The sequence below is a fragment of the Phoenix dactylifera genome, chromosome 17 (assembly GCF_051530095.1).
Source record: "Phoenix dactylifera cultivar Ajwa chromosome 17, Ajwa_hap1_PhDact_Kaust_v1.1, whole genome shotgun sequence".
Lineage (NCBI taxonomy): Eukaryota > Viridiplantae > Streptophyta > Magnoliopsida > Arecales > Arecaceae > Phoenix > Phoenix dactylifera.
In genome coordinates, this window is record NC_143206.1 from 8,820,486 (window position 1) to 8,892,574 (window position 72,089).

Genomic DNA, 72,089 nt, shown 5'->3' on the forward strand with positions numbered 1-72,089 from the left:
CTTAGCAAATTTCTATTAGAACATGAATTCTCTAGGAAAAATGTAGACACAACATTATTTCTGAAAAAGCAAAATAAAGATATGTTATTAGTACAGATTTATGTTGATGATATCATTTTCGGTGCTACTAACAATCGCCTCTGCGAGGAATTTGCTGATTCGATGCAGAGTGAGTTTGAGATGAGCATGATGGGAGAGCTGAACTACTTCCTCGGGCTTCAAATCAAACAATCTGAAGGAGGCATCTTCATCAATCAAGCAAAATATATCAAGGAGATGCTCAAGAAGTTTGATATGGAGGGAAACAAGTCAATCAGCACCCCCATGAGCTCATCATGTAAGTTAGACCAAGATGAATCAGATAAATCTGTAGATCAAAAACTTTATAGAGGTATGATAGGATCTTTACTGTATCTTACTGCAAGTAGACCTGATATTATGTTTAGTGTGTGCATGTGTGCTAGATATCAGGCTAATCCTAAAGAATCACACCTAGCTGCAGTTAAGAGAATTTTTAAATACTTAATAGGAACTAAGAATATAGGGCTATGGTACTCTAAAGAATCTAGCCTAAACTTAATAGGGTACACAGATTCAGACTTCGCTGGATGTAAGCTTGATAGAAAAAGTACCAGCGAGTCGTGTCAGTTTCTAGGAGAAAACCTTATCTCATGGTTTAGCAAGAAACAAAACTCGGTTGCATTATCCACTGCAGAAGCTGAATATGTGGCAGCCGGGAGTTGTTGTGCTCAAATCTTGTGGATTAAACAACAATTAGAAGATTATGGCATTAAACAAGATAAAATCCCCATTAATTGTGATAATACAAGTGCCATAAATCTAACTAAAAATCCAATTCAACATTCAAGAACTAAACACATTGAGATAAGACATCACTTCATAAGAGATCATGTATTGAATGGTGATGTGTCACTCCAATTTGTTTGTACTGATAATCAATTAGCAGATATTTTTACAAAACCCCTAAGTGAAGAGAGGTTTAGCGTGCTTAGGAGGGGATTAGGAGTGATTGATCCATCCTAGTGGAAGTTTCCACTAGATTAATTGATTTTGATGATTAGAATGCGGTTAAAATAGAGTTTCTATTCAATGATCATCAAATCAGATCCCAATTAGGTGATTTTCCCTCATTTGGCACGGTTATAGCATGACTTTTAGGTGCGTGCCAAGGTTAGAGACGACTCGAGTAAGTTTCAGAGCCGGCTCCTAAGGGGGAGTCGACTCGCGCATTTGCGGGAGTCGACTCGCAAAGATGGCAGCTGAGGGGGAGTCGACTCGCACATTGTCGGGAGTCGACTCGAAGTCTACAGGCGCATAAGGAGAGTCGACTCGCGCATATTCTGGAGTCGACTCGAGGTCGAGTCGACTCGCGACTCAGGGGAGTCGACTCGCAGTCGGGATCCGACTTTTTAACCCTAGGTTTGTCGTTTCGCAAACACTTTTCTTTCAAGCCGCCACTGTTCAAAAAGCCCTAGAGCCGACTCTTAGGTCGTCCCCGATCGTCTCCAACCTCTGTTCGGTCGATTTTTCACCGGTTCTTAGGGTTTTCGTCCGTTCCTAGGTCGTCTCCGGTCCGTCCCGAGTCTCCTCCGTCGACCTTTCTCCGTCCTTTAGGTGTTTCTTCCCATTTAGGTCAAGATGCCTCGTAAGACCGTGGTTAGGAAGAGGTCCCGTCCCGAGGCCGGTCCCGAGCGGCGCTCCAAGGCGCGGCACGATCCCGCGAGGCAACCACCTCCGGCTCGTTCCCCGCCTAGGGCGGTTCCCGCAAGGCCGTTGGCCGGGAAGGCCGTCACCACCGGGAGGTATGTCGACTTTGACTATCTCTCCCGGGAAGGGTTCACCATAGGTGATAGGCTTAGAGCCCAGGGCCTAGAGTACTTCCTCACTTTGGACCTTCCCACATATCCAGGCCTTGTTCAAGAGTTCTACGGTACCGTCCATCGGGGAGATGGAGGTATCGAGGGCACAGTAGCCGGTGTCCCTTTGCGTGTCACGGAGGATCTTATTGCCCACATCCTCTATCTTCCATTAGTAGGGGTGGCTCCCGCACACCCTGAGGATAGGGTTGAGGCCCTTACGGCTGTCCTAGGGCATCCACCTCAGTCCCCCCTAGACGAGGTATCTGCTAGCTCACTTCCTATTGAAGTGAGAATCCTTTTGAGTATTCTGTCTAGGTCCATCTTCCCTAAGACAGAGAGATTTGATTTTGTAAATGAGAGGGACCTAGCTATTATGTCTTACATTCTTCAGGACACCCCGGTCAACTTCCCCAAACTCATCTATAGGTATATGTGTGAGCCCCTTGATAGACCTAGGCTCACCCTCCCATACGGTATGATTTTCACCCTTTTCTTTAGGGAGTACGAGATTTCCATTCCTGAGAGGGAACCCTCTCGTGCATTGCGATGGACAGATCGCTTGTGTACGGAGACCATGCACAGGATGGGGTTTCGGAAGAGAGAAGGGATCTGGGTTAGGAAGTCGTCCCTCACCGCTCAGACCACCAGACCTTCACCTAGTCCTGAGCCCGATTCCGACTATCCAGACCATCCAGACCTTCCATCCACTCCTCCTGCTCCTACCACCTCCGTCGGACCTTTCTCCTCGGCTCCACCATCTATGAAGGTCCGGATTGATCCTGAGCAGCTCCGGGAGCTGCGGCAGGAGATCGTCCGAGATCTGAGGGACGAGCTGCTTCGGGAGCTCAGAGGCTCGGTGCCTGCTCCCTCTCCTGCGCCCACATCTTCCGCCCTGGTCCCATCCTTGACAGCCGTGACAGACATGACGGCAAGGTGCGGCAGGAGATCTACAATGTCCGGAGTTTGGTCCAGGCCCAGTTCCACAGCATGAGTGAGGTCACGAGCACCACTCGACAGATGCGAGAGGACATAGGTCGTGACATGCACACCACCACCGAGGGGGCCGAGCGCTTGTCGAATGTACTCATCGACAAGCTAGACGCACTTCAGACATCGGTGACTGGGCTTCAGGCGTCGGTGACAGAGCTCTCCACTACACATAGCAGAGCCACCACGTCTATCATCACACAGCTTGGCCATGTGACAGATGCAGTAACCCTCCTCATGGAGCAGAGCCGATTGAGAGGAGGAGCACCATCCTCGAGAGGAGGTGCCACATCCTCGAGAGGAGGAGCCACATCCTCCAGAGGAGGAGATGCATCCTCGAGAGGGGGAGCTTCATCCTCGAGGAGGACATAGATGTGTTTGAGTTGTGTTTTGTCTTGTTTTGCTTTACTTATTGTATTCTCAAATGTATTCACATTCATATCAATACAATGAGTAGACATTTTATCTTCAATTATGTGCCATTTGATGATTGGTTGTGCCATTGATTGTGTGTGATTACCTCCTTTTTGATATGATGACAAAAAGGGAGAGAAATATGTATAAAATATGTAAAAGGGGAGAAATAAGAAATATGGATAAAATATGTAAAAGAAATCAATAAAAAGATAAACTCTTAAAAACACACACAAATTTGTTCTAAGTGGATTCGGTACCTCGAGGCTCATTATCTCTCTTTTGGGGCTCCTAATGGAGTAATCTCCAGAATCTATTCAAGGGATATTCGGAGATTAGCTGAATCCTACTCAAGAACAAATTGACAGATTTTCCCTCTAAAAACAAAAAATTCAGTTCAAAAACTTCAAAGCATTAAAAGGAAATTCAGAGAATCAAAACATAGTTGAATGCATATGTTGAGGGGGAGAATCTGAATTTTATTCAAACTAAATCATTAATGACATATAAGCCAAACAATTGATTGCATAATATGAAGGCTTATATAATTCCAAATGATAGGGGGAGCTTTAACTCCGAAATTTAATGTTTCACTCCTTTCAAACTTGGATAAATTAAATTATCAGACATTTGAATTCATTTATGGATTTTACTTCATTGTTTTATGAGCAATTCATTTTACATATACTCAAAGTTTTGTCATCATCAAAAAGGGGGAGATTGTGGAGTGATTGATTAAAACCCCATTTGATTTTGATGAGCTCAAAGCATTTGAGTATATCTTGTGATTACTAATGAATTCAATTGAGTGTTTCAGTGAAAATCTTGTCCAAGTGTCTCTAGACTTGGTTCACAGTATTTTGGTTAAGTTAAGAAGTCTGCTGAACCAAAGTCTGAGACTCGAGTCGACTTCCGAGTATCACGAGTCGACTCCAAGCGTATCAAGTTCACTAGCACGAGCTCGAGTCGACTCCAGATCAGTACGAGTCGACTCCGACTGAGAACAGACAGAAGGACAGAAAGCTTCAACTCAGAAACTGTCAACGAGTCGACTCCCGAAGTGCGCGAGTCGACTCCAATGTTCAACGAGTCGACTCCAGGGTAGTAAGAGTCGACTCCAAGAGGAACACAAAGAAAAGTCAGAAGAGCAGTTTTCGGGTCTGAGATTCGAGTCGACTCCAGTGGAACGCGAGTCGACTCCGATGGTTGGCAGGTCGACTCCAAAGAAGGTGAGAGTCGACTCTCAGAGGAACACAAGGAAAAAGTCAGAGAACGATTTTCGGACTCTGAGATTCGAGTCGACTCCCGCAGTACGCGAGTCGACTCCGAGACTGAGCGACCATCAACAGACAGAAGACCATGTTACTGCCTCTGAGATTCGAGTCGACTCACAGACAGCTCTAGTCGACTCCGAGACAAGCTTCACGTCAAAAGGCAGAAGACCAACTTTCGGAAACTGAGAGCCGAGTCGACTCCAAGGAAGTTCGAGTCGACTCCAAGACTGGATGAGCCAAAAGACAGAGAATCGGGAGTTCGGGCTCTGAGATTCGAGTCGACTCCCAGGACAGTCGAGTCGACTCGAGTGGACAAAATTCAAAATTGGATCCACGGACTTCAGTGGATGAGCCGACTCCAAAATTGCCAGGTCAGCTCCAGAAGTTGGCGAGTCGACTCCGGGTCAAGACGAGTCGACTTCCAGTCGTGACGGCAACTTTAATTCAAATTTGGAACAGCTGCCGAGTCGACTCCGGAAAAGCTTGAGTCGACTCCCGCTACAGCCGAGTCGACTCCTGATCGCGCGAGTCGACTCCAACCCACCAACGGTCATATTGTCAGGCTGCGCAGAGTGTGCAGAACGGGCAGAAAAAGCAGTGTAACGGCTAGTTTCCGTGGGGGTTGGCTTAAATAGCCACAGAAGACTGTAGCAAGGCAGAGAACAGTCATTCCACTCCAACTAATCAAGGATTCAAGCTCTGCAACGTGCTCTTCAACGAAAAAGGGAAGATCTGCATTTACTGCTCCACCGACATCTTCCCAGCAATTAAAGCCTTCTCCTCCAGCATTCAAGTCGACTACACATTCAAGAGGAGACCGGAGTTCAAGAAGCCTTACCTCTTCTCCAGCTTAAAAGCGTTTGAGGGCTTCTAAACTCCTCTTTGATTATATTGTTTTAAATCTGCTTTTGAGAAGCTTATTTTCTGTTTTCTTTCTGTAACTTGTATTTACTTGGTTCAATCGGGGGATTGAATCAAGGGGATTAAGGTTTGTTGGTGAGCCAAGATAAAACCAACGTGTGTAAGGGTTTGATTGTGAGCCCGGAAAAACAATCGGGGTTGGTTCTAGTCGGTGAGCCTGGGAAAACCGACCGAGTTCGTTGTGAGCTCGTAAAACAACAAGTTTGGTTGTGAGCTTGCAAAACAACCGGCTGTAATCCAAGGGGGTTATAGTGAAATTCCCAAGTGAGACTTGGGGAGTGGACGTAGGAGCAAGGGTTAGCTCCGAACCACTATAAAACCTTGTGTTTGTGATTGATTGGCTCTTTTCTTCTTACTCTCACATCACTCACAGCACTTAGGATTAATTAAATAACTTGCAATAGTTTTTAATTAATCATCCATAAGTTTTAAATATCTAACTTAATTTTAAAACCCAATTCACCCCCCCTCTTGGGTTGTCTATCTGGGCAACAACTAGTGTTTGCCCACCAACTTGGCTTTCATGGGTGGGAAAACACGTGTTGGAATCTTTTGTCAGAACAATTTTCCTTCTTGACATTCAAATTCTGATGGGTTATAGAAAGTTGCCACATCCTAGAGTGGATTTGACTGTTTTGGTCTCAGGACTTCACTGTCACGCCCCGAACCCAGCACCCGGGTCCGGTACGCGACCTGCCGCATGAGCCTTAGAGCAATGCCCTAAAGATCATGCAAGACCTAAGCTGAACAAAAATCCAATAAATTCATAATTAATTAATTTAAATAGACAAATCCAACATATCGAGATAATCAATTTGGTTCGATTACAAGATCTTCAAATGCTCATCGACATCTAAGAAAGATAAACTAACTAACAAGCTAATGACTTTGATACTCGCGCTCCGCGCTCGTCCCATCTATGTCTATGCATCCTGCAACTTTGAAAAGAGAAACAAGAAGGGGGGGTGAGCTTTACAGCCCAGTAAGAATTCCTACACATCCATACCAACACAATAATAATATGAATTTGAAAACCACGACAAATTGATGCACATATCATGAAATCATATACTGGCTAGCAAAAACTCGAATAATCGGTATAAATATGTAAGTCAAATATCAATAGAAATCCAGCCACTCAAGAGTGATATGTCATACAATATCTCAAATATCTTCATTAATATTTTCAATGCTTTCAATTCCATTCCTTTTAAACTTGATTCGGATCAATTATCTTTCCGACTTTGGGCCCAATCCCAGTCACGTTTCCAGCCCGTGACGGGGCAAACCAATACTGTCACACTTAGAGCCTGTGACCGGCAAACCAATATTGTCATACTTAGAGCATATGACGGGCAAAGCAATAGTGTTACACTTAGAGCCTGTAACGGACAAACCAATATTGTCACACTTAGAGCCTGTGACGGACAAACCAATATTGTCACACGTAGAGCCTGTGATGGGCAAACCAATAGTAACGAGACGGCCCAAAGTCCATGTTTGTTTAATCAATTTTACATCCACACATCAATCCCTTTTTATTTATAGCTATAGACTAACCACAGCCACGTTTCTAGCCAGTGACATGGCAGCCAATAATAACAAGGTTAGTCTATAGCACCACATCCATAAATCCAATTATGCAGGTACAGGTTATATGCATATACGCATCCATCATAATATCAATCACAAGCCAACACGATCAAAATATAATTTAATATAAACTATTTTTGATTTGTCTAGATCATAGCATATCATACATATATGGTGCAAAAATATTTATATCATGCGTACAAGGATTCTTACCCTTTGTTGAAAAACTCAGACAGACTAATCACCTGCTCTCGTGGCGATCTATGAACCGGGATGCACAGAACCCCGCTCAGCATCCTCTCGTTCAACAGATTGTTTTCCTACAGAATCAACTCATCATTAAAAATTATCCAAAATATATGACAACCTAGAACCCTCAAAATAATGATCTCCCCATATCCAAGCTTAGAGAGAGAACCCCAACTAGAGAGAGAAACTAGAGAGAGAAGAGAGAAACTAGAGAGGAGAGAACTGAGTGGCTCCCCCCTCTCTCTCTCTCTCATTCTTTTTATCTTCTCCCCGTGGGCATGCCCAGCGGTAGTAGCCGCCATGGCCAATGACCCCAGCGGTCGACGACCCCAATGTGGTGCCAGCCACGCGCCACGCCCGACGACGGCTGGCCATGCGCCACTCCCGACGACATCGGCCAAACGAAAGGGGGAAAAATGACTGAATAGAAGTTCGGTTTCTCCATCAATCCGGCGGCTTACCAGCTGTATTTCCAAAGAAATAATGGTCCAAAGACAAAGGAGAAGGAGGAGAGGGTGCTCACCTTGCCTCCGGCAAGCCCGACGGCGAACAATCCAAGCTTCTCACAGATCCCCCCTTTTTTTCTTGTCTTTTTTTTTTTCTTTTGAAGGGCTCTCGGTTGATGCCCTAGGAAGAGGGGAAAGAGGTCATTTATAGATGGAGATTAATTCACTTTAGGTAAGGTTTGATCCCCATTTTTCCTCTATTTTTTTTTTTCGGTGGATTCGGGAGGAGGAAGATGGGTTTGAAACAGGGGAGGGAGAAGACCCGATCAGGAGTCTCCCTCCCCCTTCTCATGGGTTGGTACCCCAAGCCCAATAAAATGTGGGCCTTTACATTCTCCCTCCCTGAAAAAAAAAATTCGTCCTCGAAATTATACCTGAGGTTTCAAATAGTTGCGGATGCTTGACCTTCATCTCTTCTTCGAGCTCCCAAGTAGCCTCTTTTTCTGAATGATTGTTCCATTGTACCTTCATAAAAGGAATGGTTCAATGCCGTAGTACCTGATCTTTTCGGTCTACGATTCGTGTTGGAAACTCCTCATAGGTCAAATCCTCATCAAGATGTAACAGCTCATTGGCTACCACATAACTTCTGGGATATATTTCTTCAACAATGACACTTGAAAAATATTGTGCACACTAGATAAAGCCCGTGGTAAATCCAGTCGATATGCCACCTCTCCAACCTTGTCCAAAATCTCAAACAGACTAACATACTTAGAGCTCAACTTACCACGAACCCCAAATCTCATCACTCCTTTAGTAGATGACACTCTCAAGAAAACATGATCCCCAATTTAAATTTCAGTTCTCTCCTTCTTGCTGAGTTACGCCCCGTTCAATGCGACGTTCGCAGCGGAATTCGAACGGGACGTCGTTCATCGTATGAACACGCCTCAGATCGTAGAATTCAAAATTTTTTCTGGATCCAAATCCATAAGATCTTTGAACTCATTAGGAAGGAAAGATTAGGATCTGAGGAGGGTTGATTAAGATTTATAAAACTGAAACAAAAATCAGAAGTTTTAGATTTGAAGATCTCATCTTCAAAAATTCTGCAGGTGTAGAATACCGCAGCCTGATGATCTATTCTAGATTTCTGTTTGAGCTGCACATATGTCCGACCTCTACAGGTATCCATACGAGGATCTAATCATCTGAGATAGAGTCTTACCGGAGTGCTAGCTCCTTGCAAAGACCTCTCATGACTATCAAATAGATTGGAAGAAATCTGCAACATACCTCCTTGAAGAAGAATCCTTTCTTCTTTGATCTTACTCGCAACGGAGGAAAAGGAAGGAGGAACCTTTGTGCGTGGATCTTCCTTGCCTTGATGCCGTGGAAGAAGAGGATGCAGAGGACCCCCTTGCTGCCATGGAGAAGGAGGAAGAATGGGCTTGGGCGTGGAGGAAAGAACTCCTTCTTTCCTTGGACGAATTGATCTCTTCCTAGGTTCTTCTTCTTTCTTTCTTTCCAACACTTGGAAGAAGATGAACTTGATCTCCCTTGCTGCCGTGGGAAGAAGAGGGGAAGCCTCTTGCTGCCGTGGGAAGGGAGAAGAAAAGAGAAAGGGAGGCGTGGAGAGAAAGAGGAGAGAATTTTTTCATGATGTCTCCCTTGCTACCCTTTTATAGATTGGGTTTAGGGCTTCTCCTAATCTTATTAGGAGTATGGGACTATAACCCACCATTGGATTAATGCCAAGTGTCCAATCCTTGTGCTCATAGATGCATGACGTGTGTCCACTTAATCAATTGATTAATTTTCTAATCACATTAGGATTTCTAATCTCATTAGAAGAATTAATTGATTTGGGAGCATGCATCCTACGACGCCATGTGGACTTTAAAGTCCGCATAGTGTGAACATGACTTAAGTCATATTCATCATACGACGACATGTGGTCTTTAAAATCCGCACAAACCTTGGTTTAATCAAATTGACCCAATCATGAACCCAAATCAATTTGGATCGAACCCAATTTGATTTGGCTCATTAAATCAGCCCAATTGCAATCCAATTGCAATCAATTCCACTTAATTCTTCTTCTATTAACTCACTAACACTTAGTGGGTTAATTCAATCACCAATCATATTGATGATTGATTTCTATTGTGATTCCAAATCATAATTATGATAGTCTGACTAATTAAATTCTCAATGTTTGTGACCCCGTAGGTTCTATTCTGACTGGTAGTGAAAAATATTGAGATCTCCATCTCAATATCACTGAAACTCCTTTCAGTGGACTGAAACGATTTCAGTTCTACTCTCAGGGTTCACTAATCACCAAGTGAATGTCTTCGAGTCTCACAATCCACTAGTGACACCTAGCGGTATGTGGTGGCAACCCAGCAGAATGAAATGTCTGAACCTCTAGATGCAATTAGCGTATGATACAGTCCCTCTATCATGGATCCCGACGTGACGGAGGTTATGGATATCTTGTCAAACTCCATCGTCCATCATATGTCAAATTTATACGACTTCCAGTTCGAGATATGAAAAACTCTTTTTCCAAAATACTTGACCAGAAATTTATCGAACTCAGTCTCATAAATCACATAGGATCACTCCTAATCTATCAAGATCGATAGATTCCATCTAGATACAACCCTATTCCAAAATGAACCTACTGTAGCCAATCCACATTACAAGGACCCGAATGGCTAGGGCCCAAGTTCACATGCTCGTCAAACTACAGCAACCTCACAGTGAATAGCTGAGGCATCGCAGGTCAAAGGACCAGTCATACAATTGCAGCATAAGTAGTTACTGACGAGTGGATAGACATCCATGTGACTACTATCTTTAGTCACGCTCAGTACCTTGTTTTCTAAAAGTACTCGTATAATCACTCCAGTGTCTCTACACCGTGGACTCGAGACTCGTCCATCTGACTAAGTGATCTGTGCACTAATCTCAGTGGATCGATCACCGTCCCTCGTGATGGATCCATCGATGAGGAGCATTTAGAAATTAATCCCTAATGACACATGCCTCAAATTCTCAACTCCTTGAGAATATGTGTCATCATCTATTAATTTCTTGGACGATTCATGGACACATACAAATATGAATGAAAAACAAATTGCCCAATCTTATTTATTAATAAGAGTTAAATTGCAAATTTGTGTCCTAGATTACAAATATGTGTCAGCCGCGTTGGCTTCTAGGGCATACTTCTAACAGTCTTCCACTTGCACTAAAGCCAATCAGACATGTATTTAAGTCCCATTTTCTCAAGATGGACTTCTATTTTCTTCTGACTCAGCTGCTTAGTGAATGGATCCGCCACGTTATCAGTGGAGTCTATTCTCTGCACCTCTACATACTTCTTTTCGAGATAGTCGCGAATTAGATGAAATCGCCGCTCTATATGCTTGGACTTCTGGTGGGACCTCGACTCCTTAGCTAGTGCTATGGCATCGTTGTTGTCGCAGAAAAGGGTTATGGCATCGATGACATGACTCTTGGCTCTTCGACAAACTTCTTGTACCAGAACGCTTCCTTCGCAGCATCCGATGCAGCAATATACTCTGCTTCAATGGTAGAATCTGCAATAATCGGTTGCTTGGAACTCTTCCAATTTACCGATCCTCCATTGCATAAGAATACATATCCTGATGTAGACTTTCTATCATCAGGGTCAGTCATGAAGTCTGAATCAGTATATCCTTCTACCTTTAACTCTGTGCCTCCTCCAAAGACCAAAAACATATCCTTAGTCCTTCTCAAGTACTTAAGAATATTTTTCACAGCTATCCAGTGCTCCTCGTCTGAATTTGATTGATATCTGCTCGTGACACTCATAGCATGTGTTATATCAGGTCGAGTACATAGCATGGCGTACATCAGACTCCCTATTGCCGATGCATAAGGGATCCTACTCATGCGCTGAATCTCTTCAGATGTTTTGGGGCACATCCTTTTGGAGAGATTTATCCCATGCCTTAGGGGGAACAATCCCCTCTTAGAGTTTTCCATGCTGAATCTCTTCAGCACTTCCTCTATGTACATTTTCTGTGACAGGCCAAGCATCCTCTTAGATCTATCTCTATAGACTTTAATCCCCAAAATATAAGATTCTTCACCTAGGTCTTTCATGGAAAACTTCTTAGACAACCATAACTTGACCGATGTGAGCATGGGAATATCATTCCCAATCAGGAGTATATCATTCACGTACAATACGAGGAATACTATAGCCCTCCCACTGACCTTTTTGTACACACATGGTTCCTCTTCATTCTTGATGAAATCAAACGATTTGATCCATAAATGGATCTTTGTAGCTTGCAGACCTTGTGATCACCATCATTGAAAGTGAAACCCTGAGGCTATTCCATATAGATATCTTTCTCAAGATATCCATTAAGAAAAGCAGTTTTCACATCCATCTGCTATATCTCATAATCATGATAAGCTGTAATGGCAAGCAATGTTCGAATGGACTTCAGCATGGCTACCGGTGAAAAGGTATCCTGATAGTCAATGCCTTCACGCTAACTATAATCTTTTGCCACCAACCTTACCTTATAGGTCTCTACCTTGCCATCCGAACCTATTTTTTTTTGTAGATCCATTTACACCCAATAGGAACTATACCCTCAAGCGGATCTACTAAAGTCCATACTTGGTTGGAATGCATGAAGTCTATTTCTGACTTCATTGCATCCATCCATTTTTCGGAGTCGATGTCTAACATCACTTCGTTGTAGGTCTTGGGATCATTACTATGATATCTTTCTTCCATGAGGAACTCTTCCTCTATTTCCTCTGTAAGCATACCTAAGAAACTTTCAGGAGGATGGGAGATCCTACTGGATCTACGAAGTGGACTAGGTTCTTCATGTATTGGTTCAATGTGAATAGGTTCACTAGGCTCAATTGCTCGTTGCTTTTCAGAGACTTTCTCTTCGAGCTCAATTTTTCTCCCACTGCCTATATCAAGGATAAACTGTTTTTCCAAGAAGATGGCATGTCGGCTCACAAACACTTTATGATCTTCTGGGATGTAAAAATTGTATCCTAACGACTCTTTAGGATATCCAATGAAACGAGCACCAATTGTTCTAGACTCTAACTTGTCCGCCTGTTGTCGCTTGACTTGGGCTGGACATCCCCAAATCTTGAGATAACCAAGACTTGGTTTCTTACCATGTCATATCTCATACGGTGTGGTAGGAATGAACTTAGAGGAAACTCTATTCAATATGTAGATAGCTGTAAGTAGGGCATCTCCCCACAAGAATAAGGATAAGTCAGTGAAGCTCATCATGGATCTGACCATATCCAATAGGGTATGATTCCTCCTTTCTGACACTCCGTTGAGTTGAGGTGTTCCAGAAGGTATCCATTGTGAAACTATACCATTTTGTTTGAGATAATCGCGATACTCTCCATTAAGGTATTCTTCTCCTCGATCTGATCGAAGAACCTTAATGAGTTTCCCTGTCTGTTTTTCTACTTCAAATCTGAATTCTTTGAACCTTTCAAATGCTTCAGATTTATGTCTCATAAGATAGACATAACTATATCGTGAGAAATCATCGATAAAAGTAAGAAAGTAGAAAAATTGACTCCTAGCCTGCACATCGAATGGGCCACACACATCAGTGTGTACTAGGAAAAGTATTTCAATGGACCTTTTTCCGTGTCCTAAAAAGGGTAATTTGGCCATTTTTCCTTGAAGACAGGATTCACAAATCGGATATGACTCAGAAGTCAATGAACTCAAAAGCCCATGTTTCTCCAATTTGTTAATTCTGTCTTCTCCTATACGACCAAGTCTGATGTACCATAAATACTTTTGATTTATCTCATCTCTAGATCTTTTTGATTCTATGGTACTCACTGTATGCTCAGATACGTTCACAGATACATCCATATGTAAGTGATAGAGACCGTCAATCATAAAACTACGTCCAAACAGTTTATTTCGCAAATAAATGGAAACATAGTTTTTATTGAAATTGAATTCATAATGTTCCTGCGCTAGACAAGATACAGAAATCAGATTTCTGCTAGCACTAGGTACAAAATAACAATCTCTAAGTATCAAACTAAATCCTGACGGTAAATGCAAAGAGAATGTGCCTACAGCAACAACAGCAACTCTTGCTCCATTGCCAACCCGTAGGGTTACCGCACCTTCCGTAAGCCTTCTACTTTTCTTTAGAGCCTGCATGGTAGTGCACAAGTGAACACTAGAACTAGAGTCTATAACCCAACTGAAAATAGAAGAAACCGTTAGATTAGTTTCAATAATGAGCATATTAGACATACCTTCAGAAGGCGTGTCACCATTCTTGCTCTTTATGTTTTCCATGTAGATAGGACAGTTCCTCTTCCAATGGCCGTCTTCATTGCAATGGAAATATTTTCCTTTGGGTTCGACCTTCTTCTTAGGAACTTCCTTCTTCGGCTTTTTCTCGGTCTTCTGCTTCTTCGCAGGCTTCTTCTTCTTCCAAGTAGACTTTCTCTTGGAAGTAGAAGCTAGCTCAGTAGCGAGAACTGTGCCCCTTGAACCTTTCAAGGCTCCCTCAGTTATCACCAACATATTCAACAATTCAAGCTTGGTGCATTCAATTTTATTCATATGGTAGTTTACAATAAACTGCCCATATGAAGATGGCAACGATTGTATGATCAAATCCGTTTGCAAATCCTTGTGCATGGTCATGCCAAGTTTCTCAAGCTCCTCAAGATCCTTGATCATGGTCAAACCATGTTTATGGACGAATTGCCCATCGCACATCTTGGCTTTGAAGAGCCGCTTGGACACTTTAAACCTTGCTGCGCAACTCTGTTCACCATACAACTCTTGTAGGTGATCAAGTATGTCCTTAGCAGTCTTCATGCTCTCATGCTGACATTGAAATTCGTTGGACATGGATGCCAAAATGTAGCACCTAACCTTATTGTCGTCATCCAACCATTTTGCATGCGTCTCACGCTACTCATTGGTTGCACGGGTTGGTAACACCGGGATTTCATGGTTAAGAACATAAGCTATCTTTTCATAACTCAAGACAATCTTCAAGTTGCGGAGCCAATCTTTATAGTTTGGTCCAGTCAACCTATTGTTATCTAGAATTCGAACTATCGGGTTGGAAGCCATTGACATCTGCAGAGAGTAAAGATTCTAATTAGAAATTTGTATTTGACATTAATTTATTTTAGGAACTTGTAAAACAAAATTGGATCAAATCCTCCCACTATTTCTCGAATCTCTCACACTCCTCTGGTAAAGATACGAAAATCTACGACTTAGGATTTCGAGTGGGGTGCTGCGGTCCCACTAATCTACATGTCACCTCACCTAATAATTATTGGAGACACATAGACGATGAGTGTACAACTCTTGTACAATACTTCGTAAGCATATTGAGCTAACCTGGTCTCCAAGTCATAAGGACCTCACCTAACAGTTATTGGATCCGTTCCTTAGTTAAGTCAGACCCACCATATATTCCGCGAAAATAAAGCTGTGATTGGGTCCTCACCTAACAGTTATTGGAGCCCAATCCTTACCCCACAACTCTCATGTTAATAGAGAAGTCCAATCCTCCAATGCAACTAGCCCACTGTATCCAGCCGAGACTAATCAATGCCGGAAAGATCTTAGCAACTCTACTACGGTGGAAGACCAATCGACTTAATATTGGGTAATCAGATCTTAGTGATTCCAACTTTGAGCTTTTCATAGGAGGTAATCGATCAATTGGCCAGGTAAGCAGGTGGGAGGCTTCCCTTACTCAGAGAGTAAGGTCCTAATTAAGCAACCACCTTTGAGCTTTTCTAGACACCAATTAGATCAATTAATCAAATATGGCTAGCTCAATGTATCGTTCACTCTCGATTGATTTAGGAAGGTTTTAGATCTCTTGGGATTTACATCTAATGTAACCATCTACCCCATACCATATGTCATTTGATTTCTATCTTATGTAAATATCACATTGGTTCAGGTTTACATCCTATGTAATTATGAAACCCTTTCATATATTATGTGATTACATCTTATGTAAATGACATAATTGTTTCAGTTTACATCTTATGTAAATGTCCTATTGTTTAAGGGTTTTATTTACATCTCATGCAAATAAATTTTGTTTAACTAATACATACATCTCATGTATACATTATTTTAAACATAACTTTAAACAAGTATGAACATTATGATTACCACATGCATCTCATGTATATTTTCAGATCTAAAACTTTAAACCTATTATGCTATTCTCTGAATTTTAGATCATGCGTTAATTGATTTTAAATATTGTAATCTAATTGCAATTCTAAAACAATTTGCAAGATTATAGCAAATAAAAATCTGCATGCTGAAAATTTCGGCAGCCTGAAATTTCAGTACGCAGAAAATCCAGCAAGCATAATTCTTTTAAAAATCAGATTAAAAACACGGTTATCAATCCTTAAGTCCTAATCATGCTTCCTAGAACCATGGCTCCGATACCACTGCTGAGTTACACCCCGTTCGATGCGACGTTCGCAGCGGAATTCGAACGGAACGTCGTTCATTGTATGAACGTGCCTCGGATCGTAGAATTCAAAAAATTTTCTAGATCCAAATCCAGAAGATCTTTGAACTCATTAGGGGGAAGATTAGGATATGAGGAAGGTTGATTAAGATTTATAAAACTGAAATAAAAATCAGAAGTTTTAGACTTGAAGATCTCATCTTCAAAAATTCTGCAGGTGTAGAATATCGCAGCCTGATGATCTATTCTAGGTTCCTGTTTGAGCCGCACATGTGTCCGACCTCTACAGGAATCCACACGAGGATCCAATCATCTGAGATAGGATCTTACCGGAGTGCTAGCTCCTTGCAAAGACCTCTCATGACTATCAAATAGATTGGAAGAAATCTGCAACATACCTCCTTGAAGAAGAATCCTTTCTTCTTTGATCTTACTCGCAACGGAGGAAAAGGAAGAAGAAACCTTTGCGCGTGGATCTTCCTTGCCTTGATGCCGTGGAAGAAGAGGATGCAGAGGACCCCCTTGCTGCCATGGAGAAGGAGGAAGAATGGGCTTGGGCGTGGAGGAAAGAACTCCTTCTTTCCTTGGACGAATTGATCTCTTCCTAGGTTCTTCTTCTTTCTTTCTTTCCAACACTTGGAAGAAGATGAACTTGATCTCCCTTGCTGCCGTGGGAAGAAGAGGGGAAGCCTCTTGCTGCCGTGGGAAGGGAGAAGAAAAGAGAAAGGGAGGCGTGGAGAGAAAGAGGAGAGAATTTTTTCATGATGTCTCCCTTGCTACCCTTTTATAGATTGGGTTTAGGGCTTCTCCTAATCTTATTAGGAGTATGGGACTATAACCCACCATTGGATTAATGCCAAGTGTCCAATCCTTGTGCTCATAGATGCATGACATGTGCCCACTTAATCAATTGATTAATTTTCTAATCACATTAGGATTCCTAATCTCATTAGGAGAATTAATTGATTTGGGAGCATGCATCCTACGACGCCATGTGGACTTTAAAGTCCGCATAGTGTGAACATGACTTAAGTCATATTCATCCTACGACGATATGTGGTCTTTAAAATCCGCACAAATCTTGGTTTAATCAAATTGATCCAATCATGAACCCAAGTCAATTTGGGTCGAACCTAATTTGATTTGGCTCATTAAATCAGCCCAATTGCAATCCAATTGCAATCAATTCCACTTAATTCTTCTTCCATTAACTTACTAACACTTAGTAGTTAATTCAATCACCAATCATATTGATGATTGATTTCTATTGTGATTCCAAATCACAATTATGATAGTCTGACTAATTAAATCCTCTATGTATGTGACCCCATAGGTTTTATTCTGACTGGTAGTGAGACATATTGAGATCTCCATCTCAATATCACTGAAACTCCATTCAGTGGACTGAAACGATTTCAGTTCTACTCTCAGGGTTCACTGATCACCAAGTGAATGCCTTTGAGTCTCACAATCCACTAGTGACACCTAGCAGTATGTGGTGGCAACCCAGCAGAATGGAATGTCTGAACTTCTAGGTACAGTTAGCGTATGATACAACCCCTCTATCATGGATCCCGACGTAACGGAGGTTATGGATATCTCGTCAAACTCCATCGTCCGTCATACGTCAAATTTATACGACTTCCAGTTTGAGATATGGAAAATTCTTTTTCCAAAATACCTGGCCAGAAATTTATCGAACTCAGTCTCATAAATCACATAGGATCACTCCTAATCTATCAAGGTCGATAGATCCCATCTAGATACAACCCTATTCCAAAATGAACCTACTGTAGCCAATCCATACTACAAGGACCCGAATGGCTAGGGCCCAAGTTCACATGCTCGTTAAACTACAACAATCTCACAGTGAATAGCTGAGGCATCGCAGGTCAAAGGACCAATCATACAACTGCAGCATAAGTAGTTACTGACGAGTGGATAGACATCCATGTGATTACTATCTTTGGTCACGCTCAGTACCTTGTTCTCTAACAAGTACTCGTATAATCACTACAGTGTCTCTACACCGTGGACTCGAGACTCGTCCATCTGAGTAAGTGATCTATGCACTAATCTCAGCGGATCGATCACCGTCCCTCGTGATGGATCCATCGATCAGGAGCATTTAGAAATTAATCCCTAATGACACATGCCTCAAATTCTCAACTTCTTGAGAATATGTGTCATCATCTATTAATTTCTTGGACGATTTATGGACACATACAAATATGAATGAAAAACAAATTGCCCAATCTTATTTATTAATAAGAGTCAAATTACAAATTTGTGCCCCAGATTACAAATATGTGTCAGCCACGTTGGCTTCTAGGGCATACTTCAAACACTTCTATTATCGGCATAACTCTTTTGATGACTCTAAGCTGTACAAAGTCGTTCTCTGATCACTTGTACCTTATCTATGGTCTATTGCACCATCTCCAGGTCTAATAATTTTCTCTCGCCCATATCATCCCAACAAATAGGAGATCCATGTTAAAACATTCCAAGTCTAAGACCAACCAAGGAATCATCAAGCGTTAACACTAAATTTAAAGATGCCCAAGATTCTCCCAAAAGTTGTCAATAATAGAATCCACTGGTGAAAATTACATAGCTACCTCTAGATCATCCATGGAATCAACAATATTCTCCTCTACTAGAAACTAACTCAAGAATTCCATCGTAATACCTTTTAAATCAAATATTAATGTCTTTAACCAGTTTCAAAATAACTCAAACCACCACACTTCCGCTGCGCACTCTGATTTAATTCATTAAATACTCTAAAGCCTCTAAATGATTTATGACCGAAATATCGCTTTGCACTAGGAGAAAGAAAATCCAAATTTCAAAATTTTAATTGAGCAGAACCTCCAGATCTCTCTGCCCTCAATTTGTGTAAGTATTCTAACCATAACTAACCCTCAAGCCATTAATCAAGTTTAAGGTCACTACATGATCTTCACAACCGTTTTAGAATTCAAAATATCTAGATTTAATCTAAAATAAGTTAACCTTGGATTTCTTCAGCAATTCGGTTAGACAATCTACGTTGATCTTCTTTTCAAAAAGATTCTCTTCAAATTCAATAGGTTAGAAGTCATTGAGCCAATACAGTATGATTAGAAATTAACTCTATCGATCTCCAGATCTTTCTTAACCAAGAATCTTAACATCCATCAGCAACGCTATATATGTAATTCATATAAGCATCTCATGACTGAAGTCTCTACTCAATATGACATTTATTAGTGGCTTCATCAACAATGACAAAAGATCCTTGCTCAAATCTTAGACCTAGGCTTGAGTTTTAAATTAACACATCAAATAGTCTTCTACAATTATAAGTAAAATTCAGTAGCCCAATCCAAACATGAGAATTCAAACAGTTAGAATTCCTCCGTCAATATGCATACTCTATGGCCTCAAAATAATCAAATACATCAATAGGAAATAGACCTATTTGCAATATCCAACATGCCAATACCAGATATAATCCACATACATATTCAACTTCGAAGAACATTCCTTTCAATATTATGAAATCTTCTTAGCTCACTCCAATACTATGGAAGATCTACGTACAAATCCCACTCTAATAATTAGTAGCAAAACCAAAAGTACGGTCACATCAAAACCCATATCAAGTTTGAACTTTCAGGTCATTTAAATAATATCTGAACATGGTATAACCGATATGCCATTGTTGACCTTCCTACAGTTATCTTAGGTCAAACCTCTCTTATCATGATCAAAGACAATTTATACTTTCCTTCCACACTCATCGAAAACCAAACCCGATGTATACATTTTATCACAATGCCCAGTAATCTTACACCTTAAGCATTGAATTTAATTTTCATGTTCCAAGTGATCATAACCTTAAGTTATAATATATTTCTGTCACAGTCCCTAGTGGTCTTAAACATATGCTCAGATTCCAATTTTGTCACTATCCCTTATGATCTTAAACCTCAAACTCTAATGCCACTAAGGCCACAGTCCCTAGTGGTCTTAAACCTTAGATTACAATATCATTCCTGTTACAATCTCAGGTGATTATAAATCAAGGCTCTGATAGTTTTCCTATCATAATTCCCCACTCACACTCACCTGAATCTAAACCCTAGGATACCTTAACCTTAAGCTCTAATACAACTCTGTCACGCCCCGAACCCAACACCCAGGTCCGGTATGCGACCGGCCGCATGAGCCTTAGAGCAATGCCCTGAAGATCATGCAAGGTCTAAGATGAATAAAAATCCAATAAATCCATAATTAATTAATTAATTCAAATAGACAAATCCAACATATCTAGATAATCAATTTGGTTCGATTACAAGATCTTCAAATGCTCATCGACATCAAAGAAAGATAAACTAACTAACAAGCTAATGACTTTGATACTCGCGCTCCGCGCTCATCCCATCCATGTCTATGCATCCTGCAACTTTGAAAAGAGAAAGAAGAAGGGGGGTGAGCTTTACAGTCCAGTAAGAATCCCTACACATCGGTACCAATACAATAATAATATGAATTTGAAAACCATGACAAATCGATGCACATATCATGAAATCATATACTGGCTAGCAAAAACTCGAATGATCGGTATAAATATGTAAATCAAATATCAATAGAAATCCAGCCACTCAAGAGTGATATGTCATGCAATATCTCAAATATCTTCATTAATATTTTCAATGCTTTCAATTCCATTCCTTTTAAACTTGATCCGGATCAATTATCTTTCTGACTTTGGGTCCAATTCCGGTCACGTTTCCAGCCCGTGACGGGGCAAACCAATACTGTCACACTTAGAACCTGTGACGGGCAAACCAATATTGTCACACTTAGAGCCTATGACGGGCAAAGCAATAGTGTTACACTTAGAGCCTGTAACGGACAAACCAATATTGTCACACTTAGAGCCTGTGACGGACAAACCAATATTGTCACACTTAGAGCCTGTGACGGGCAAACCAATAGTAACGAGACGGCCCAAAGTCCATGTTTGTTTAATCAATTTTACATCCACACATCAATCCCTTTTTATTTATAACTATAGACTAATCACAGCCACGTTTCTAGCCAGTGACAGGGCAACCAATAATAACAAGGTTAGTCTATAGCACCACATCCATAAAACCAATTATGCAGGTACAGGTTATATGCATACACGCGTCCATCATAATATCAATCATAAGCCAACACGATCAAAATATAATTTAATATAAAACTATTTTTGATTTGTCTGGATCATAGCATATCATACATATATGGTGCAAAAATATTTATATCATGCAGGATTGGTGTACAAGGATTCTTATCTTTTGTTGAAAAACTCAGACAGACTAATCACCCGCCCTCACGGCGATCTATGAACCGGGATGTGCAAAATTCCGCTCAGCATCCTCTCGTCCAACAGATTGTTCCCCTACAGAATCAGGTCATCATTAAAATTATCCAAAATATATGACAACCTAGAACCCTCAAAATAATGATCTCCCCAAATCCAAGCTTGGAGAGAGAACCCCAACTAGAGAGAGAAGAGAGAAGGGCAAAAGAGGAGAGAATTGAGTGGCTCTCCCCCCCTCTCTCTCTCTCTCTGATTCTTTTTATCTTCTCCCCATGGGCATGCCCAGCGGCAGTAGCCGCCCAGCCAATGAGCCCAGCGGTCGACGGCCCCAACATGGTGCCGGCCACGCGCCACGCCCGGCGACGGCCGGCCATGTGCCACTCCCGGCGATGTTGGCCAAACGAAAGGGGGAAAAAGACCGAATAGAGGTTCGGTTTCTCCATCAATCCGGCGGCTTACCGGCTGTATTTCCAAAGAAATAATGGTCCAAAGACAAAGGAGAAGGAGGAGAGGGTGCTCACCTTGCCTCCGGCGAGCTTCTCCGGAAGCCCGACGGCGAACAATCCAAGCTTCTCACAGATCCCCCCTATTTTTGTTTTCCTTTTTTTTGTCTTTTGAAGGGCTCTTGGTTGATGCCCTAGGAAGAGGGGAAAGAGGTCTTTTATAGATGGAGACTGATTCAATTTAGGTAAGGTTTGATCCCCCTTTTTCCTCTATTTTTTTTTTTTTTCGGTGGATTCGGGAGGGGGAAGATGGGTTTGAAACAGGGGAGGGAGAAGACCCGATCGGGAGTCTCCCTCCCCCTTCTCATGGGTTGGTACCCCAAGCCCAATAAAATGTGGGCCTTTACATTCACATCATTACACACATGTCTCCAAACTTTGGGAAGTTAGCTGGTAGGAACTTTCAGTCATGAACATTTCGATGAGAACTGTTTAGGCAAAATAGATTTCTCACCCCTTATCTTTTTGTAGCTTTATTCATTAGCTTGCTGATTTTGGGGCTGGCCATGTCTCATTTAATTTCTGGTCTTGGTGAGATTTTTCGCATGCACTTGTATCTTTTATTGTACACTTTCGAATAAGGGAGAGAGGCTAATGATTAAATTGCCATAAGCATTGAGGACTTTGGAATAAAAAACTTTTACTCAACAGGCAACTGGCACTGAATGACAGTCAAACCAAGGTGGCAATTAAAGCAACATCTAGAAATCGATTTCTCCTTGAATTTGTATTGGAAACGTGGTCCGTACCATTTTCAATTTAATTGCTGCAACTCCTATGTTAGATACCGCTTCTTCTATATTTACTTTATGTGTGAATGCAATAAACAGGCAAAGATGATTAATTTGGGGATAACAAAAAAGGGCAAATATTTTATAAACTTTTGCATAGAATCATAGGCAAAAAAGGAATCTAAATCTCTTTCTTCTTCAAATTTCCAGTTATCTAAACTTCTTTCATTTGATGGTGTCCTGAATCATTCCTTTAACACTTGGGACGAAGTATAAGATTGTAATTTCCAGCCTTCCACTTCGGTACAACTGCATATGGTCAGAGGGCCTCTGGAGCCACAAGTTAACTACTATGGTGGATGCACCCTGCTGGTTTTAGTATCTCCAGGACATGGAAGAAAAAAGGAGTGCACTCAAATATAAATATGTATTTACCAATTTAAAGAAATTAAAAGGGGAAACTCTTAATACGGGCCCATATTATTTGTTATTGGTGATCTTTTCTAAGCAACACTTCAAGGAGGAAGAAAAGGAGCTCTTGCCAATGCTAGAGGCTGCGGAAAGAACCTGAATTGGAGAAGAGAATGATACCTCGTCCGTTTTTGCAGAGCAGGTGATGTTGTTGATGGAGAGTACTCACTCCCACCTCCTCCCCTTCTTCATGGCTGGGCTTCTCCCTCATGAAGCCATGCAGTATGTAGACTTGGTCTGCCTGTGCACCTGCGATCGGCAACGAGTGGTCGCGATGCTCAAATTGCTGGCCACCCTAATAGATGGGACACATCCACCATCCTTTTGTAATAACCCCCTCAAATCTTGTCTCTCACCATCTGGTTATGAACGGACACTTCTAATTGGTAATCTTCAATCAAAAGCAATTATCTGTCTCATGCATACAGTTAGGACTGTCAATTGATCGGCATTGCTTTAGTCAAGCTCAAGTTTGCCGTTGCATTTCTTTATCATCCAACAAGAAAAGGAATATTTTTTTTAACAGAGTCCCTGCGGGGGTCTTGAAGACGGAGTTTTCAAAAAGAGTGTCGCACCCCGAATCTGGAGAGCAACAGACCCCGCATGTCTGTATGGTGGACCGTACAGACATGCAAAGCTACAGATCATATCAAAGCAAATCCTAAAAATTTATTTAATTAATAATTTATTTTTTCAACAATAGCATGCAACTCTCGCCCCATCTTAAGGCGAAACCAAACTGGATTGCCAAGAGAAAAGAAGCTGCGCACCTTGTTCGTCATATCGATCTGAATATCTGCCTTCCGCCGCATTGCTTCGACATTGAGCTCATCCAGTATGTCGTCTGCTTTGTAGGCTGCATCCTTCAGTTCTGCCAACCAGCTCTTGACAGCCGCATCCATGACTTGCCGCTCCTCTGCATCTCCATGTATGGACCGGATTGCCAGCAGTGTTCTTTTCAGCTATCGAACCACCACAAGCAGGGAAAATCCTTCTTCACCGTCACCCTCGCTTCCTTACCTTCATCCACCACCACCACCATCTTCATCACTCAATTCAAATTAAAATGCCGCATCAATTGGACGGTAACTTGGATTATTAGGCTTCAGACAGCTTAGTTTGAAATTCCTGGGCTGGATGGTTTTACGTTACCAATTCATGATTTTGGAGACGTAAAAAAGGGATTTTTCTCCCTCCCCACCTTTCTTTATTGTTTGGGGGGGGGGGGAGGGGGGGAGGGGTGGCGATGTCCAGCCCCATGCTCGGCAAGTTTGCTTTGAGCTAAGACTCAAGGATCTAGGATGTCTTTCAGCACTCAAGGATGTCTCGGATCTAAAGAGCATGACGTCAGGGATCCAATGGCGCAAACGGCACTGAAATCGGAGCTACGTACAAATGGTTACGTGCTGCTGAAGAGGCCGAGGCTGCAGAAATCCGAGACCAGAAATCCGAGGCCGACCCCAGGAAGCAGAATTTGACCAAGAGTGTCTTTTCTGAGTCTGTTTTTTGGTGAGGGTATTTTCCTTTGAAGTGAAAATATATAAATAGGTTTTTTTTGGGAGACCTAGGGTGAGGTGAAGAGCGTGAGAGAGACTTGAAGTTTTTTTTTTCTTTTGGGAGGCGGCGGCTCTTTCAAAGAAGACGAATAGATCTCTCCAGGAGTTAAGCCGGTGTTCTGGGGTGTAAGTGGCTGTTCTTCCAAGAAGACGAATAGATCTCTCTGGGCAGTGTTCCAGATTTGTGGACATAGCCAAGTTTGGTGAACCACGTAAAATCCTTGTGTTCTCTCTGTGATTGTTTTTCCTTTGGTTTTTTGTTTGGTCTATGTTTGCATCTTGTGTTCCACTCTCCAACATTTTTTTTGGGGTGGAATCTATATTTTCTGTATGTTCGGTCGTTGATCCGGACTCATCGTTTTTTTTTGAGAGTGCTTGATACCCTTCAAGTGGTATCAGAGTTTGGCAGATTCCCTTTCAAGTGGTATCAAAGCCTAAGGTTCAAGTGATTGGAGAACCAGTTATTGTCTTTTGCTGGATCTAGATCTCGAGATGGATGCTGGAAACAACAACAAGGATACAGGGATGTTCTGTTTCACCGGCATGAACTCGTGGCTGATTTGGAAGGAGAAGATGGAGGATATACTCTACTGCATGGATCTGTATCATCCTATCCTGAGAGATAGTGATGTTAAGGATAATATGGATTCTGAACAGTGGAGGGTGTTGAATCGGAAAACCTGCGGGATGATCCGAAAATGACTCGATGTGAGCATATGTCCTCATGTTTCAGGAATCACTTCGGCATATGAGATGTGGTAGAAGCTGCATGAAAGGTACGAGCGGAAGACCGTGGAAAACAAGACTCTGTTAATTCGCAAGCTTGTGAACTTGAAGTACAGAGATGGATCTTCAATGGCAGAACACTTGAATGCCTTCCAGAGTATCGTAAACTAGTTGGCAGTCATGAAAACAATATTTGAGGAGGAAGTTCAAGCTAGCTTGTTGCTGAGTTCTCTCCCAAGTAGTTGGGATACCTTGGTGGTATCAATCAGCAACTCGACTCCAGATGGAAGTTTGACGGTACCAGTTGTACATAGTGTCTTGCTCAATGAAGAATCTCGAAGGATGGCTAACGGTGAGGAGCATCCGCAAGCCCTAGTGAACGAGCATTGTGGAAGAAGTCAGAGATGGAAGCCCCATGGTAGAGGGAAGTCTAAGGCTCAGTCCAAGTCGAAAGGAAAGTCCAAGTATCAATGCTGGTATTGTAATCAGGATGGCCACATGAAGAAGAACTGTTATGAATTCAAAAAGGACTTAAAGGAGGGGAAGGTGAAGCAGAAGGATGAAGGCACATCAGCGGCTGTTACAGAGGATGACGGCATTGTAGTCTTTGTAGACGAATCAGAGTGCCTTCATACCTCAGGCGACAAGGTCGAATGGGTGGTGGACACCGCAGCATCATATCATGTAACTCCGAGAAAGGATTTCTTCACAAGCTATAGAACCGGTGACTTCGGTAATGTTAGGATGGAAAATAGCAGTGTGGTGAAAACCTCTGGGATTGGTGATATATGCATGAAGACCGATGTTGGCTGCACCTTAATTCTGAAGGATGTCAGACTTGTCCCCGATCTCCGTCTAAACTTGATTTCAGGGTTGGCTCTTGATAAAGATGGCTATGTGAGTATGTTTGGGCAGGGTGCATGGAAGCTGAGCAAAGGCTCTATGATAGTGGCTAGAGGCAAAGCATGTTGTACCTTGTACAAAACATATGTGGAGATAGTAGCTCAGGATGCGTCAATAAATGCACTTGAAGCTACTCCTAAATTATGGCACCAGAGACTTGGCCACATGAGCGAGAAGGGGATGAAATTACTCTGTCAGAATAACTCCATTCCCTTGAATGCTGGATCAATGGCATTTCGCTCTTGTGAGGCATGCTTGGCAGGAAAGCAACATAGAGTGTCCTTCACAGAACACTCAGAGAGGAAGAAAGAGCTCTTGGAGCTTATCTATACTGATGTATGCGGGCCACTCAATGTTCCTACACTCGGTGGGTGCCGCTACTTCCTTACTTTCATCGATGATTCATCACGGAAGGTATGGGTTTATATTTTGAAGAACAAGTTTGATGTATTTGAAGCCTTTTGCAAGTTTCATGTGAAAGTAGAGCGTGAAACTAAGAAGAAACTCAAGTGTCTCCGTAGTGATAATGGAGGGGAATATATTTCCCATGAGTTCGAGAGCTACTGTGCTCAGTATGGCATCAGGCATGAGAAGACTGTTCCCCGCACCCCTCAGCACAACGGGTTGGCGGAGAGGATGAGCCGCACATTGATGGAGAAAGCTCGGGCGATGCTATTCAGGTCAAAGCTTCCAAAAACTTTTTGGGGGGAGGCAGTGCTAACTGCTTCCTATATTGTCAACCGGTCTCCCTCAGTTGCTTTGAAGGGGGATATTCCAGAGAGTATTTGGTTGAAGAAGGAGGTTTCCTATGCCCATCTTAGAGTCTTTGGCTACAAAGCATATGTGCATGTCCCAAAGGAGAACAGGTCAAAACTTGATGATCGAGGCACACCGTGCGTGTTTGTAGGCTATGGGGATGAAGAATTCGGCTACCGCTTGTACGACCCCAAAGCCAAGAAAATTGTGAGAAGTCGGGATGTAGTGTTCTTTGAAGACGAGACTATCGCCGACATCCAGAAGAATATGAAGCCGAATACTAGTAGAAGTTCACATGATGAAGATATCCCTATCTCCTCCCCCCAGCTTCCAGAGGGGGGAGAAGGAGAGGCTCATGAAGAACCAGTGGTCGGGGATCCAGCTGGTGGTGATGAAACTCCGGTACGTGATGAATCTACCGGGCAGGATACAGAGCTCCCACCTCCGAAAATGCCTCAACTCCGGAGGTCCACTAGAGTGCCTATACCGTCAAGAAAGTATAATTCAGAGGATTATGCTTTGCTTACAGAAGAGGGGGAGCCAGAGAACTTCAAAGAGGCTCTTTGTGATAAAGAGAAGAAAAAATGGCTGAAGGCCATGGAAGAAGAAATGGATTCTTTGAAGAAGAATAACACTTATGAGATTGTCAAGGCTCCTAGGGAAAAGAGAGTTTTGCACAACAAGTGGGTATTCAAGCTCAAACGGGACAATACTAGAGAAGTTGCGAAGTACAAGGCGCGACTTGTGGTCAAAGGTTTTGAGCAGAAAGAAGGTATTGATTTCACCGAGATTTTTTCTCCAGTGGTGAAGATGACATTAATCTAGGTGGTATTGGCGATGGCGGCTTGGATGGACTTAGAGATTGAGCAACTCGATGACAAGACCGCATTTCTTCATGGGGAGCTTGAGGAGGAGATCTATATGAAGCAACCAGAGGGCTTCGAGGTGAAAAGCAAAGAACATATGGTTTGCAGGTTGAAGAAGAGCTTGTACGGCCTGAAGCAAGCTCCTCGACAATGGTACAAAAGGTTTGATTCCTTTATGACGAGTCAGGGATACACTCGTACAGCTGCAGATCATTGTGTCTATCGAAAGAGTTTTACCGGTGGGAGATTCATAGTGCTTCTACTTTAGGTGGACGACATGTTGATCGTTGGCTAGGATGCAGATTTGATCAGGGCATTGAAAAGAGATTTATTCAAAGCCTTTGACATGGAGGACTTGGGTTCAGCTCGGCATATTCTTGGCATGAAGATCGAGAGAGATCAGAAGGGTAGAAGACTATGGTTGTCTCAGAGTACTTATGTTGATAAGATACTTGAAAGATTTGGTATGAAGAATGCAAAACCAGTAAGTACTCCTCTGGCGGGTCACTTTAAACTTTGTTCCAGTATGTCATCGGATTCAGAGGAAGGCAGAAAAGAGATGTTGTCAATTCCATATGCCTCAGCCGTGGGGAGCCTTATGTATGCCATGTTGTGCACTAAGCCAGATATTGCTCATGCTGTGGGCGTGGTGAGCAAGTATACGACAAATCCAGGCAGAGATCACTGGGAGGTTGTGAAGTGGATACTTCGATACTTGAGGGGGACTTCAGATCTCAAATTATGCTTTGGCAATGACAATCCAATTTTACAAGGATATACAGATGCAGACATGGCAGGTGATCTTGATAGGAAGCGGTCAACTTCTGGTTATGTTTTCACTTTGTCAAGGGGAGCTGTGTCATGGCAGTCGAAATTGCAGAAGTGTGTGGCACTATCTACAACCGAGGCTGAGTATATTGCCGTGAATGAGGCTGGCAAGGAACTTCCACTACAAAAGAAGGAATAACTCCCGGCGCTTTTTTTTGTCTTTACCGACGCTTATAAGCGTCGGCGAATTCCCAGCCCACGCTTCGCAAAGCGTGGCTCAGCCGTCGGGCAGGTGGGCGTGGGTCGGGTTTAGCCCGACGCGTTAAAAAAGCGTCGTTGGTCTATGCCGACGCTTTTAAGCGTCGTTCCTTTTATCATACTCTGACGCTTATAAGCGTCGGCGAGAATGGTTGCTTTTCCCGACGCTTTTAAGCGTCGTTTCTTCTATCAGACTTCGGAGAGAAGGGTTGGTTACTACGGGCTTAGGCCGACGCTTAAAAGCGTCGTTAAAGGCTTGCTTTTCCAGACGCTTTTAAGCGTCGTTTCTTCTATCAGACTCCGACGCTTATAAGCGTCGGGGAGAAGGGTTGGTTTATGCCGACGCTTAAAAGCGTCGTTAAAGGCGTGCCATTAGGTGTAATTCCTGTTGCTTTTCCCGACGCTTATAAGCGTCGGCATTAAATTTTTTTAAAAAAAAAAATTTGTAAAAGTAATTTTTAAATACTCTGTGTACATTAAATTCTTACAAAACAATAGAAACAAATACACTGAATCACATATATAACAAAATATGAGTCACAAACAAGAATTTTGATTACATTCATATTATCATATTTGATTACATTGTACTTCAAAAACATTCTAAAAACATACAAGTCAAATTCCTAAGTACACAATCTACCATGTGTTTTCCCCCGGTCAAACCAGTAACCTGTCAATTGCCAGTTCCTATTAATAACCCTCATCAGCGTTGCAGTCTTTGCATTGACAATATATGACTCAGCATTGACATTTTCATGGGCTTCCAGCTGCTTAAACTCCTTTGCCTTCTTCTGCAATAGAAAGTATGTGAAACACATCATATGATAAGCATGCCAAAATTTAGCTCATTGTAGTTTAAATATATGACAATATGTGCCCCAGCACATCCAGAAAATGAAAATGTCAAAAACCTTTTCTGTAATGAAGGTACATGTTTAAAATGATGTTTTTTCCCCTAAAAAATCTCAATGAAGATTAGTCATAATTCAAATATTCGATCCCATAGTGGCACAATTACTGGGCCTACATCAGGCAATACAATTGATGCTATGCTCTTGGTTTGAATGGACTGCTTTTTTTGTTATGCTTTCTTATAATCTCGCTTTCCAGCAAAGATTGGGAAATAAAATTGAGCACATCCTAATGCTTACTACTACCAGAGTAATATCACAAACATTAATATAATTACTAGATGAAGGTTGCCAGGAACAAAGGCACCACACCTTTAAGGACTTTGCCATGGCTGCAACCTCATCATTGTCATTGTCAGATTTAGTAGAATCAACCACATGACTAGAAGGTTCCTGTAACACCCCAGATAAAAAAGAATGAAGACATGAAAAAGATGAGTGCTCAGAATTTACTCTAAAAAAAATAACATAGGACAAACAAATTCCTAATTTGAAAATGGTATCAAGTGATCCGTACTTACAAAGTCGTCCATAAATGCCAATCTGTAGTGATCCTGGGACAAGCTGGCAATCACAAAGCATAAGCCCTGCCTCCATGCCTGTTCCATTCAGAAAAAAGATTGATACAATCAGAAAATATAGAATATCTTGTCCACAGACCGGCGTCCTGTTAAGAGCTCAAGAAGGACAACCCCGAAGCTGGAGACATCACTCCTAGCTGTCAAGTGACCTGCTCATAGAATAAAATTTGATTCAAAATGAACTCACAGCAATTAATTAGAAAAGCAAATGAATGGATGTTGCATTCCATTCTAACAATGAAGGAAAGCGGAAGAAGGCACATAGGTTTTGATAGATTCTACTTATCATGTTGCTCAAAAAAGATCTCATTATCATCATACAAGATTAATCAAAGGAATCTCCAAAATTTTAAAAACATATAAGTCAAATTCCTAAGTACACAATCTACAATATGTATCAAGGGTCGGCATCATCATCTCTACGAGTAGATGAAGTATCATCAACCTACAAGAAAAAAAAATATTTTAGAAACTAAAAAAACGAAAGTCATCACGCTCATACAAGAATACATTATAATTACATAAAATATTCAAATAGATTTAGTTATGTACCGGAGGAGCAAATCTCTGCAAAAAGGATGAAATATGGTCAAGCTGGTCCTGCAAAGATTGTATCTTCAACTCTTGGCTTTGTTTCAACTCCGCCATATCAGTCATATGACTCTGCCTCATCTCCTCTATCCTTGTCTCATATGACTGCTTTATCTGTGCCATCTCTGTCTTCAAACTACAAACCTCTGCAGTGCTAGTACCTTGTCTGGCATCTTGGGTATATCGGCTCACTGCAGACAGCTAAGTGGGGGTAACTTCGATACCATAACCCCTCACGCGTCCATAACGTTCTGGGCCCATCAATTCTGCATAGACCTGAGCCTCGACGCGACTGGCCGCGTCGGATGATGATGACTCCCCGACGCGCTCTGAAATGAGATTTGTAGCTCTTTCCTATATCTCTCTCAAAAAAATAAACAGTCACATTAATAATTTAAAGGAAGTAAAATTAATAAAATAATTATGATCAAATAAAAAATGAATATATACAACTATATCTCTCGACTCGTCCCGGACAAAGGTGCCATCTCGGTGAGTGTGGGTCATCTTATAAAACTCTACCTCACCAGGCTCCCTTCCATGCTCTACTATCTACACATACGGAAAGTATATGGGCAAACTATATATCATGATACGTGCTATATGTTAGTAAAGTTTCAAATAGTTTCAAAAGAACTTACGAATTCATTTCTACGTCTCGCATAACTCTTCGAGCCTGAAGTATGAGGAACTGCTTGAGATGCTCGTGCAGCTCTACCAATATTAGAATATGTCTGCCAAAATAAAAGCACACAGTATAATATGATTCAATGTATATATTTGCAATCTATATTAGTAATAAAGATAATAGAAGATATTGAAACAATATACATGACCTGTCCTCTTTCAGAAAACCAGTAGTGAACAAGCTCCCTCCACTGCTGAGGGTATACATCAGGAGGAGTCACACGAGCAACCTCCTCCTCTGTCATACCCTCGCGCTTGAAGTCCGTCTTCAATTTTGCTTTATATTCTTTCCATTTGCGGTTGAGGGACTTTAGCACCCAATCATGGCTCTCTGGAGGGAGTACAAACTTACCCTACAACAAGATACAGAATGTTATAATAATATTAAACCTCTAAAATAAAATTATGGTACAAAGCAAATTAACATACAGAAGGTGTCGAATTAAAAAGAATAAATTCAATTCATTACCTCTATAAGTTTAAGAAGCTCAACCTTATACGAAGGAAGCATGTCATTCCACTTCGTATAGTTGAGCGGACACAGCTGACCCTTGCGTGCAACCGATCCTAAAAAGCTTGATAGTAGACTTCCAGCTCTATTGATAGGCTGCCCCAATTCGTTGCATCGGATGATGTCTTCTCACCCGGAGGAAGCTTCCACACATCCTTTGCTTGAGTGGGTCCCCGTCTCGTCCTCACCGTCCCTTGTCCATCTATTAAAATTAAATAAAATATGTCTTAAAAAGTTGAAGACAAATATGAACATAAAATATGAAATATTTTATTGAATTACCCTGGATCCGGAGCTCATCCTCCGGGCAATCAGCAGGAGGCTCGCGCTGAGATCCTGACTCGTGCTGCTGATGCTCACATGGCTGCTGGGACTGTAGGGACTGATCAGAAGTAGATCCCACCTGAGAATGCTGGAACTCCACATCTCTAAATCGTCTCCCTCGGGGCATATTGTTACCTGGTATGCACAAAAAAGAATCAATATTTGGTTAAATGATAAATTTATACTACATAAAGTTCCATTGCCATGGAGGCATCATCATTCCTTGCCAACCAAAACTAATAAGCAATATAAAACATCAAAGTTGGCGTCATACCTTTGGTTGCTTCTAAAAGATTTTTCTTTAATTCTTTGAATAAAATAATCCATAGAAAATAATGATATATTAGCTGCATCAGTAAGAGGGGCCTCTTTCCAAACCTTTCTAACCATTCTATAATTCAGAATAACATGAGAGATAGAATTTTCAACACTGGGACAAATGTCACAATAATTCAAAATGTGTAATCCATGTTGTACTAGAAAGTCATAGCAATAAAATGTCTCCATGTTTCACTCTCATGAATGAAATCAACAAACCATCTACTATCAACATTAGCCTTGCAGCATGTTTAGCCATTAATACCTCACTTCTTACAATCTAGAAAGAAATTCCTAAACCTCCATTACTAACAGAGTGGCAAACAAACTCCCAGGATAGCAAGTGCGCTCTTCTTGATACCTTTGATGCACCACAAAAAAAATTTCTAATAATTCCTTCCAATTCCAACAGATTACCTTTGAGCATAACATAGTTCGACATCAAATAAATAGGAAGAGATGTAAGAATAGATTTAATCAATATCACTCTACCTATCATAGATAAAGCTCTCCACTTCCAACGCTCTAACCTCTTCATAAGCTGCTGAACCAACCCTTGACAATTTGCTAAAGACAAACTTTCCAGAGCTAGGGACCCCAAATAATTCCAAGTACCATTAGATTCCTGAATATGCCAATAATTCTTAATCCATTGTCTTGATAAAGTACAAACCTTCGGGTTGAATCTAGTAGAAGATTTCTCCAAATTAACATGCTATCCAAAAACTTAAACATCAATAATATCTGCTAGCACCGCGGCATTGTTTGGAGTAGCATGGGCAAACAAAACACGATCATCCTCAAAGAAAAGATAGGAAATATATAAACTTGAACTAGCAGGGCGATAGACAGATAGAGAGTTAGCCAACACGACCACCCTAAGCATCTTCGATAATGCGTCAGCAAAAATAATAAACAAATACAGTGATAATTGGCAACCTTGTCTCAAACCAATAGAAGAATAAAACCACCTTACTATCTCATAAGACCATTCCATATCTACTTAATTGCCATATAACCACCTCTATTTGGAGCCTTCAGCAAGTTATGTAAAATCTTTTGGGCCATTAAAATATTATCGAAAATGCTCTTGCCCTACTCCAAGCTTCATAAAATTGTCTACAAAATCTTCTGAAATAATAATGCCCCCCGGCTCATGGCTTTTGATGCATAGTCCATTTGAGCTGGATGTAGTGGCTCCCATTGATTTGGTTGCCCCTTAGCCTTATAACAAATGTGACTAGTACCATAGAGCTGTGATTTTGCCACCTACCTATTAAGAGGAGGCTAGCTTCACTTATTGAATTATAGACTCCTTCAGCCCAACACTATCCCTCACACATAGGTACAACTTTCCAACCTGAGTTTGAGAACTCAGAGGGCTTCACCAAGCCATATTTTCTTAACTAGCTGATATCACATAGTCAAGTTTCTTGAGGATTTGAGCATTCTGCTCCAAAAACTAACAAGCCGATTTATTTTTCTCAACGACCACAATCTGTAGCACAGCATGTTGTGGCTAGCACCTCTGCTCTTTGACAACAAAATCAGCTTCTCAGCTTGTTTTATCATTAGCTTTAGAGCTACTCAATTTTGCTCTGGAAGTGACTTCAGTATGGCAGCTACTTGCAATGAGAACATCTTCAACAAGCTACACCGACTCTCTTCCAAATAGCCACTTCCTGTAGAAGATCATTTCCTCTAGAACCATATATTTCCTCTAGAACCATTTCTACCTCCTCGTTGTGTCTCTTGGAAGGGAGTTTCATGAATAGAAAAGCCTAATGAAGCTTTTCCTCGTTACAACAAGTTCAAATGGTACACTGCTAGAAAAATCTTGAAATTCTATACAAGCTTCAAACAATTTACTTAGCCTAGCTACTGGCTTGCCGCTGAACCTTTAATTCATAACAAATTTCTAAGGTAGGTAGCTCTTGGCTGAAACTATCTACCACAAAACCTAAATTGACAGAGAGAGCACGGAAGGAGACCTAATCATATTTTGTAAATTGTCCCGCAGTTTATGCCCATGGCGAATAAAGATCTGATCCTAAACAATAGGAAGAAGACTAAATGAACGTGACCACAGTTTAAACCCATGCTTCAAATCCTCAGACTTTAATATATTACATACCAGAGAGGAAAATCGCAAGGCTTAAAATAAATACATGGTTGAGGATACTAGGATCACTTACGTCAGACGACGGCGAGGTCGACGGTGGCCGAGTAGCTAGGGCTCGGGATGGAGGATTGATGTCGGCGCGCAGCTAGGGCATCGACCGAGAGAGGATGGGCAGCAGGAGGAGGAGGAGGAGGAGGACGAGCAGCAGCAGCAGGAGGAGGAGGAGGAGGACGAGCAGCAGCAGCAGGAGGAGGAGGAGGAGGACGAGCAGCAGGAGGAGGAGGAGGAGGAGGAGGAGGCTTACCTCAGAGGAGAAGGAGGAAGACGGCAGCGGGGAAGCACCGGCTCGCGATGGAGGTGGGAAGTCGGCGCGCGCACAAGTAGGGCATCGACCGATAGAAAATGGAGGAGAGGGGGCTGGGCGAACGGAAGGAGGAAGACGGCAGCGGGGAAGCACCGGCTCTCGATGGAGGTGGGAAGTCGGCTCTCGATGGAGGAGAGGGGGCTGGGCGAACTGCTGGAGGGTTTGATGTTTTCTAACGACGCTTTTATGCGTCGTCGTCCCTTTATCTTTTACCGACGCTTAAAAGCGTCGTTGTATGTAAACCTTTACCGACGCTAGCAGAAAGCGTCGGCAAAGGCTGGAGCTGAGCCAAACTTTCCCGACGCTTTCCCCTAGCGTCGGGAAAAAAGAGTCGGCAAAACTCATATTTGTTGTAGTGTTCTCTGGTTGAAGTGGTTTCTTCTTGAATTGGAGATAAAGCAGGAGACTTTTGTGTTGCATTGTGATGCTCAAAGTGCAATTGATCTATGCAAGAACCCCTCGTACCACCTGAAGACCAAGCATATAGCAATATCACTGGATCCGAGAAGTGCTTGAAGAGGGGGAGATGATTATCAAGAAAATTGACATAAGTAAAAATCCGGCAGATATGACTACTAAGATGGTGACTCGAGAGAAGCACGAGCTCTGTTCTAAGCTCGTGGGCATGGCTTGAAGAAGACGTGCAGTGGGTCTCTTCCTCCCATGAGTCTGGAGGGGGAGATTGTTGGGGGGGGGGGCGAAGTCTAGCCCCATGCTTGGCAAGTTTTCTTTGAGCTAAGACTCAAGGATCTAGGATGTCTTTCAGCACTCAAGGATGTCTCGGATACAAAGAGCATGACGTCACTAAAATCGGAGCTACGTACAAGCGGTTACGTGCTGCTGAAGAGGCCGAGGCTGCAGAAATCCAAGACCAGAAATCCGAGGCCGACCCCAGGAAGCAGAATTTGACCAGGAGTGTCTTTTCTGAGTCTGTTTTTTGGTGAGGGTATTTTCCTTTGAAGTGAAAATATATAAATAGGTTTTTTTTTGGGAGACCTAGGGTGAGGTGAAGAGCGTGGGAGAGACTTGAAGTTTTTTTTTTCTTTTGGGAGGCGGCGGCTCTTCCAAAGAAGACGAATAGATCTCTCCAGGAGTTAAGCCGGTGTTCTGGGGTGTAAGTGGCTGTTCTTCCAAGAAGACAAATAGATCTCTCTGGGCAGCGTTCCAGATTTGGGGACGTAGCCAAGTTTAGTGAACCACGTAAAATCCTTGTGTTCTCTCTGTGATTGTTTTTCCTTTGATTTTTTGTTTGGTCTATGTTTGCATCTTGTGATCCACTCTCCAACGTTTTTTTTGGGGTGGAATCTGTATTTTCTGTATGTTCGGTCGTTGATCCGGACTCATTGTTTTTTTTTGAGAGTGCTTGATACCCTTCAAGTGGTATCAGAGTTTTGGCAGATTCCCTTTCAGAACCACCACAAGCAGGAAAAATCCTTCTTCACCGTCACCCTCGCTTCCTTACCTGCATCCACCACCACCACCACCATCTTCATCACTCAATTCAAATTAAAATGCAGCATCAATTGGACGGTAACTTGGATTATTAGGCTTCAGACAACTTAGTTTGAAATTCCTGGGCCGGATGGTTTTACGTTACCAATTCATGATTTTGGAGACGTAAAAAAGGGATTTTTCTCCCTCCCCACCTTTCTTTCCCCAAAATAAAATGTCATTAAGGTAAAAGATGAGAAAATTTAGAGAAATAGAAACAGATTGAATGAAATAAAACTATATCACTACCGATCATTCCAGAAAGCCTCAAACAGAATCCAAGAGTGGGAAATAAATGAAAAGAAAAAACAGCAAAAACCCTTTTTTTGGGCTCTGTTTTCTTCTTTGTCTACCTCCTTAGTCGCTTAGGATCAAAAATTTTAAGCCGGTACGCAGTAGATGGAATAAACCACTCTTTTAGAAAACAAACAAAAAGATCCGATCTTTTTCGGAACAAAAAGAACAAGAAGGGAATCGAATACCCCAAAAAATTATAACAAGTTAAATAAAAGCAAAAAGGCTATATTGAAATAAAACAATATCACGGACTGTAGGTACCGATCAAACAGAATCCAAGAGTTAGGAAATAAATGGGAAAAGAAAAAAGCAAAAAGACTTTTTTTGGGCTCTGTTTTCTTCAGCCTGTACTTCCGTAGTCGCCAAGGATCAGAAATTTTCAGGAGGTATCAAGTGGATAGAACAAACCATTCTTTCATGCTCTCTACTCCTATATGGTCATAGCTCATTGCTGTCGAGTTGAATTTGATGATTTGAAAGAATAATTGATTTATAAAATAAGATTCGAAATTTGAAGTAACTGGATAGCATATCAATTTGGTTTTAAATCGATATATTTTGTGTGCTCAATTTTAGTATATTATTATTATTTTATTACTTGATTTATCTAGCTAAAGTGTTCATTATTTATTGAATTATTTAGCTCATTATACAATTTATTACTATTTTTACAGATCCAAAGAATTAGTTCGACTCAGAAATTTATTATAGCAGAGCGATTAGAAACAAAATTTTGACATCTTTATTTAAACTAGAATTTGTTTTAGAGTTGATGCAAGATTTTGAAATATTATTTGTTTTGTAAAACTTTTAATTTTGTTATTTAATTAGAATTTGAAAGTTATTAATTAAATTATTTTCACTGTCTAATTTTGATATTATGATAAGATAGATGCCTTGCATGCTCGTAGGGAGAGTTTTCTATATACATGTAGCGGTTGCCGCGAACCCTAGCTCGCGATCTCGAGTTGGGGGCGTGATAATTTGAATTATACGCATTAGAGGTGTAGGCATAGAAACAATCCCTAAAGAAAATAGACCAAATAGCAATAACTCCTAGGGAGCAATGAAGCTACATTTCTTGAAATATATAAAGGACACAAAAAAGAGAGGAATTGCCATACAATCTACACTCTAGATTTTACCTTTAGAATCCTCTATCTAGTATATGTGCCCAAGATCAGAAATAGAGGTAACAACAACAAGGAATTTAGCTTCTCTTTCTCTTGAAGCTTACCAATTCACTGCTCAGAAAAAATGCCAAAGAATGGCAAGAAAACATCAATGCCTTCATGGAGGCCCTTTTCCAAGAAAATACTCTTTTAACTCCATTCTTTTTCCTCCTTCCAGATTAATCAGAGAAGTGGCAAAGCTTGTGGGAAAACATCACGAGTAACATTTTCTCATAAAAGCAAACATGAAAATTATGCTAGTGAGAGGAGTATTCTCAATCAAATTGCTGTTGTATGATACAACTTTAAAATGGTTAGAGCACCCAAAGTGGATGTTCAAATAATTAATGAACATCTCCATCTTTCAATTATTTTTGGTACATAAAGCAGAAGCACTGTCCAAAGTTTTTGAATACAATATTTATATATCAAAGGACATGAAATAAAATAAGGTTCAAAGAAAACAATCAACATAACATTACATGCCAAATGACATCTTCTGAAAGGGAATTAAGCTTATCTCTTCCTAATGTCCCTTTAAATACCTAACAACAGCAAAACAAATCTATCAAGGAGATTCCTACGAAGCCACTTGATCATTGAATGTCTGGAAATCTTTGAAAAGTTTATCCAAGGCATAGTATGTCATTTCTTCTGCTACTGGATTTAGAATAGCAAGAAGTTCAATGCTGAAATGATCGACAAGAAAACTGCTTGTACCATGAACGCTCTTAATTCATCCTGAAGCTAAATTTGTTGCTCATCTGACATAGCAAGAGAAAAATAAAATGAGAAAAATTGAATGAAAAATTCTATTGTGTATCCCTCCAGCTCCCACTTGACCTCTTATCCCTGCAAAATACTTGTGAGAATCATGAAATGGTTCCTAATAGTTTATGTGAACAATGTTGTGTGGCTACCATCTCAGGAAGATGCCATTGATTACCTATAGGAACTGCTTTAGCGAGCACGAACAAACTGATCGAAAACTTGCCACTAGATTCCCTCAGCAGGAATGAGAATGTGAGGGAACATAAGTAATTGTACTCACTAATTTCTATTTCATTTGAGAGAGAGAGAGATGGGATTGTACCTCAAAAGAATTGGGATGACATTAAACTGTAGATGGTCTTCTAAAGCAAGAAAAGGAAGGAAGGAATGTGCTGAAGTTGCTCCTCCTCTCAGATAATATTTCGGTATAGGGAATGCACGAGACAAGGTGCCAATATGGTCCTCCTCTCTTACACTGCCTCTCGAGGTCGGGGCACCCTTCAATGGCCAGATACTGAAGGCTGGGGAGTCGTCGTTGTAGGCCTTCTGGGAGTGATGAAAGCTGAGGGCAATGGCTAATAAACAGACGCTGAAGGGCAGTGAGGCCCTGCATACCTTCTGGCAGAGATGACAATTTGCTGCAATGGTTGATGGTCAGAACCTTGAGTGCAGCGAGTTGTCCCAGCCCTTGTGGCAAAGATTTCAAGTCAGGAAGCTCGCTGATATACATCATCTTGAGTGCTGTTAGCTGCCCCAGGTCTATCGGCAGAGAATTTAGGCTTGGGCAACCTGAAATATGGACACTCTCAAGAGAAGTGGCATGTCGCAAGCCCTCTGTCAAGGAATTTAATATGGGACAGTAGCCAACATAGAGTGATCTGAGGGAAGCAGGTAACTTGGGCAATTCCAGTAGACCATCACAATGTACAATATCCAGCTCTTCCAAGTTTGGTAGGAGCTCTCCATCCCCTGATGATGACGAGGATAATGGCAAAGGTGACGGACCAACCAACTTGTTGCAACCATAGATACTTATCTTCTTCAGCGATTTCAAGCCACAGAACTCTGCCTCCGGCCAATAGACTAGATCATCACAATAATCGATCCTCAAAGATAAGAGAGAACTAAGGTTCTTCCAAAATGCCAAAGGTGATGATGACTGCTGTGATGGTGAGAAAAACCAATTGCAGTGTGTAATCTCCAAATAATGCAGGGACGAGCTCAGCCCTCTCATCTCCTCCTCCTCCTCCAGCAATGGTGCCAGATCCTCTGATGCAGTTATAGCTAAATTTTCAAGAGATCTGAAATACCTGAAAGACATTTTCTTCTGATCAGCAAGAGGAGGCGACTCTGTACCATTGCTCGTTTTATAGACACCAATGCTAAGGGAAGAGAGTGTCGTCAGACTACAGATCAAGCCCAACTGCTTATTAGTTCCTTCCATTTCAAAACTTTTGAGAGATGGTAACCCTGGCACCGTCATCAAATTTGGGCAATCAATGATCTTAAGCTCAGCAAGGTGAGGGAAAACCAACGTGACCTCTGTAGTTCCTTCAAACTCTGACCACTTCTCCAAGCTCTGCATCGTATGCAACACCAGTCTTTTCAATGAGGGGAATGCTCGCACTGTGCCATCACTTGCATTGCCATAGATGGTGCTGCTGCAGATGTACTTGATGCTATCCATCTTAATCATGTAGAGAAATTTAAGAAAAGGTAGCTGCCACAAAGGCGGGAGATGTTGGCATCCTGTGCAGACTCCCAGATGAATTTCAACTACATTTTGCAGCAATAGAGAATCCATCATCCACGTTGGAAAGCTGCCACCCCCGTAGCGCCATACTGTTAGCTGCTTTAAGCCACCATGAGGTCTAAGGGCTTCCAATACCTCTTCAGCGTTTTCTGCTAGCAAAACATCTTCTTCGAAACATTCATGGGCACTTTCCGCATAGCAGTATGGGGGATACCACTCAATCAAATCCCAGCATAATATTAATGAGCAAAGGTTATGTTTGGAACTAAGATTAGCTTCTTTAGCATCTGCTGCATCCCTCACATTCCTTAGGTTATACAGCTCTAGAAGGCCGTCGAGATTTAAGCTAGTCAACTCACCGATACGCCTTCCAGCATCATTGCCTACGATGTATTTGGTCAATGTTCGCAGGCTGCTCAACTGCCCGATACCTGCTGGCAGCTGCTTCAGACGACTACATCTGTCAATGTAGAGATGCCTCAGGCTACTCATATTTTTCATGTCTTCGGGCAGCTTACATAGATTCCCGCAGTCAGAGAGCTTTAAAGTCTGTAGGTTGACCAGCATGCTGACGGCTTCAGGTATTGCTGTTATAAAAGTACCAGAGAGGTCGAGGTATCTCAGATGTTCCAAATATGCAATTGCAATAGGCAGTCGTGTGATAGTAGTATTATGTAGATCCAATGCTCTCAAGGACTTCGGCTTTGACGAATCCGCAGTCACTGTAATACTAGTATGGAATCCCTTTATCGAGGACAGAAGAGTGCGAATATTTGGATAATTATTCAGTGTCCTATGAATGTTCAATTGAAAATTCTCAGATGTACACAAGTGACGGGTTTTCTGAGATATATCTTCCCACCTGGCAGGGTCCAGTATGCTAAGGCATTCGTTCCCCATAATGGATCGTGCCAGATCGTGCATGAGATCATGCATCTTGCATGTTGTTACAGAATAAAGTTCATGCCTGTATGAGCGATCTCCGTACTCCTCGGCTTCCTTGATATCCTGAAAGAAAGATCTCCAAGCCAACTCATTAAAAATCTCATGCCCGTTGTCCTCCAACTCCTTTCTTCCATCGGATGGAATGAATCCGTTGGCCATCCATAGTTGAATCACCAGATCCTTTTCCATCTCGTAATCCTGCGGGAATATGGCACAAAAAGCAAAGCACTGTTTTAAATGGGAAGGCAAATGACTGTAGCTCAACCTTAGTGCTGGTAAGATCCCATGTTCACCGACCTGCAGACCCCAAATCTCGCTATCCCTCACGGACAACCACTCCCTTTCCTGGCTCTTGGAATGCATTAATCCCCCCAGTGTCTTCACTGCCAGAGGCAACCCACCACATTTCTTGACAATCTCCTTGCCGATGCTTACGAGATTTTGAGGCTCTTCTGCTCCCCCTGCAAATGCTCTCTTCCTAAACAATGCCCAAGAATCATCCTCAATCAAAGTCGGTAGGTGATAAGTGCGGAGGGTACCCATTATCGACGATGCCCGCTCACTTCGTGTAGTCACAACAATCCTACTCCCTTCTCCACCAGTTGCTAGTAAAGTTTTTAGCTCATCCCACTTTGCCTGATCCTCGTTCCAAATGTCATCTAATACAAGCAAGTACCTCTTCCCACTTACAACTTCTCGAAGGCGGCGTTGTAACAACTCCATGTCTGATAGCTCGCACTGAACCCCCGTGGCTGAAGCTATTATTGCTTTAGCAAGTTTTGCAACATCGAACTCATCCGACACACACACCCATATGAGCAGCGCCTGGAAATGTTTCTCCACCCTCTGATCTTTGTAAATCAATTGGGCCAGTGTGGTCTTACCCAAACCCCCCATCCCAACTATGGGAAGGACTGCAACATTCTGGTTGTCATCATGATCAAGTAACAACTTCACTATTTTTTCTTTATCTTCCTCCCTACCAATGACCTCTGACTCATCAACATAGGAGTGGGTTTGTGGCCTGTCCCTCTTTTGGGGCTGGGTTTCGACGGTGAAACCAAATTTATTTCCCTCGTCCACTAGTTTCTCTATTTTTTCAACAATAGCATGCAACTCTCGCCCCATCTTAAGGCGAAACGAAACTGGATTGCCAAGGGAAAAGAAGCTGCGCACCTTTTTTGTCATATCGATCCGAATCTCTGCCTTCCGCCGCATTGCTTCGACATTGAACTCATCCAGGATGTCGTCTGCTTCGTAGGCTGCATCCTTCAGATCTGCCAACCAGCTCTTCACAGCCGCATCCTTGACTTGTCGCTCCTCTGCATCTCCAAGTTTGGACTGGATTGCCAACAGCTGTCTTTTCAGCTTTTCTAGCTTCTCATGGATGCCCCACATCACTCCAAACTGTTGGAGAACATGGTCGGCTGCCTTCTCCATCACCACCGGTAGCAAGGCTGAGAGAAGAAGGTCGGCCATTACTCTCCGATTGATTCGTGGACAAGAGTTGATGGATCACAAAGAAAGTGACTCGGTGGAAATGCTCTTCCTCTTTCCACCAGATCTGTAGGTGCTCTGGAAGCTTGTTTTATTTCTTTTCCCACCCCTGATTGATGTAAACAGAGGTTCCCACTAGATCTGTAGGCCCAACCGTTAGTTTAATCAAGTGCTCGGCACTAGAATATTGCAGCCACCCGTAATTTCAGCTGACCTGTTTGTTTTATCGAGACATTACCTCCTCGAGTGCTTGTAACTTTTACTAAAACCATGGCCATGCACTGCGTCCAGCATTCGACTCCCAATTTTCTTTCGCAACTTGTCAGTTTATTTATTCAAGTTCAGATCAACCCGCTCCCAGTGTGTATGTTTATATCCGTAAAAGATCTAGTTTGCCGCACTCATAGCATGTGAACGACATCGGTCATTGCGCCAGGCAATGAGCTGATGAGATTCTTAGCCTAAAATAATCACCATATACCAACAAAACCAATGTTAAATAATTGTCACCTGCCATTGGTTGTAGCACATCTCACGTTCGGAGAGCTTGTGCACTCTCTTGTTTAATCTTCTCCTGTGAAGAAGTGTTTAAATCAATGTCTGTTTTCGTTCCCTTAGCTTTTATGTTGGATTCTGATTGGGTTGTTGCCCTCACCGAGCAGGCGCGCCATGTTGTGCACAAAGAGCTTGGAAAAAGAATTGCCGAGAGGATGCTGTCGTTTCGATACCGGACTCCGAACCTATCACGCCCCCGCCACTGCGAGGCACGTGAGGCACCTAGTGCCCACGTGGGGGCCATATGAGGGGGGAACACGGGGCTCCCCTGCCAGATATTGTCCAGTTCTGGGGCTTCACGCAAGCGTCCTTCACCCCTTCCCGGTTTTGTTTTCCACCCAAAACGCGTCTACAGGATTTGGAGACACCCACCTCATATGCCCAGGCTCTAGAACGAGTCTTTCCGATGTGGGACTATTGGGTCTCACACCCTTCCCACCATCGGACAAGAGCCGTCCTCGGCTCTGATACCAAATGTCACGCCCCCGCCTCTGCGAGGCACGTGAGGCACCTAGTGCTCACGTGGGGGCCACATGAGAGAGGAACACGGGGCTCCCCTGCCAAATATTGTCCGGTTCTGGGGCTTCACGCAAGCGTCCTTCACCCCTCCCTGGTTTTGTTTTCCACCCAAAACACGTCTGCAGGATTTGGAGACACCCGCCTCATATGCCCAGGCTCTGGAACGAGTCTTTCCGATGTGGGACTATTGGGCCTCACAGAACCGGTGCTGCACTAGCACAATATCATTACGATACTGTATAGAGTTATTTTGGCGTACCGAATATCAATACGCCATCCGTATCAGATACCGGTTCCGAATCGGTACGGTACGCCTTATTCCGTCCTGTTTGGGCCAGTATGTATCTTAATTGTGGGTGAGATATGGGCAAGAAAGCTGTATGGCATGAAAAGTTCAAGGGATTTTGACATATTAGTCCCTTTTTTAACTCAATTCCAAAACAGCCCCCTTGTCTTATGAAAAACGCTGGAGGACCTGATTTTTTTTTTTTTTTAATGGGGCAGAATAGTCCCTATAATCTAATTAATGACTCAACCCTTAATGTCTTTATCTAAGTGACAAATGCAATGTTGGTTGTTATTACAACAAGAACTCCTTAATGATTCACATTTCCACTCCCTCTTCCCGGTTATAGTAGTAGAAATTTTAAAACTATAGTGACCATTTAACTTTAACGGATCGAGAAAATTCGTCGTTAATTGGACGACTTGGTTCATTGCGCCGCATTTATAAACATTTTACGTCCTAATTGTCGTTTTATGAGTATCGAGTGTACCAGACCTGACATGGTAGTGGAGGGGTTGGTACGCACCGGAATCAACTGAGCAGGGGACTGATAGAGTCCTTAATGCCCCTAAACTGGACTGTACCAAGCGTTGTCATCCAGTATTGCTCGGAGTGACTTTTTAATTGGTTTTTCATCTTTCGCTCTCCTGTCCAAGGAAGCAGCTAGGAGCTTTGTAATCCATTATCCACTAGATTTAAACAAGGATCATTGAGTTTTTTTAACTTCATGTAAAATCTAAGAATAAAAATTGGTAATTTGAGAAAATTTGGTGTGTTATATTGTTCATGATTTTAACGGATTCTAATCACCAGATTGATGTCGTAGAGCATGAATTCAGAACTAAAATAAAGGATTCCAAACATAATCAATACCAAGTTATCTGATGTTGCAATCTTTTGAATGTATCCTCAATTCCAAGTTATACGACATTACATCACAAACTGTGCAATATAAAAACCTCAGCCCACATAAAAAACCATGACTCAGGCACTTAAATGGATATAACATAGCATTAATACATCATAAGAACAAAAGCAAACAAAAAAGTTAGGATGCTAGCCATATCAGGAATGTACCAGCAGTGTCAAACCTTATTGTTCAATACAGCACATGATACAAATATGAGTTTAATACTCGATATTTCGAACCTTGGTGGAGTGAGTGAATTTAGGGAGATTTGCTGCAATCTTTTTCTTCCCCTTTTTGGTGTAAAAGGAAATTATTTAAGTCCTGGTGGCGTAGGCTCTTTGTGATCTTAAATTATCATGGCAAACATGACTTAAGCCTGAGTTCAGTTCGTGTATCTTAACATAACCGAGAGTGATTAGTCCAAACCTTAGCTCAACTGTGCTCATCTGCAGTCCTTCGATACTTTTTAAATAGGTAGCAATAGATAAATCTTGTTCAATTTAAAATTGTCCCCATAAAAATCTAAACCCAAATCCTTGTCATGGATCAGATCTAAAACCCAAACCAAATTCATGTTCTTCCGCATCATATCTATGAGAAAACCTGATGAAATCTTCTAAGCTCCAAAACCATAGTGCTCTAATGAAGATCTTAAATTCTTATTACAACTAACAATAACCATAACCATCAGCCTTGTCATAATTCTTCTTAACTAATTATTTTCATTAACAATGCCTTGTTTTTTTGCAAGCTTTTCCAAATCCTTCTTTTAGAACTTTTATCCATGTTATCTCAATTATCCAAGGCACGAACCTGAGTACATCTTACTAGAGCCTTGCAAAACAATACTCTGTATGTTCATAACCTTTTCATTGGTTCTCAATCATGTTGTTTGTGATATATGTAACTCCCCCCACTACAATATCACTATACTGCACTTCATTCCTACTTTTAGTGGGCAGGTCAGAGAATTCTTAGTTGTACCACAACATTTTGCTTGTTGGGCCCTTTATTTGTATTGCAGACCTTGTTCCTATTTATATCAAGCACCTCTTCACTTTATTCTCCCGTCACTATTCTGCGCATGCATTAAATTATCTTTTTATTCTTCCGTATAATAAACCCAGGTTGTGAAATTATTCCAATTGTTATATTGATCATCAATTTTAGCTGGTTCCTCATTGCCATTTATCGTTAGTTGCCATGTATTAGTTCTTTCGATTGTAATCCTTATCCTCCAAAGTTATCATCCCTATTATTAACGTAACGTTTAAACTTGACTTCCAAAACATTAGGGGTGTGTTCGGTGTTGCTTTTGCTCTTTAGAAAGCCATTCTCAAAAGTTGCTTTCATTTAACTTCTCAAGTTTTAAACAAAAAACTGCATTTTTGTACTTGGTGTTTGGTAATCACGTATTACAGAACCATCTTTTGGGATGAGCGTACAATGTTTGGAAGACAACGAGCAAGCTCGCAAGAGCAGAAACCAAAAGCTAGTTTTTTCTAGTTTTTCCTAAAGGCTAGTTTTTGTAAAGAAACAGGCGAGAAGGCTGTTGAAAAAACAGAGGAAGCTTGAATGAAGAACTCAAGATTTTGTTAATTAATCTTTCTGACATGATACGTCCTGTAAAAACCCAGAAAAAAAAAAAGGTTAACGGGCCGGCCCAAAAAGACCGGACCCGTATCCTTCTTATGATCGTGCCCTAGGCACGATCGTGGAGGAAGCCATTTTGAGGGAGGGGCGGCGGCGTTGGAGCGGAGGTCGCCGGAGGAGACCGGATGCCGGAGAGGAGGCCAAGCGCCGAGATCCGGTCGGCCGCGGAGGAAGTTCCTTCGGTGAAGATCCTCCACAAATCGGGAGAAGAAGCCTTGGACCCGTGCGTGAAAATCTGAGCTTCCTTTCCGATTTCGTCGCCGGAAAGGCCGCCGAAGCACCCCCATCGGACCGAGGTAAGCATGGTTTCTTTCTTTGCGTTCCATTTGCCTGGTTTTGGGTCATGTTTCCTGGGTTATGGCCGATGAAATCACCGAAGAAGGATCCGAAACAGGGTACCCCTGTTTCGGCTCCTCTCCTCTGGATTTTCGGCCGCCGTCGGCCGCCGGGATGGGCCGAGATCCATGATATTGTGGGTCGGTCGGGACTTTAGGAGGTCAGAGAGGGATTTTTAGGGTTTATTGGAGAAGGGAAGTGATGGATCCGAGGTCTTCTTCCTCGTGACTCCATCTTCTTCCTTTCCCCTTTCCCTCACGTCGGCGGCAGCGACGGCAGCAGGCCACCGGCGGCAACGGCGGCGACGGTCGTGGGCCACAGGGGTTGCTGTCGAGTGGGGGCCGAGCCACTGTTAGGAGGGCTTCCGGTGGATGTTTGGAGGAGGGGAAGAGTGGTTCTTCCATGGATGAAAGAGGAAGGGGGAAGGGAGGAGAGAAGTCCTGTCGAGACTGGAGAAGGGGGAGGAAATCATGCATGTTCTTGGGAGGAAGAAGAAGAAGAGATAGAAGAGGAGATCTCTTCTTCTCTCTTCCCCATGTCCGGCCACCATCGCCGGCGACTGCAACAGTGGCGGCCGGCGATGGTTCGGCCAGTGGTGTTGTTAGGTTGGGGAAGGAGAGGGCACAACCACCATGGCTATTGCCCTTGGACCAAAGAGATGTGAGAGAGGGAGATGGACTCCCAACCATGAAGAGAGAGAGATCTTTCTTTTTTGGTCTCTTCATCGGGACCGATCATCATCGCGGCATGGCTGCGGCCACGGCTGGCGACGATATAGGCTGGTAGTACAAGGGTGGGAGTCGGGCCACCCCGACTACCCTAGATTTGGAGGGATTGAGATGCTTGGAGATTTGGTGATGGACCCCATAGTAGATGTGAATTATGGTTTAGAATATTTAAATATTGAATAATTTAGTTTGTAAAATATAATTGATGTTGTAGGGGAAGAGTCAGCGGTGCCAGAAGATTTTGATCAGGGGACTCAGCACCCCAGCGAGTAGGTTGTGTCTCGGATCCGTGATTGAGTCAGTCTACAATTTCTGTAAGAATCCCTACATCTGAGCACTTTTATTTATGCATATATTGGATTTATCGTTGGATATATTTCATAGCTATTTGTTTTTGAGTTGATGTGATATCTATGAGGCGAATTTATATCAACATATTTTCATAATTATGTTGTTATTGTTTTATGAGCTGATACGAAACCTTTGAGGCGTGCATTGTGTTTATAATGAAAATATGTGACGTGATTGAAATGTGATTAAATATGTAAAACTAGACATGTAAAATGGGTTGGACTAACCTTGTCATGAGATAGCCTCTACGAGCTTATGCGTAGGATAGCTGCCACGAGCTTATGCGTAGGATAGCCTCTACGAGCTTATGCGTAGGATAGCCTCCACGGGCTTACGCGTGGGATAACCTCTACGAGCTTATGCGTAGGATAGCCTCCACGGGCTTACGCGTGGGATAGCTGCCACGAGCTTATGCGTGGGATTTGTGCAGTCTTGGACTGGGTCATGAACTTGGTTAGTCCAAAGCCAGAAGTGAAAAGTCTGAAAACTTGAGAATCAGAGTAATACGGGAATGGATCACATAATGTGAAAAAGGATTTGTGTATATGTACTGATTATATACACTTGTTGTTTGTTGAGCTTTTGAAAAGATGAAATGGCATTTATTTGATGTTTTGGTTATTTTATTATTATTACTGTGTATGGCTGTTGGGATTCTTACTGGGCTGGAAAAGCTCATACTACACTTACTTTTTTTTTTCAGAGGCACTGGATTTGTCGAGTCCATCGGGTGGAACGAGAAATGAGATCAATCTAAAGTCAGACTGCTAGATAGATAGAAGTTAATTTATCTTTTGCTTATGGACATTTGAAATTATGTAATCATTCAGTACATTTTAGTTGGTTTGGTTTAAATACATTAATTATGGATTTATTGGAATTTTTGTTTATCTTAGGCCTTGCATGATCTTTAAGGCACTGCTCTAGGGCTCATGCGGCCGGTCGCGTACCGGACTCGGGTGATGGGTTCGGGGTGTGACACGTCCTATTTATAATATTTTATTGACAGAGTAACGGACTAACTAACATGATAACAGATTAACTAAAAACAGGTAGAGACGTTAAAGTAGTTAGTCCCAGTTCTTGAAGTTCTTCTTCATGAAGTGAAGTATATCCAGAATACAGGGAGTGAAGCGGAGTTGAGAGTGCTGTTCCTCAATACTCCCCCTCAAGATGGAGTGTAATAGATTGTGTATACCCATCCTGCATATTAGAGTATGAAACCGGTTTGTTCCGAGTGCTTTGGTCAACAAATCAGCAAGCTGTAAGTTTCCGGATACATAAAGGGTTCGGATGATACCCAGTTGAAAATTTTCTCTCACAATATTGCAATCAATCTCGATATGTTTTGTTCTCTCATGGAACACTGGATTGGCAGCAATGTGCAACGCTGCTTGATTATCACAGAATACTAATGCCGGTTTCGTATGTTGTACATCAAAATCCTTGAGGAGATTGATTAACCATTGTAGTTCATAGCATGTGGAGGCCATGGAACGGTATTCTGCTTCTGCAGAAGATCGGAAAATGGTGTGTTGCTTCTTTGATTTCCACGAAATGAGAGATTGCCCAAGAAATATACAGAAACCGGTGATTGATCGACGCGTATCTAAGCAAGATGCCCAATCTGCATCGCAAAAAGCCTTTAAATGAAGCTCGGAAGCTGATGGAAAAAATAGACCTTGCCCTGGTGTAGCCTTCAAGTATCTCAAGACTCGATATGCAGCATCCAAGTGCGGTTGTCATGGTGTTCCGAGAAATTACTGACTCAAAATCTGCACAGAGAAGTTCAAATCGGGCCTCGTTATAGTGAGATATAACAATCTTCCTACTAATCGCCTATAGACTGTGGGATCTTCAAGCAATGTTCCTTCAAGGCTGCTGAGTTTTAAGTTTTGGATCATAGGACTTTTCACTGGTTTAGAACCGAGATAACCAACATCCTGTAGAATTTCCAAGGCATACTTTTGTTGACACATTGATATCACTTTAGAGCTTCTTGCTATCTCAAGGCCAAGAAAGAACTTTAAGATTCCTAGATCCTTGAGTTTGAATTCTGCATCAAGGTTTTTCTTGAGAGTATCTATATATAGAATGTCATTCCCTGCAACGATTATATCATCAACATATACAAGAATTGCAGTGTAAGAGCTTTCATTCTTTCGTGTGAATAAAGAATAATCAGCCTTCGACTGAATGAAGCCTTGGGAGATAATGAAAGAAGATAGCTTGGCGAACCACTGTCTTGAAGCTTGTTTCAGTCCGTACAGAGATTTGTGTAGATGACAGACCATCTTCTTCCCTTTCTCCCTCTGAAGTTCATATCCTGGAGGCAAATTCATGTATACCTCTTCGGTCAAATCTCCATGTAAGAATGCATTATTTACATCAAGTTGAGATAAATGACAATTTCTAATTACAGCAATTGCTAGTAATGTTTTGACCGTGACCATTTTAGCAATTGGGGAGAATGTGTCATGATAATCTAGACCGGCTTGTTGAGTGTAACCCTTTGCAACTAGCCTCGCTTTCTTCCTTTCCGCAGTTCCATCTGCCTTAAACTTTGTTTTGTAGACCCATTTGCAATCCACTGCTTTCTTCCCTTCAGGCAATGGAGTTATAGTCCAAGTGTGATTATCATGAAGTGCCTGTAGCTCGGCTTCCATCGCATCACACCATGCAGGAGATTTAAAAGCTTCAAAATGGTTCTTCGGATCAGTTGCAGAAGAAATGGACAGGCTGAAGACTCGATGTGATGAAGAAAATCTGTTGTAGTCCAGAAAGGCTGAAATATCATGTGGTTGTCCTGACAGGGCATGGGAGTCTTGTTTACTGTGGTTTGCAGATGCCAAACCACAGTGATATTCCTTCAAATATGCAGGAGGTTGTTTGACTCTAAGGGATCGTCTAAGTTGTTGGGTAGATGAAGGAAGAGGTAATGGTGCTGTTTCTGAAATGAGGCCGGGATTGAGCCTAAAAGACCTCCTAAGATGATGATTTTGAGAAGAAACAATTGGCAGCTTTGATGTGAAAGGAGGTGAAGAAGGAGGAGTGAAATGGACTTGATTATCAAGCGTGCCAGTGGGTGTGCCGGTTGAAGTAATGAGTTCAGCATTGGGTACAGAAAAGGTGTCTTGTGGCTTAGTTCGATGTAACTGATCATAGGTGATGACAGATGGGGAAAATATTAAGTCATAAGATTTAGAAGCAGAGTCTAAGGCATGATGAGAAGCATCATATTGAAAAGGAAATATAAACTCATGAAATACAACATCCCTTGAAATGAAGACCTTTTTGGAGTGAGTATCATAAAGTTTGTAGCCTTTTATGCCATGAGGATAACCAATGAAGACACATTGTGTGGCCCTTGGATCAAACTTGGACCTAAATCTTTTTAGGGTTGAGGTATAACATAAACATCCAAACACCCTTAATGATCATAGGAGGGTTTTGAACCAAATAGGACCTCATAGGGTGATAGACCAGAGAGTTTTGGAGTCGGCAACCTATTGATGAGGTACACTGCTGTTAGGATGCATTCTCCCCTGAAATTCAAAGGCAGGTTTGCTTGAAACCTTAGTGCCCTTGCTACATTGAGAATATGTTGGTGTTTTCTCTCTACCACCCCATTCTGTTGAGGGGTTTCTACACAGCTGAGTTGATGAATAATTCCCTTTGAAGCATAGAAATCTTTCATATTGAATTCCCCACCATTGTCTGATCTAAGTACCTTTATCTTAGCTGAAAATTGAGTCTCAATTAAAGTGTAAAAGGACTGAATAATGTCCTTAGTTTGGGACTTGAATTGCATGAGATAAACCCAAGTGCTTCTTCTATAGTCATCAACAATTGTGAGGAAGTATCTTGAACCATCTAGTGAAGCTGTGGAGAATGGGCCCCATATATCACAGTGAATAACTCAAAACTGAACTTGAGACATGGGTACTGTGAGGAAAACTCAACCTTCTTTGTTTGGCAATCAGACAAACTTCACAATGATTATTCAGACTAATGTCCATTTCAGATACAGATTTGTTTAAAAGACAAAGACGAGGAAAGACAAATGGCCTAGTCTACGATGCCAAAGATCAAACTCATGAACATTATCAGTTGATTTTGCAGAGGAACACAATGAGGAAGACAATGGAGGATTTATAATACCAACTGCAGCTTGTGTGTTGTTTACTTGAAGATGATATAAACCATCTTCAAGTCTCCCCATTCCAATCGTCCTCCAGTTCAACAGGTCCTGTATGACACAATATTTTGGCAGGAATATCAAGCAATAGTTATAGGAGTTTATGAGCTTGCTGGCAGAAATAAGGTTGAAGGAAAAATTCGGAATGCAGAGAACATTTCTTAAGGTGAGCAGCTCCGATATCTTTACTGTTCCCACATGTGTTGCAGCTGTTCGTTCACCAGTAGGGAGTCTGACAGTGGCATTTATTTTTTCCGTAATTGTTGATAGGTAAGAAACGGAACACACCATATTATCTGTGGCTCCGGTGTCTATAATCCAAGGAACATGGGATTGATTTTGAGCAATAGCAGTCATTGGGCAAATAGTATTACCTGAAAAACTTGGAATGGATGGTGCTCGGGTCCTACTTGTTGCCGGTTGCAGATGTCCAACCTGATTCACTGAAGGCTCTGGCATTTCCTTTATGACAGAGGTCATCCCATGAGATTGCAGTTGAGGCTGTAGAATTGAAAGAATCCTCTAGCACTGATCCTAAGTGATGGTTAGTTTAGAGTAATCACATGGGGAATCTGGAGTTACAGCACAACTGAAAGCTTGATTTGCTGCAGAGACTTTGCCTTTTGTGAAATTAAAGCTGGGTGGAAACCCATGAAGCTTGTAACATTTATCCTTTGTATGACCAGGTTTTCCACAATGACTGCAGATAGGTCTATCCTTCCTGCGAAGTTGATCCATAGTGTTTTGTTTTTGAGGATGCTTTTGATTGAAAGAAGAGTTGGCCGACCTGTCCTTTGAGTGGCTAACAAATGCAACAGCTTCAGAATTCTGAATCATGGCAGCCTCATGTTGTCTTTCTTCTTGGACTACGAGAGCAAATACTCTGTTAACTGGTGGCAGAGGGTCCATTAAGAGAATTTATCCACGAACATTTGAGTAATTTCATCCAATCCCATCAAGAACTGGATGACCTGTTCTTCGGATTGATATTCATTTTGCTGTCTGGGTCTATAATTTGCCAATTCTTCCCAAAGTCCTTTCAAGCGGGTGAAGTAGGAGATCACACTTCCATGGTTCTGCGAAAGAGAGGAGATTGTCTTCTGCAACTGATAAATTCTTGGTCCATTACTTTGGCTAAACCTTTCTTTCAAGTCTAGCCAGATTTTTCTGGCTGTCTCCATGTAGATTACGCTGATGCTCATCTCATTTGGGATTGAATTCAAAATCCATGCAGAAACCACTATATTACACCTCCAAGCCGCATGATGTGGGTGATTTTGTGGAGGTTGAGAGATGCTTCCATCGACGAACCCTTCTTTGTTCTTCACACTTAAAGCCATGATCATTGACCTACTCCAAGTTGAGTAATTTTCCTCATTCAAGATCAAGGAGGTGAGTTGCAAACCTGTACTGTCACCGTAATGCAAATAGTACGGGCTTGCCGGATCCTCGATCACGCTCAAGGCTGGCGAAGGAGCTGAACCAGCATCACTGCGAGTAGAAGCGGCCATGGAGGAATGATCTCAATCGCTCTGATACCATGTAAAGAAACAGGCAAGAAGGCTGTTGAAAAAATAGGGGAAGCTTGAATGAAGAACTCAAGATTTTGTTAATTAATCTTTCTTACATGATACGTCCCATCTATAACATTATATTGAAAGAGTAACGGACTAACTAACATGATAACAGATTAACTAAAAACAGGTAGAGACGTTAAAGTAGTTAGTCCCAGTTCTTGAAGTTCTTCTTCATGAAGTGAAGTGTATCCAAAATACAGGGAGTGAAGCAGAGTTGAGAGTGCTGTTCCTCAATAGTTTTTGGCTTATGCTTCTCGTTGAACTTCCCAAAATGTTGTTACAAAACATTTCATTTAGAAAGTACTTATTTGACTATAAATGTCAGAATTTTTTTTTTTAAGCAACACCAAACCAAGTTTCTCTTCAGGATTGAATGCTGATAGAAATGCTAGATGGGCACTATCACTGCAAGAAAAATGTCTTGCGGTGCTGTCCCAAGTCAATGCTTGGCAAGCATGGCAGCTTGCCAAAGTATTACCACACAGCTGATGCTGTGATCGATAGTGCGATGCGCAGTAAGGAGCTGGCACATTACATATGCCTAATTGCCTATAGAGATATAATGTTATTGTCCCTCTATGACTACTATTGATACATGCATGTTGTTTAGATCGGGTTCAAACTGTAAATCGTAGGGGGAGTTAGATTAATTGGATTGTCTATCCAAGAGTATAAGATTTTTTTTCCTCTGATTTCTTTGAAAAATTATAAAATATAATAGAAATTAAAAAAATGAAATATGAGTCATATAGATGAATGGAAGATAAAAAGACATGCATACAACATGTCTACTCTTCGCTGTTATAAGCTTATGTATAGCATGCCTGATGAAACAAACATCACATTTGCTGCGTTGTCCAGGACGAACGGCAGTTGGGGGTGGATTTCGGTTGGATCTGGCGGTTTGGGCTGTACCCCAGAGTGGCCTTATTTGTCACGCCCCGGATCCGGACATGATTTTTTTTTAATTTATATTATGCGCCCCAAATCCGGTTTATGATATGGCCGTGCTATTGTAGGTTGCTGCCCACAATAACACGCAGCCCATGATAACAATTTTATTTCATAAAATAAAACCAAATCCAATCAAATCTATTGACTAATCATAAAGAAGCAAATACCGAGCATCTAAATCAAATACTTGAGTTTGCAATATTACAGCCCAAACTTATTAACATAGATACTTCTAAGAGTCCCTGTAACTATGCTTCAACTCCAATTTTCATTCACTCTTTTCCGCTCCTAATCGCCTTAATTATCTGAAATAAATAAAAGAAAACAACAGGAGGGGTATGAGCTTGCTACTCAGTAAGTAACCATATACTATCTTATTAGATCAAGCATAATTTTTCTCATGCCAATACATCATTTGAAGAACTTATCAGAAAGTAAAGCATTTCATAGATAAATTATTCAAAACAAGTTATAAAGCAAGTTATGCTCCAACCATGCAAGTTCCTAAACATGACAATGCAAGTCATATAATAATGCTGCCATTCATCCATACTTTATAAATCTTACTCTCAGACGGATGAGCTGCTATGGTCACTATAATCTCGTGACAGGGTTCATATTCGTAGTCGACGAGTTTTATAATTCATTCTTATTCGTTACTAACTTTAACCCGTTGGCAGAGGGCCATATTCGTTGGATGCTAGCTCCAGGAGGTCGACTGACCTCTATTTCTAGAGGAGGGCATAGCTATATGAGAGTTCATAAATCATTCTTTCTTTTTCATAATCATACTTTCATACATAGGTTGAAAAATGACAAATGGCATCGTAATGTATAAAATTCATGATTATGCCACAAATCTCATTTTCATGCAATTTATCATAACCATAAATTATACTCAATTATTCATGAAGGATGCATTTTAGTCAAACTTATGAATCACATGCAATCATATGCTTGATCCTACTTTTAAGAAAATACATCATACCAAATATATTTTTCATTATTTTATTCTTACAATCAAACAGTAATTTTAAATTAATAAGATCAGTGCCAGGGTTACTTACCTTGATTCGCTCACGAATCTCTAGCACCAGATAACAATTTCACTGTACCTATCATCATCATAGAGGACAGATTATCATTTTTTATTTTACTTTATTTATTTATTGTTATTTCATTTCATTTAAATACATCTATTACCTTAATTCTCTATTTATTTTAATTATATTTATTATTATTATTATTATTATTATTATTATTTATTATATTTTTTTTCTTTCTTTCTTAATCTCTCCTTCCCTCTTTCTTCTCCCGTAAGGGGAGATCGGGCTCGAGAGGACCGAGCAGCAGCCGGCGACGCCCCCCTCGGCCGATTGGCGGCACCCGCGGTGCCTACGGCCGGGCCTGCAGCACCCACGGTTGCGGCCGTGGCCGACTCGCGGCCTGCGGCCGGCATTCCCCGGCCTCCGGCGCCGCAGTCGCAGGCCGTGCTTACAGCCCGCGGCCGGCGTCCCCCAGCCTCCGGCGCTGCAGTCGCAGGTCACGCCTGCAGCCGGCGCCCACGGTGAGTCCCCTCCCCCCTTTTTTTTTCTTTCTTCTTTCTTTCTTTCTTTCTTCTTCTGTTCACCCAGGGAAAGAGGCGAGAGTCACCCCCTTTGTCCTACCAGAAGGGAGAAGGGGAAGGGCTCCGACCCGACTGCAGCCCCCACCGACGGCTGGCGGTGGCTACGGCCGGAGCCGGACGGTACCTATGGCCGAGAGCCGGCAATGCTGACGATCACAGGTACACCTTTTTCTTCTCTTCTTCTTTTCTTTTATTTCATTATCATAAGGTAGAAAGGACATAGGGTTAGGGTTTACCTTGCTACGAAGAGAAGCTGCGGTTACTCCCTCCGGCGGCACTGATGCGAGCTCCAAACCCTAGCAGCGGAGGAGGGAAAGGGTTAGAGACAGAGTAGGGTGGAGAAGGAGAAGTGCTTGGTGGATCTCAGATGCAGGTCAATGGGGGATTTTAGAGAGAAAATTTTCAAATTACCGCCGCGATTTCAGCGGCGGTTGTGCGGGTTCATCGGCCATTCAAATGGCCGCCGTGGATCTCGCCTCCGTTACGCTCGAGAAGGTGCAGCCGAGGATTCCGGCCTCTCCTTCGGCTTAGGCCTCACATTCTCCCCCCTAAATAAAATTTCGTCCTCGAAATTTACATACCTGAGACTTCGAAGAATTGCGGATGCCTCGCACGCATTTCATCCTCAAGCTCCCAAGTTGCCTCTCTTTCTGAATGGTTGCTCCATTGTACTTTCACATATGGGATGGTACGCCGCCTCAAAACTTGCTCCTTGCGATCGATAATACGTAAAGGAAATTCTTCATAAGTCAAATCTTCGTCAACTTGCAATGGCTCATACCGTACCACATGACTGGGATTCGAGACATACTTCCTCAGTAAGAAAACATGAAAAACATTGTGTACTTTAGATAGCCCGGGTGGCAAGGCTAACCTGTAAGCAACCTCTCCAACTCTGTCCAGAATCTCAAAGGGCCCGATGTAGCGTGGACTTAGTTTACTATGTCTTCCAAATCTCATGATACCTTTCGAGGGTGAAATCTTCAAGAAAACAAAATCACCTGCTTGAAATTCTACTTCTCTCCTCTTTTTATCTGCCCAACTCTTCTGTCTGTCCTGAGCTGCCTTGAGTCTTTCCCTGATCAACAAAATTTTCTCCCTGGCATTCTGCACTAATTCTGGACCCAATAACTTCTTTTCTCCAAAATCATCCCAATGCAGAGAGACCTGCACTTCCTCCCATAAAGAGCTTCATATGGTGCCATCTTGATGCTAGAATGGTAACTATTATTATAGGCAAACTCCACCAAGGCTATATGATTATCCCAGCAACCTCCAAGATTAACTGTACATGTTCTCAGCATATCCTCTAAGGTCTGGATCGTCCTTTCTGACTGACCATCGGTCTGAGGGTGGTAAGCAGTGCTGAGCCTCAATTCAGTACCCGTAGCATCTTGAAAACTTCTCCGGAATCTAGATACAAATCGTGGATCCCGATCAGATACAATGCTCACCGGTACCCCGTGTAGGCGCACGATCTCATCAATGTACCTCTGCGCCAGCCTATCAAGTGAAGTGCCAACCCTAAAGGGTAAAAAGTGAGCTGACTTTGTGAGGCGATCAACAATCACCCACACTGCATCATTTTTCTTGACTGTCTTGGGAAGCCCAATAACGAAGTCCATGGTGATGTGTTCCCATTTTCATTCTGGTATCTCCAATGGCTCCAACAATCCGGCAGGTCTTTGGTGTTCAGCTTTCACTTGTTGACATACCAAGCACCGAGCTACAAACTCGGCTATCTCTCTTTTCATACCATTCCACCAAAAATGTTCTCTTAAATCTCTATACATCTTAGTGCTACCAGGATGAATAAAGAAATAGGATTGGTGAGCTTCCTCCAAAATCTCTTTCTTCAACTCAGCATCTTTAGGTACACACAGTCTACTCCCAAATAGTAGAGTACCATCTGGGTGAATCCTGAGTTCGGGTCGCAACCCTCTTTCTGCATCTTTCTTGAGCTGACACATCTGTGCATCCGTTTGTTGGGCAGCCTTTATTTTCTCTATCAAGGTGGGTTGTACCATCAAACTAGCCAGCATGTTTCCAGCATCCTTGGTAGTCACCTCAATCTGCATCATGTGGAGATCTTTTAAAATTTGCTTCTGAGTAGTGAGCAAAGCTGTTGTGCCCACTGCTGACTTCCTACTGAGGGCATCTGCCACCACATTAGCCTTTCCCGGATGATACTTAATATTTAGATCATAATCTTTTAGTAGTTCGAGCCATCTCCTCTACCTCATGTTTAACTCTTTCTGGGTAAATATATACTTCAAGCTTTTGTGATCAGTAAATACCTCACATGGCTCCCCATACAGATAGTGTCGCCAAATTTTTAAAGCGAAGACTACTGCTGCTAATTCCAAATTATGCGTCGGATAGTTCTGCTCATAGGGCTTCAACTGTCTAGAGGCATAAGCCACTACTTTATCATTTTGCATCAGTATACAGCCCAACTCTTTCTTGGAGGCATCACTATAAATGGTGAAACCCCCAGTATTAGACGGCAAAGTGAGAACAGGAGCAGACACTAACCTTTGCTTTAACTCCTGAAAGCTTCGTTCACAATCCTTGCCCCATACAAACTTTGCTCGTTTCTGGGTTAAACGAGTCAAAGGAGTAGCTATCCGGGAAAATCCTTCCACAAATATTCTATAGTACCCAGCCAAACCCAAGAAGCTTCTAATCTTAGTTACATTTGTAGGATGAGGCCAGTCCACCACTGCTTCTATTTTCTTTGGGTCCACTGATACCCCTTCTTTGGAAATCACATGCCCAAGGAATGTGATGTTGTCCAGCCAAAACTCGCATTTGCTCAATTTGGCATAGAGCTTCTTCTCCCGAAGAGTTTGCAATACCCTTCTCAAGTGATCTTCATGTTCTTCCTTACTCTTAGAATAGACCAAGATGTCATCTATGAAAACAATAACAAATTGGTCCAAATATTGTTTGAAGGCCATGTTCATTAAGTCCATAAAGGCAGCAGGTGCATTGGTTAGTCCAAAAGACATAACCAAAAATTCGTAATGGCCATACCTGGTTCGAAATGCAGTCTTAGGCACATCCTCAGCTCTTATTTTTAATTGATGATAACCGGATTGCAAATCTATCTTGGAGAAAACTTGGGCACCTTGCAGCTGATCAAATAAGTCATCAATGCGGGGCAAAGGATATTTGTTCTTCATTGTCACCTTGTTCAGCTCTCGGTAATCAATACACAGCCGCATACTTCCATCCTTCTTCTTTACAAATAGTATAGGAGCCCCCCATGGAGAAACACTCGGACGGATGAATTTCTTCTCTAGAAGCTCCTGTAGCTGAACTTTCAATTCTCTCAGCTCCGCAGGGGCCATCCGGTAAGGAGCCTTAGAGATTGGTCCAACACCCGGTATGAGATTAATTTCGAAATCAATTTCTCGATCAGGAGGTAGCCCAGGTAGCTCCTCCGGAAAAACATCTGGATATTCCCTCACAACAGGAATATCATCCAGTCCTGATTCTTTTTGTGTGTCCACAACATAGGCTAGATAGGCCTGACACCCCTTTCCTAGTGCCTTCCTTGCACTCATAGCAGAAATAATATGCAAAGAGGGCTTCATGGTGGGTAAATCACCTTGGTAGAAGAATTTCAGTTCATCAGGTATCTGGAACACTACCGTTTTGCCATAGCAGTCGATATGAGCATGATACTCGGACAGCTAGTTCATCCCGAGAATCACAGCAAAGTCATGTATATCTAATTGTATCAAGTCTGCTATCAATTCTCAATCTCCTATCTGAATTATGCAGTTCTTAAAAACAGAATCAACCACTACTGTTTTCTTAAGAGGAGTAGCAACATATAGTGGCTCATCTAGCTTATCAGGTATGCGATTCAAAGAGGCAGAAAACTTGGAGGATATAAAGGAATGAGTAGAGCCAGAATCAAACAATGCATAAGCACCTACAGTATTAATGGGAATCATACCTGCCACCACTTCGTCGCTGGCACTAGCATCCTGCTGTGTTAGTGCGAAAACCCGTGCACCACCCTTCTGTCTTTGATCAGCAGGTCTGGCAGGTCCAGAGTCATTCTCCTTTCTATTCGGACAGTCGCATGCCATGTGCCCCGGCTGCCCACAAATGAAGCAGGCTCCTGCTTTCTTTAGACAAGGTCCAGCATGAAATTTATCACAGTAGTAACAAGCTTCAAATCTCTTCTTATTTGAAGGGCCTTCATAGTCTCTTGGCTGTTTAATCTGATTCCCTGATATCCTAGGCTTCTTCTGGCCACCTCTTTCTCTTTCTGATCTAATCAGTTCAGCTACAACCTTCAGAGCCCTGTCCAGTACATCCCTGTAACTATTAAAAATTAGAACTGACAACCGGGATCGAATCCCGTATCTCAAGCCTTGCTCAAATCTGTTGGCCCTGCTTTGATCATCCTCCATAAGTCGAGGACAGAACCGGCCTAATTCATTGAACTTGTTGGCATATTCCAACACCATCATGTTCTCTGACTGCCTCAAAGATAGGAACTCATTCTCCTTTGATAGCCTCACTGACTTAGGAAAGTACTGATCATAGAATATATCCTTGAATTCATCCCAAGTCAGTTGTTCATCATCACCCTCGAATGTAGCTTTCATGGCCGTCCACCAAAACTTGGCATTTCCTTTAAGCATGGGTATCGCCAGTCTGATCTTGACATCTTCGGAAAATTGTAGTGCATCAAACATTTCTTCTATTTTCCGAATCCAAGTCTCGGCAGCTAAATAATTAGCTCCACCATCAAACATAGGAGGATTCAGCCTCCGGAACCTCTCATAGCAAGAGTCCATACGTTATGCAGGTTGGATAGTGGCTTGCACCTGCTGTTGTATCTGTTGTTGTATCAGTTGTTGCATCTGCTGTTGCTGCTGAAAGAGCTGAGTCATCACCTGACATACTCCAGCAAAATCTGTTTGGGTGGCGGTCGTGATAGGAGCTGGCTCAACTGGTTGGCTAGTAGTTCTTCGAGAGGGTGCTCTTGTCCCTCTCCTTCTAGCTGCAATATTCCTCAAAACTTGTTCCTCTCTGTTCCTCATTTTTACCTATTAGAAAGCCAACGTTTATTAGTTTCCATAATTGAGCAACAGTAGGATTATAAAAAAAATCTATCTACTTTTGTTTAACTAGTTAGACCCAACTAAATGAGACGTAACCATCTATTACTAGACTCTAAGTGTGCCCATTACCAAGCTCTAACTTCTATCCCTGATCAAACCTATTGCTCTGATACCACTCAATGTCACGCCCCGGATCCGGACATGATTTTTTTTTAAATTTATATTATGCACCCCAAATTCGGTTTATGACATGGTCGTGCTATTGTAGGTTGCTGCCCACAATAACACGCAGCCCATGATAACAATTTTATTTCATAAAATAAAACCAAATCCGATCAAATCTATTGACTAATCATAAAGAAGCAAATACCGAGCATCTAAATCAAATACTTGAGTTTGCAATATTACAACCCAAACTTATTAACATAGATACTTCTAAGAGTCCCTGTAACTATGCTTCAACTCCAATTTTCATTCACTCTTTTCCGCTCCTAATCGCCTTAATTATCTGAAATAAATAAAAAAAAATAACAGGAGGGGTATGAGCTTGCTACTCAGTAAGTAACCATGTACTACCTTATTTGATCAAGCATAATTTTTCTCATGCCAATGCATCATTTGAAGAACTTATCAGAAAGTAAAGCATTTCATAGATAAATTATTCAAAACAAGTTATAAAGCAAATTATGCTCCAACCATGTAAGTTCATAAACATGACAATGCAAGTCATATAAAAATGCTGCCATTCATCCATACTTTATAAATCTTACTCTCAGACGGATGTGCTGCTATGGTCACTATAATCCCGTGACAGGGTTCATATTCGTAGTCGACGAGTTTTATAACTTATTCTTATTCGTTACCAACTTTAACCCGTTGGCAGAGGGCCATATTCGTTGGATGCTAGCTCCAGGGGGTCGACTGACCTCTATTTCTAGATGTGGGCATAGCTATCTGAGAGTTCATAAATCATTCTTTCTTTTTCATAATTATACTTTCATACATAGGTTGAAAAATGACAAATGGCATCGTAATGTATAAAATTCATGATTATGCCACAAATCTCATTTTCATGCAATTTATCATAACCATAATTTATACTCAATTATTCATGAAGGATGCATTTTAGTCAAACTCATGAATCACATGCAATCATATGCTTGATCCTACTTTTAAGAAAATACGTCATACCAAATATATTTTTCATTATTTTATTCTTACAATCAAACAGTAATTTTAAATTAATAAGATCAGTGCCAGGGTTACTTACCTTGATTCGCTCACGAATCTCTAGCACCAGATAATAATTTCACTGTACCTGTCATCATCATAGAGGACAGATTATCATTTTCTATTTTACTTTATTTGTTTATTGTTATTTCATTTCATTTAAATACATCTATTACCTTAATTCTCTATTTATTTTAATTATATATTTATTATTATTATTATTATTTATTATTATTATATTTTTTGTTTCTTTCTTAATCTCTCCTTCCCTCTTTCTTCTCCCGTAAGGGGAGATCGGGCTCGAGAGGACCGAGCAGCAGCCGACGACACCCCCCTCGGCCGACTGGCGGCACCCGCGGTGCTTACGGCCGGGCCTGCGACACCCGCGGTTGCGGTCGTGGCCGCAGTCGCAGTCCGTAGCTGCGGCCATGGCCGACTCGCAGCCTGCGGCCGGCATTCCCCGGCCTCTGGCGCCGCAGTCGCAGGCCGTGCCTGCGGCCCGCGGCCGATGTCCCCTAACCTCCGGCGCCGCAGTCGCAGGCCGCGCCTGCAGCCGGCGCCCACGGTGAGTCCCCTCCCCCTTTTTTTTTCTTTCTTTCTTCTTTCTTTCTTTCTTTCTTCTTCTGTTCACCCAGAGAAAGAGGCGAGAGTCGCCCCCTTTGTCCTACCAGAAGGGAGAAGGGGAAGGGCTCCGACCCGACTGCAGCCCCCACCAATGGCTGGCGGTGGCTACGGCCGGAGCCGGACGGTACCTGTGGCCGAGAGCTGACAATGCTGACGATCATAGGTACACCTTTTTCTTCTCTTCTTCTTTTCTTTTATTTCATTATCATAAGGTAGAAAGGACACAGGGTTAGGGTTTACCTTGCTACGAAGAGAAGCTGCGGTTACTCCCTCCGGCGGCACTGATACGAGCTCCAAACCCTAGCAGCGGAGGAGGGAAAGGGTTAGAGACAGAGTAGGGTGGAGAAGGAGAAGTGCTTGGTGGATCTCAGATGCAGGTCAATGGGGGATTTTAGAGAGAAAATTTTCAAATTACCGCCGCGATTTCAGCGGCGGTTGTGCGGGTTCATCGGCCATTCAAATGGCCGCCGCGGATCTCGCCCCCGTTACGCTCGAGAAGGTGCAGCCAAGGATACCGGCCTCTCCTTCGGCTTGGGCCTCACATTATTCCTTTGGAAGGTTGTTTGGGGTAGGCTACCAACGAGACTTCTACTGTGCAGGAGGAGCATAGGTATCCACCCCTAGTGCCCTGAGTGTTAGACTGATGAGTCATTGGACCATGCTATCTTCCAGTGCTACTGGGCTAGGAGGGTGTGGAGGCGGGCGGGGTTCTCCTCGGAGATCTGGTGCCATGCAGCATCCTTTCTTCAGGTTCTTCGACGTTTGGTCAGGGCCTCGCAGTCCAAACTGGAGGCAGTGCAAGCGACCTATACTGTTTACCAAATCGTAGCTGGGGCTCCCACTTATTTAATACCTCGGTGCCAGGGGTGGAATTGAGAGTGGCCTGGTCGGGATTGTGTTATATATGGCGTGCCTTGCAGGGGAGAGAGGTCCTCCTGGAGGGTGACAATGCGACGATCATTCGGTGGATCCTGCAGGCTTCAGGAGGGTCGGCGATTACCCCCTGCTGCTGAGAGATATCTAGGCTATGAGTTGTGGAGGGATAGTGATTCAGGCGAAGAATGTGTTTAGACAGGCCAATGGGGTTGCAGATTGGGTGGCTTCTTTTGTTTCCAACCACTCAGAGGACCACCTATAGGTAGGAGAGGTGGAGTTGCCTAGTGCTCTCCGTGATGTTTTTTAATTTTTTTGACTATATCCATACGCGTTATGTATGATACTTTTGTTTCACTGAAAAAAAAAAAACAAACATCACATCTAGTTTAATGAGATATTTATATATTACCTATAAATTCTATTATACTTTTGGTAGAATATGTTTAGAAAAGCAAGGATACAAGTTTACGATATACTTGTAAAATTACAAAAATTGCCTCTTACTTTTAATTACATGAACTTCAATAACAAGTTTGCTAATTGTACTACTGAAGACTTGTTATTGACAAGTCTTTTATAAGTCATGGAGCCAGATGAATTACAGAAAATGGATGTGCGCATGATTTAATAGTAAAAACCATAATCAAATTGGGTCTTGTGATCCAAGGGATTTCAGACTCCATAATTCCTATATGAATCCTTGAGCTTAACGAATCCTGGTCCATTGATGAGATCCAGATCATTTATGTCAATGTCAAACCAGATCATGAACTGAAGATTTAAAAACAATGGATGTGTATGCTAGGAACCTTTTTATATAATTTTCTGGTTTAGGCATTCTAGTCTTTGTATATGATCACATTCAGTCATTTAGGTTCTTATTTTTCATTGCCATACTCATCGAAGCTGATAGTGGATTGTAAAGCCTTGCCTTTCCACCCTGTGTGTATGTTTGTAAATTCTGTGTCTTTCCCTAGCTGCCACATGTGCATTAAGATTTGAATGTTTCATTCAGGGTTATGCTCTAATTGAATATGATAACTTCAAGGAAGCACAAGATGCAATTACAGCATTGAATGGAGCTGAGCTTCTCACACAAACCATATATGTTGATTGGGCATTTAGCAAAGGTCCTCTCAAGTGCAGAAACATGAGAAGGAGGTCAGCTTATATTTTAAACAGAACTTCACTTTCAAGATGAATGGTCTCTGAAGTTTAGATTTCAATTTGATGTGTGAAGTTTATAACCTTCAAGCTGAATTTTGTCTGGATTATACATGATTTGCGTTGCTAGGATTCTTTCCTTTTCTCTATACCATTTGCATTTATTTCAAAACTGGAGTCTCCTGAAACTTTTTTTTTTTTGGCTAGATCGGATAATTTACACAACACGTATACGGATGCACCCAATAAAATCAGAAAACAAAATATTACAGAGCTCTCGAGATAGCTCCCCATCCCCCGCCCATAGGGTGCTACTGGCATTGTTAGCCACGTACATGGCCACCTAATTCGTAGCCCCATTGGCTTCTCTAAACACATGCTTCGCCTGGACAACCTCTCCGTCCCTCATCATCATCCAGATATCACGAATCAAGGGATGGTCAGTAGCAACGACCCTCGGACCTCCCTGGATCCAGCTGAGGACCACCCTCCAAGATGACTGAACTAGCTGAGAGCACATGTTGAGCGTGTCGAAGACCCGCCTAGGCAGCTCTCAGCTGTGCTCCAGAAACTGTGCAGGCAAATAACTGACAGCCTCTCGCTGCTACGACTCTGGAGTTTGGGTCCCTAATGACGAAACCCACTCCACCCTTTGTGCCACCATCCAGCATCGATCCATCAAAATTAACCTTGAGGAAGCTTGGGAGTGGGGGCTCCCAAGTGAAAAACACCGTACGAGAAGCTGCCGAGGCAGAATGGAAACCCCAGATATCCTGAGCTATCAAAAGTTCTTCTAAGGAGGAAACATGACTAATTTCTGCCGTCTGCGCCTGGGCGCTCTCCGCCACGAGCCTTGGCGACATGCTCTGCTCGCCGAAGGTTCGAGCATTCCTTGCCAGCCATATCTGGTATGCTGTGCAGGTCATTCTAACTGCCTCTTAGCGTGTCAATGGGTTGGCCGACCACCAACAGATGGTTCGTAAGAATTGGTCCCCCTGAGACCAACCCTCCCACAGCAGCCCCGCCACATGTCACACCGCCCTCGCCCATGTGCACTGAAATAGTGTATGGTCTATCGACTCATTGACTCCACATGCCCCGCACTCAGGGGGCAGCCTCAATCCCAGTCCGCTAAGTACTACTCTTGTCGGAAGCCGATCCTATACGACCTTCCATAAGAACAGTGCGACCCTTGGATGGAGGCCCAGGTGCCAGACCCAGGCACACTCCGGACCTGGCTCCCACTCCGGCCGGAGCACTCGGGAGAGCTCTACCACCCTCACACCAGTCCTACACGATGTGCTCCACATCCGAGTATCCGAACCCGCATACCCCAAAATCGAAAGAGACCTGACCCTCTCAGCTAGGCGTGTCCCAAACATGTGACCTAGCCTCATCCCAAGCAGCCCTGCTTGGGATAAAGAGGTCGCAAACTCGCAATCCCTCTACTGCCTCAATGTCAACCATAGTCGGCCAGAGTCTCAAAGGTAGGGCACCCACCCATGGATAGCCAACCATATCGATACTCTACCCATCGCCTATCAACCATCTAGTATTCTCTACAAATGTGGGTAGGTATCTTGCAATCTCTCGCCACATAAATGAGCAACGATGCCCACTGTGAATCGCCCCTACAGTGCCCGTCCGGCCATATCTGACAGCTATGGTCTGACTCCAGAAACCTTGCAGCTCCAGCGTGAATCGAGCTACATGTCGGACAATCAGTGCCTCGCGCCTCTCCACAAGAGACAACACACCGAGGCCATCCTTCCTCACTGGTAGGCAGACACTCTCCCATGCCACTAAGTGCATCTCGTGACCCCCTCCATATGACCCCCACAGGAAGCTCCGAAGTAGCCGCTCGATCCTCATCAGCACTATTTTCGGAACCACTGTGTTTGCCATGAAGTGGACAGGCATGGAACCTAGCACTGATCTAATCAGTGTCAATCTACCCATCTTAGAGAGTGAAGATACCCTCCAGTCCTTCAGTTTGCTCTGAATCCTCTGCATCAGACCGGAGCACTCGGCCACCCGCAACCTTCGGCCCATAATGGGTACTCCTAGATAGCTTCAGGTCCCATCCTGAACTAGCATCTCCAGTATCCTCCGAATCTCCTGTCTGACCCTATGCTCAGTGCTAGGGCTGAAAGAGATGGTTGACTTCTGGAGGTTTACCTTCTGCCCCAACACTGTGCAGTACTCCGTTAATACTCTCTTAAGGACTCGTGCATCCGCTGCCCGTGCCCTGGCAAGGAGTAGCAATCATCTGCGAATAGTAAATGTGATATAGACCGAGATCCTGGAGCGGGTTAAATGCCTCTAGCTCCTGGTTAGCACACCCCGCAGAGCCCGAGACAGGACATCTGAATAGATGATGAACAAATATACATCCCCGTCTAAGCCCCATAGTAGACCTAAAGAAGGGAAAGGCGTACCATTAATCAAGATGGAAAATCTCGACCTCCGGACGCACCCCAACACCCAATCAATCTAGATCTCATGAAAGCCAAAGCACTCCAAAGCGCGCCTCAAGAAGCTCCACCGAATTCTATCGTAAGCTCGTTTCATGTCTAGCTTAACAGCCATCAGGCTTCGCCGCTTAGAGGCACGCTAAAGATCCCATATCATTGTTTGGGCCAGCATGATGTTATCAGAGATTTTCCTACCTCCTACAAAAGCACCTTGCTCCCGGCAGATGAGGCCTAGCAGCAAATGCTTTATCCTGCCCACCATTATCCTTGCCACAACTTTATAAAGAGTTGTGCACAAGCTAATAGGCCTGAAGTGGCTTGGCTCCCCTGCATCCTGGCGCTTCGGTATCAGTATGACAAAAGTAGCTCTTCAGTCGTCGAACATCACTGCCTGACCGAAGAAACACCGAACTGCCTCCACCACTACAACCCAGATGATGCCCCAATATCTCCTAAAGAAGAAAGGTGGAAAGCCATCTGGCCCTGGAGCCTTGTCCCCTGCCAGGGCCCAGACCGCCTCCTGCACTTCCTCCCCATCATAGGCCGCACCAGGAGTGCGTTCTCTGAAGCTCCGAGTTGCATGTCCGCCCTTGGGAGCTGGCTGACATCCCCAAAATCCCTATCCTCCGTCCATCTGGACCGAAAGAAATCCCGCAATACCTGGCTGACCTCCGACTCCCTCTCCACCCGCCTACCTATCCCATCTTGCAGGGAAGGAATCGTGTTCCTCTGCCTCCTGATAACCGTCGTCCGACGGAAGAAGCTGGTATTGCGATCTCCCTCTCTGACCCATTAAATTCTAAACTTCTGTCTCTAGAATATCTCATGCTGGCGTAATAACGAGTGATGATCAGCAAGTAGCCCCCGTAGGCGCATCATGTCAGCCTCCGGAAGCTCACTCTTCCGATCTTCTCTAGTTTGAAGGTCGCTAATGGCGACCTCCACCACTCCCATTTTTCTAAAAATATCTCCTACCACCTCGCGGTTCCAACGACGGAGCCACCTCTTAGTTAGCTCCAACTTTCGCAAAACCCTCTGCATGGCATTGTGGCACACCAGCAAAGTCCACACCTTCAGAACAATGTTTCGGGATTGAGGGTAAGACAACCACATCTTCTCAAAGTAGTGGAAGGGGCAGTGATGGCTAGAGTCTGAGACTGTTGATATCAATAGTGGATAGTGGTCAATAGCAATGCAGGATAAGTATTTGACCTGATAGGTAGAGAATCGGATGATCCAATCAGGAGTCGCAGTGGCCCTGTCTATCCGCTCCCAAATCTTAGCCTCGAGAGACTAGTTATTACACCAGGTAAATTGCAGTCCAGAGAAACCTAGATCCACTAAGCCGTTCTGCGATAAAAAATCACGGAACTCCCTCCGGTCTACTATATCGGTAAAGGGTCGTCCTCCTCTCTTTTCACTGGCATTTAGGATACAATTGAAATCACCTACCACTGTGGTTGGAAAACTCTAGGCAACTAGATTAGTGATCTCGCCCCATAGGACTCTCCTATTCCTATGATTTATGCTCACATACACCCCACATAATCCCCATGGAGCAATATTGGGTTATGTAACAATCATGATAACCTGTTGGAAACAGTTGTGGAAGACATCTACTGTCGCCTCCCCCCCTCGTTTCCACAACACCAAAATACCCCCTGACAGCCCTTGGGAGTCTATGGCATAGGACTCCCAGTCGGCCTCCAGGCAGTGCTGTACTTGGCGAAGTCCGTTGCCGAACAACCGCATCTCACAGAGGAAGCAGATCTCTGGGTTGTTGAGCTGCACTAACCTCCTGAACGACGTCATAAAAGATGGCTTGCCCGCCCCTCTACAATTCCATGCTAGAATCTTCATGAGGAAAAATCTGAGAGGTCGGCCAAAGGCTCATCCACCCCCTAGGCCATCGAGTCCATCGCTACCTCGGGATACATCCCCCCACGCCGACTGTCATCCTCACTCACTCCAGAGATAGCCCGCATAACTGCCGCTCAGATCCTCTGTACCACCGTCGGATGATCCACTGCTGGCCTACTAGTGGTCCCTGCGACCGCAATCCAATCATCACTGGTATCCCTACTGTCACCCAAGACACCACCTCCTGAGAGGCCTGAGCCAGCTGCTCCGCCTCGGGGTGGCTGACCATCATCCAGTCTCCTGCCCCATAGGCCCCTCCTTCCAGGTCACACTCGCCCGGACCAGACTCCTGCGGTGGGCCTAATATGACTCCAAAACCTGCCGGGGAGGTTTCTAGCCTGGATCTCTCCTCTGCCTGGGGCCGAGAACCAAACCAGAACACTGTAGATGATCCCCGTGCTGGGTCCTCGATGGGGTCCGCCAGCCCAAGTGCACTTAATGCTCCCGGTGGCCCGAACACATCTAGTCCTAATGTCCCCGAGTTTGTCACATCGTGCCTACTCCCTGGGTCCATTCTCCCGCAAGTGGGGCCAAACCGAAAGGGACCAAGCCCCAAAACCATGGGCCCGAAGGCCGCCAGCCCACCAGCAGGCCTGCTCGGAGCCAGCTGCTCGGGCGGCCTGCTAGGCGCGTGCGGGTCGGCTCTTGGAACTTCTATTTCTCTGTCACATTAGATCTTTTTTAGGCTCGTCTTTTATATTGTCAATGATTAATGGTACCTCCTTTTGTTTTGTGGGCGAAGTATATGGAAGCTGGCTATTAGCCTTCTGAATACCTTTGATCTGCAGTCATTAGGATGGTGTCATCTGTGGGTGGCAATGGAGGCTGTTGGCCTGACCTGAATCCGCCCAAGAATTCCAGGTTTGGGTACGAGAAATGAGCTCAATGATCTGCCATTGCAGGTTTGGGTTCCCGAAACCAAATCTGAGACCTTGTTGGATCTGGCTTGGCTATTAGCTGATCCATACGAGATCCATTAGCCAGCTCAATTATTATCATGTATAATTATATGATGCATGTCTTAACTTCTATTTCTCCCAGAATTTTTGTTTCCTTTTTCTCATGATGGAGACCCTGACAAGTGATGCTGATGAGTGTCTGTGCAGCATACATGAGGCTACTCTCATTCCTGCGATTTTGCCTAGTCTCATTCCTGGAAACAGCCCGACAAATATTTGATAGTAACAAAAACCTGACCAAAGTCCAAGTATTTTTTGGGTTCAGTATGGGGTAGAAGGTTGTAAATTGGGTTCAGATCTGACACGTCATTTGTGTTTGGTAACGACAATCCAAAGCCCAAACCTGATTCATTGCCACCCCTAGTCATTTCATTACCATATTGAAATTGGCATGAAAAATTAGTGATTTTTTAAATTCTATGCTTAATCATGGTCTTTCTTTAGTGTCATTGTTGATTTTCTAGGTTCATCGAGGAGGGGAGATGACAATATTGATATCAT

At 42.7% G+C, this 72,089-nt stretch overlaps 4 protein-coding genes across 4 annotated transcripts; all 4 read right to left on the reverse strand.

The window, feature by feature from the left end:
• Positions 1-29,848: 29,848 nt before the first annotated feature.
• Positions 29,849-30,832, reverse strand: LOC149751029 (uncharacterized). The gene is made up of 3 exons (XM_089928251.1): positions 30,658-30,832; positions 30,449-30,529; positions 29,849-30,016 (listed from the first exon to the last, which is right to left on the reverse strand). Exons 1-3 carry the CDS (start codon positions 30,742-30,744, stop codon positions 29,849-29,851), a joined length of 336 nt encoding a protein of 111 aa, XP_089784377.1. The 5' UTR covers positions 30,745-30,832.
• An 8,076-nt stretch (positions 30,833-38,908) lies between these two features.
• On the reverse strand, positions 38,909-43,675 carry LOC113463165 (putative disease resistance protein RGA3). Its single transcript, XM_089928243.1, has one exon. The coding sequence runs from the start codon at positions 43,540-43,542 to the stop codon at positions 39,709-39,711; it is 3,834 nt and encodes a 1,277-aa protein (XP_089784369.1). The 5' UTR covers positions 43,543-43,675; the 3' UTR covers positions 38,909-39,708.
• Positions 43,676-54,004: 10,329 nt separating this feature from the next.
• On the reverse strand, positions 54,005-54,607 carry LOC149751030 (uncharacterized). Its single transcript, XM_089928283.1, has one exon. The coding sequence runs from the start codon at positions 54,605-54,607 to the stop codon at positions 54,005-54,007; it is 603 nt and encodes a 200-aa protein (XP_089784409.1).
• Positions 54,608-61,018: 6,411 nt separating this feature from the next.
• Positions 61,019-62,074, reverse strand: LOC148699622 (uncharacterized). The gene has a single exon (XM_088713817.2). It carries the CDS (start codon positions 62,072-62,074, stop codon positions 61,019-61,021), a length of 1,056 nt encoding a protein of 351 aa, XP_088569943.2.
• Between the last annotated feature and the right edge of the window lie 10,015 nt (positions 62,075-72,089).

Excerpts from the sequence above, each read along its gene's own strand:
- LOC149751029 (XM_089928251.1), bottom strand. The coding sequence starts at position 30,744 with ATGGAACAGGCATGGAGGCAGGGCTTATGCTTTGTGATTGCCAGCTTG. Across the intron at positions 30,530-30,657 it reads TGGCATTTATGGACGACTTT|GAACCTTCTAGTCATGTGGT; the intron begins GTAAGTACGGAT and ends GGGGTGTTACAG. Across the intron at positions 30,017-30,448 it reads CCATGGCAAAGTCCTTAAAG|AAGAAGGCAAAGGAGTTTAA; the intron begins GTGTGGTGCCTT and ends TTTCTATTGCAG.
- LOC113463165 (XM_089928243.1), bottom strand. The coding sequence starts at position 43,542 with ATGGCCGACCTTCTTCTCTCAGCCTTGCTACCGGTGGTGATGGAGAAG.
- LOC149751030 (XM_089928283.1), bottom strand. The coding sequence starts at position 54,607 with ATGGCCGCTTCTACTCGCAGTGATGCTGGTTCAGCTCCTTCGCCAGCC.
- LOC148699622 (XM_088713817.2), bottom strand. The coding sequence starts at position 62,074 with ATGGACTCTTGCTATGAGAGGTTCCGGAGGCTGAATCCTCCTATGTTT.